A 71,658-nucleotide genomic window follows, 5' to 3' on the forward strand; every position below is an offset into this window, starting at 1 on the left:
TCTAGTTTTAGTATATGTATTGGATGCCTGGGGTAGCTAGGCATCATTCTTGCAATTATGAGTGGGGGGGATACAAAGAGGATAAGACTATTTGCCTCCAGGTTTGAGTGCTACTTACAGAAACAACAACTACGGAGCACTTCTGTACCCCAGGCCCTGGGCTGAGGGCTTGAAGTGGATCTCATTGTAGCTTTATGACATCATAGAGGCTGTTATAGCTTCATTTGCAGAGGAGGAAACCAAAGCTCAGGGTGCCAACCACCTCCCCAAATCAGAAAGTTTGACTGTAGAGTCTGCATTTTTATGGTCACTGTAGAAAAAAACATGCACAGCCAGAAAGAAAATTACGTGAAATTCTAATCTATAATGATGGTGCCTGTTAGCATTATGAGATTTTAGAGAATTTTCTCATATAAATACACACGAATTCCAGGCATGTGTCATGCAAGGGGTCAACTTTGCCTGTCCCAGAGAGGGGAGGGGCCAGATTTCCAGTCAATTGTCTTTCTGCAGACTCCTCCTCCAAGGTGTTTCTCCCCAGGGATCATTCCTCTTTGCCCTCCCTTTTCTGGGACAAATCCACATTTTCTGTTATAGGTGGAATTGTGTCCCCAAATTCCTATGTTGAAGTCCTAACCCCCAGTGCCTCAGAGTATGACTTTGTTTGGAGATAAAGCCTTTAAGGTGTTTATTAGGTTAAAATGGGTCCTCATCCAATCTGATTGGTGTCCTCATAAGAAGAGGAAACTGGGACACACAGAGACACCAGTGCACCCACAGTGGAAAGACCAAGTGAGGACACAGTGAGAAGGTGGCTGTCTGCAAGCCAAGGAGAGAAACCAAACCTCCGGGACACCTTGATCTTGGACCTCCAGCTTCCAGAACTGTGAGTAATGACTTCCTGTTGTTTAAGCCTCCCCATCTGTGGTGTTTTGTGCGGGCAGCCACAGCTGACTAAGACCCTCTGCCTGGGCATATTTGGCACTCCTCACAGGGCTGATGGGTGGACCTGGAGGATTTAAGAAACCTGGCTGATTTTCCATCAGCAGGAAATTTCAGAGATTGTACATCCCACAGAGTGGATCCAGGCGTGTGGAGTTACCCAGTTTTCTCCATCACCCATCTCCGGAGAACTCAGTTGGAACAAAGCAAGTATAAGAAGGAAGGTCAGATTGGGAAGCCAGAGCTGGTGGTGTGGTTCTGTTTCTCTGGAGAAGCCTGATGGATGCAGAGGCCTTTGTGCTGCATTTGGGACAAGAGAAGAGTCTGAGCAACACTGGACGGCCAGGAGGGGTCAAATGCAGTGCCAGTGTCTCTCCAGCTCCAGCCGTCTCTGACGCCAGGACAGTGGGAGCACAGACAGAAGGGCTCATGGGAGCAGAGGAAATTCTGATTCAGACACTTTCCTCAGTCTGGGAGGCTGAGTACAGGAAAAGGTGAGACTGCCCTGGAGCCCCAACCTGCTATCCACCTGTTCCATCTCTACCACCACCAACACCATGTACAGCATTTCAGATTTGAAATGATTTCAAAGGAAATTTTCAGGGACGATGCAGATGCCATCCAGCTACAAAGAGGGTGGGAGAAGGACATCCTCTCCTTTTTCATTTCACAAAGACAATGTGGGGGAGGGGAATATTGGTTCTTTGGGCTGTTTGCATAATTAAAATGACATAAGGCAGATTAACAAGAGAAACTCAAATTTAATTCATACGCATGGGAAATTCACATGAGCATGAGAAATTCCAAGGAGAGTAAGGCTAGATAGGGTATATACTTTACATGGGCCTATATAATTTTGGGAATGGGCAAGTCCGAAATCCATTGGACAGGATGGCAGGCTGAAAACTCATGCAGGATCTGCTCTTGCAGTTTTGATTCTGAGGCTCACTTTCTTCTTTGAGAAGTTTTGTCTCAGGAAGGTGACATTTATGAGGCAGCTGTTGGTGTCACTTGACCCAGTTTCACACGGTTCCAGGGCTCTTTGGAAGCACATCACAAGGTCCTTGGTGAACGAACCTCCATCAGAATCATGAAGAGGGCCTGTTAAAAGCAGGTGGCTGGGTCCCACCCTTAGGGTTTCTTACTCAAGTCTGGGTGCAGTAGTGTTGCTAGTCATGGGCTACATGTTGAGGACCACAGCTCAGGATGCTTCTGGCTGCCAGAAAACAGAAGCCTAAGCCAAATGGGCTTCGAAGTAAAGAGGATTTGTGATCCTTACAAGAAGGGAGCCTGGAGGTAGGGCAGGTTCAGGGTTGAGTGAGCCTCTAGGTCATCTGGAACCCAATTCCTTTTAATCTCTCCTTGCCAGCTCTTTGTGGCCTTGGCTTCATGGTAGCAATATGGCTGCATCTGCTTCAGACATCTCACCCTTACTCCAAAAAGTCACTGAGGAGAGAGCACTGCCATCCCAGTATTCCAGGCCTGAGTCCTCATTCCCTCCACTCACATCACTTGAACCTGATTAGACCCCATGTCCACCTCTGAACTAATGACTGAAGCCCAACAGGGCACAACACAGGAACTGGGTGTGGGAGAGGCAGGTACCCAGTGAACTCTGGGTGCTGTTGGGAAGGGCAAAGCAGGAGCAGATGCTGGTGGGGGGACCAACCTCTCCCAATTTCCCTGGCACCTTCCTGGTTTTAGCACTGAAAGTCCTGCATCCTGGGAACCCCCTCAGTCTTGGGCAAACCTGGACCGATTCCATGAAATTGGCCATTGTGAAACTCCATCAGAACAGATCAGCAGTATGTATGTATTCCTCTACAGCAGGGTGGTAGGGAGTGACAGAGGGGGTGGGGAGAGCAGACAGATGTGCTTTGGAATCCCAATTGGTTACATTGGGTAACCTTCTTGTGAAGGCTAGTCTCTGTGAGCTTGGTAACTTGTCTACAAAAGTAGATGAAAACTTCAGTAGTTTTATTGTGGGGATTCAGTGAGGTTGGGGATGAGGGCCTGGAGCACATAGTCAGGAACCCAGTAAATCCTTTACCTTCTCAGGGCCTCAGCCCAATGCCAGACCAGAGCTCCCTAAACCTAGGTCCATCAGTCCTGGTGAAGTGTATTCAGGATGGTGCAGGAAGGAGAGTATTTATTTGTCTAAATGTTCATCAGTGTGTTAGTGAGGGTGGCTGGGACCGGATGGAAAATGTATGTGCTGCTTCATTAAGAGCTTTTCACATTAATGATTTTCTTTCTTCCTTGCACTAAAGCTCAGAGTGAAGTCTGTTCCACTTGTTAGAGGGCTCCTCACTGTAATAGGCATTAAGGATACCCACTGTGATCTGCGCCCCAGAGAGTAAAGGAGAAGGTCCAATAAATCCAGTGTGTGTGTGTGTGTGTGTGTGTGTGTGTGTGTGTGGCGGTCCTATCAAGACAGCTGCTCGTGTGTCAGATGAGAGGGGTCTCCAGAATTATTCTGAGCTTTGAAAAATCTGCTTTCCTCCTGGATCGATGAGGCCAGGACCCCTTCTCTCCATCGAGCCGACATGGTGGGTGGAGGACACCTGGACGCCTAGGGTGAGAGGCCAGGTCTTCCAGGGCAGGACTGCCCCGACCCAAGGATCTCACCAACATATTTAGAAGACAGAGCTGGTAAAAAAGGAGAATGATAATGGGGCCATGGGTTCACATAAATATCCTAACAGGATCATTTTCCTGAAATGAAGATGGACTGCGAGTTGTTCTCTTCAATTGCAGGAATAATAAACACTCTCTACTATCGATCAGTTTTCTTTCTTTCTTTTTTTTTTTGTGTGTTACATAGGGCTCTCACTGTTGCGGCCTCTCCCATTGCAGAGCACAGGCTCCGGACGCGCAGGCTCAGTGGCCATGGCTTACGGGCCCAGCCGCTCCGCGGCACGTGGGATCTTCCCAGACCGGGGCACGAACCCGTGTCCCCTGCATCGGCAGGTGGACTCTCAACCACTGTGCCACCAGGGAAGCCCTTGATCAGTTTTCTTAACTACAGGCAGTGTTGTTAACTATAAAATGCCTCACACGGACTCTGTGTACTGTCCCCATTACTGTACCATAAAAGCTGCAATCAGACGGTTATTGCCAGTGTTAGCTTTTAGTGACTGAAGGGATATTAGATTTATTTAAAAAAAATCACACACACACACACACACACACACACATACACACACACACACTGGATTTATTGGACCTCAACAAATATTCTTTTAACAAAAATCATAATTTTAAATACTCTTCAAAAAGTGGCCTCATTAACTCTTATACCAGATCCTGTATTTAAAGAAAATTCCAGTTAAGTGGGCTCATTGTCTTCTCTTTTCATGAAAGCTGATCTCTAAAATAGAGATTGCCTTGGAAAACACATATTCCATATTGCCTTGGAAAACACATATTCTTCATTCTTTTTTTCAGATCTATCTGTCCCTCTGTGCCTGTGGTTTCTTGATGAGGTCCTCATAGTAAAGAGTTTGCTCAGATAAACTTAGTTTTAGAAGTGAGACCTTTTATGCTGCCATTGATCACGTTGTGGTGTAATTTGTTCTCAAGTTGTGTCCCCTCTGAACTGTGAGCTCTTCCATGTATGAACGTCATAGTGTCTGTGTCCCTAGAGCCTCAGATGATGTTCAGAATGATAGGCACTCGATGGTTGCTGAGTAGAATTGAATCGCAGTGGTCAACCTACGAATGAAGCCTGATGAACGATTCAATTACATGTGTGCAAATTCAGGGGCAATTATTATTGATTCTCATTTGCTGCAGTCAAGGGTGAGCATGAGAGTAAAACAAATTCGTGGTAAACCCTGGCAATAGAAATGCAAGCAAAGCCCTAGCTCATGAACTTGGATAGTTTCCCTGCTGTGGTTAATACTTTACCTGACTGGTGAAGATCAGAACCATGGACAGAAAGACCACTCTGTCAGGGCTACAACACCAGGGTAGGGATGGACAGTAAGAAGATGCTTTTCCTGCATCCAGAATGCCCTCATGCTATCCACTGGCCTGGTTACTTTTCCACCCTTTGCCACCCAACTCAATTCTCAGGCTCCCTTGAAGTGGTTCATGATTATGTTGGGGCCCAGGGTAGGCTACCCCAAAATGGGCCTCAATGGCATATTGATTATTTTGAATTAAAGTTACTTAAGAAGCGGCTGATGCAAGAGAGACACTCTGACCCCCCTTTCTGTCTTCCTGAAAACAGGAAATATGTCTCTTGTGTGAAAGGTGTCCCCCCCCCCACCAGATATGGAGGCAGAAGGACACCCTTATCACCAGAGATGGGGAATTCTGGCTGAGAAGCCTGCATTAACAAAGCTTGTTATTTCTTTAATTTATTACCTCAAGCCCAAACTCTGTTTAGATTCTTCACTAATTGGGCACCCAAAAACTTAGTTTCTTTGTCCTGTCAATTGCTCACAAATTTATTGTTTCTTTGTCTAAAATGTATTGTTGTTTAATGCTGTTTTAGGAGAGTTTTGGGAGACAGCAGAGCTAAATGCTTTTTTCAGTCATCCATTTTTAACCGGAAGTTTTGGCTGTGAAAAAACAAACATGATTTTCAACTGAGAAAACTGAGATGAAACTGGTTAAATTGGCTGGGTTTTGTTTTGTTTGTTTTTTAAGACAATAGAAATAGTCGTCGAATGGAAAATGTTTTGTGGGGAAGTGAGATTTGAGATATACTTTGAAGGATACAGAACTGGGCTTCTCAGAGCATAGTATAGACTATCAGGGTGAGGAAAATCTCAGGGTTTTTCCTCACTTTGACATTTCCTAATCATAAAGGACTCACTGCTAGAAACTCAGAAGCTAAGTAGTTGGTGGCCTTGTTTTTCAGATGGTGTCCTCAGATCGAAGCCCGCTCTCCTTCCTGCCCACAGAAGCTCAAGCCCAAGTGTCACCCCCACCCCCTTACCCCATACCCCAGGACCTCCCCCAGCCTCTGCTGCAGCAGCCCCACACCCAGGAGCCCACTGCTCAGCAGCCCCAGGCAGCCCCATCGCTGCCCCAGTCAGACTTCCAGCTCCTCGCGGCCCAGGCGAGTCCCACCGGGAACACCAGGAGGAGGGAACGCTTAGGTCGCCCCGAGTTCCAAGCTAAATGGTCCCCTCCTTCTTTCCTGAAGGGCTCATCTTTGACCAGCTTCTTCCCAGATGTGAGCTTTGAGCAGCAGTCCATGAGGCCAGGCCCAGCCTTTACTCAGCAGGTGAGCAGGAACTCCTCGGAGCAGGAACTGCCACAGTCAGGCCTCTTCCGTGCGTGGAACCCACACCAAACAGACTTGGTACCGCACTTCTCTGACCTCAGGTGTGCTCAGCGGCTAGGACAGCCTGGCACTGCCCCAGGCCCTAGAGGCTCATGCTGGCTGCCTTAGCTAATTGTCAGGCCTCAGCAGAGGACCTGTTTGAACAAGTGGTAGAAGACTTTGTGATGACACTCTAGCCATAGAATTGTAGAGTCATTGATGCTGGACGGAACCGTAGCAATTCACAGATCTATCTATCGTGTTGAGGAGACTCAGACCCAGGGAGGGGCTTTGCCTCGGCCTGAGTTGCTGTGCCCTGCACAGTGTGTGGCCTCCTGGGAGCTCGTCCTGGCTGGGGTCAATCCCGCAGGTACTTTCATTCAGACTTTCTCTTTTTCTTTTTAGTTTCTCCCTAACACAGACCATTTTTTAATATCCCTAGATTTTATAGTATTCACTAATTATGGTTTGGGCTCCAGGATATATTATGGAGAGAAGGAAGAGCACTTTCCAGAACTTAATAATAATAATAATAACAGTAAAATAAATAAAGATAGATGTTTCCTGAATAGGCCATGGGGAAGCCTCGTGGTAAGAACCAATAGTCCCTGCCTCCCCAATTTCTAAAGAAGCCATTTGAGTCTAGGTGAGTCAGTGTGTTTCTGAAAAAATGATGAAAACTCCTACTTTTGAAAGATGTTTTTAAATAGTTTAAAAATTAATTTCAGGAACGGCACCTAAAATAGGCCCCAGAAACTGGGAACTTCGTGGTGATCTGTACATATTGAAGTTTCTCTGGTAGTCAAAGGTTATATAGTTAATACATTTTCATTAACAAAAAAATAAGAATAAAAAAGATAAATAAAGTAGGCCCCAGTTCTAACCCATCCTCATAGAGGCTTTCTCGCAGAGAGGGGCCTGCCTGTGGTTTCTGCCTCTGAGTGAGAGAAGGAGAAGGTTCTGCTTTCTCGTTTTTCTAGAAACCAAAGAGGAAAAGAGCCCATCACTTCCTTGGTTACAGACAGGGCCTTTGAAGGGCTCCACAGGTGGTAGTTTCCAGACGTGTTTGTGAGCTGAACAGGGGAGGTGGCTGAGACCAGAGGGCCCGCAGAAACCATGGCCAGTGGTGGCCCCTGGGGTGGCATAGAGGGCCAGGCAGCGCGCAAACAGGGACAAGTGTGGCCCTCAGGGACCCCTCCTCTACCGCAGCATCCCCCTGCCTGAGCAGAATGTTCTGTGTAGGCTGTCGCAGCGGCTGGGCACTCTGGGATCCTAGAGAGAAGGGACCGTAAGAGAGCGTTCACGTCTGGTTTTGCTCCGGGAGCACACCACAATGTTGTGTCCTTGGAAACAGAGACCGTCCCTTACAATGTGACCTTTGATGCTTCCAGGTGTCCCTGGTGCAACAGGGTCCCCGAGGACCACAGGACTCCTTTCATTTGAGACCAAACCTGTATTCCAACTGCGGGAATTTCCCAAACACCATCCTGACAGGTGAGGGCTGCTTCTTTTAGTTCACTGTGTTTCTACAGATACCACTGTAAGATAGTTTAAACAACATAATATTATATAAAGAAGAAAATGAAAGGCCTGTCGCTCAACTTTACCTTTCTGAGATGCAGGTGTCCAGCCCCAGAGCCTGTGAGGCAGTAGGGAAGGGGCCTGGTGACCCAAGCCATTTCTGAACTGCTTAATTTCCCGTGATTGACAACTGTTCCAAGGGAGAAAACCAGCAAAACTGGGAGTTGTGGGACTGACTGAAAATAACATAGATTCCAGAGCAAAACCGTAGGCCCAGGAGTGGTTGGGACACAGGTGATGACTGTCCTGGTTGGGAAGATGACAGGAACGGCGTTTTGGGGGTTGTCATCAGTTGTGTCCTCTTAGTGACCTGGTCCTCACGCCTCCTAAATCTGCATTGTTTTCCTCTCCCGCTGCTCTTTCCAGAAAACTCGAGCACCAGCCTGTTCAAAGACCTCGACAGTGCTCTGGCAGGCATGCCCGAGGTCAGCCTAAACGTGGACACTCCGTTTCCATTGCAAGAAGAGCTCCAGATCGAACCCCTGAGCCTGGACGGACTCAGCATGTTAAGTGATTCCAGCCCGGGCCTGCTCGACCTCTCTACTGAAGAGACGTTTCGAGCTGACCGACTGTGCAGAAGGGAACGGAACAGGAGGACTTATTTCTGAAACAGCTAAAACAGAACGGAATAGAACGGAGCCAGCTGCAGCCCTGGGCGTTAGTTATCCCAGGCTTCTGACATGGAAGGAACCAATTCCTTGGCTCCCAGCACTCAGACGAGGTCCCACCTCAGACCCCGTGGCTCATTCTAGACCGCAGAGCTGGGCGCCGCCCCTCAGGCCTGCGGCACAGGTCCTGTTGCTGCGGGCAGGATGCTCTGGGGCTTCCGCCGAATTGGTCGTCACCGCAACCGTTACATCTTTTACTGGCCATCTGATCGGTCAATGTGTAAAAATATAACGAGAGGCCTCAGGAGACGTGTGTAGTGCTCAGAACCACTGATGTCAATCAACACTGAAGAAAGGACCCGGAGCGCGGGGCGGTTAGGGACCACAGGCCTTCGGAAGTTGGCTCAGCAACGGTACCACAGCCCCACGATGCCTTCTCTGATCTGGCCATCGTGCCTCAGAGGCGGCAGGATGTTCCAGGGCAGAGCGGAGGGCCAGGGCTCTCTCAGAGGCCTCAGTTCTAGCAGGAAGAAGGCTGTTTACTACAAGTCCAAGAACAGACTTGAGTTAAGCAAACTGAATTCTAATTTGTTCCCCCCCACCGCCCCCAGTTTGTAATCTCTTTTCTGCTGCTTCAGAACCCCTTTTCCTATGGACAAGAGGAAAAGGAAGACTATTTTATTCAGTCACTGAAAAAAAAAAATCCCCTGGTAATAGATGAGACCGAAGAGAACGGTGCTTCTTCTTGGAGGCCGGGGAAGAGAGAAAGGGGGCTGCAGTTATCTCAGAGACACGCGAAGTCCTCCAGGCAAGTTTTGGACCGTACAGGCCTCCCTCTCTACAGACCAGCTGGAGGGAGTGGCTGGAGGTCTGGATCGGGCCCGCCCAGCAGCTGCACAGCAGCAAAGGGAAGCTATTTCTCTGTGGAATGGGGGTGGTTCATGGAACCCCATTAGACCGTAAGCTCCTTGAGGGCAGGGACTGTGCCTTAGTCATCATCGAACCCCTAGCACCTAACAAGTGCCTGGCGCTGGGCAGGTGCTGCAGAAACATGTGTCGAATGCACACATGAACGAGTGAATGAAGGCACGAATGAATGAATCTGCTTTGCTGTGAGGCAGTCTAATCTTTCACTGTCACTGTTCCTTACAAAATCTTCTCAGAGCTTCAGCTCTTCTAACACTCATGCCTGTGGTTAAGTTAAGCACGCACTTTAATGTGCTTTTAACACTAGGTGACCAAATCCACGGTTAGACTGCACGCCCTGTTCTCCTCCAGGGTATGCAGGTAGGTGGAAACTGTCTTCTGAGTACATCCAGAATGGCTCAGCAAACTGAGACCTCCCACCTGCCTGGACCTCAGGGGTCCTGGCCACCTCATAAGATCTTCCCTCTCAGACCCAGGTTTTGCTCTCGATTGCATTAGGAAGAGATTCATTCTCTGAGGTTGAAGAAATAGTCTACAGTAAAATGAAGGCCTAATTTATGAAACCATCATTAGTCATCAGTACCTTAGCACAAAACGGTATTACTATATTTCCACCACCACCTGCCCCTTCTCACTTAGTCCAGGCCAGCCCCTGACCAGAAACCTGATAGGTGGGTTTGGAAGCTGTCTGGGGAGGAGGGTGGGCAACGGGGCCGAATGTGGGCATGGGTAGACAGCACAGAGAGGACAGACACACTGAAGGAGGGATGAAGATGCCGGAGCCTTTGCCCAGACAGCCGGTGTCCTTCCAGGAGACACCAGGGGTGTTGCTGAAGGGTCCAGACGGCTCCCACCCAAAGAAGCAAGGCTGCACCTTGTGGGTCTGAATCTGACATGTGTGCCTGGTGGCCGGAGGGGTCTGTCACAGGGTCCTGGGCTGTTAACCTCTCCAGACCTTGTCCCATTTCCTTCTGTCTTCAGGGGGGTACCTTCCCTCCAGTCTTTCCAGTAACCTCGATCGTGCACTGCTCCACCTTCACCGTGGAGCCCAAGTCTTCCCACCTCACGTTCACCCTGAAGCCCCGCTACTGAATTAGGAAGTCAAACCAGAGTCCTCTCTGCCTGAGCTCTGGCTCAGGCAGTTGGCCTCCCCTTCGAAGACATATTCCCAGTTAAACTTCCCGATCTCAGAGGGCAGTGACTTTTTGTTAAAGTAAAAAAGCCTTTCACTGTACACAGCACCCCAGTGTGCCAAAGGAAGGCAGATCCTGGCTGCCTTTCCTGTGTCAGAGCCCCCCAACTCTGATCCGGCCTTTCAGACAGTAGTTGTGGCGCACGGGCTTAGCTGCTCCGCGGCATGTGGGATCTTCCTGGACCAGGGCTTGAACCCATGTCCCCTGCATTGGCAGGTAGATTCTTAACGACTGGGCCACCAGGGAAGTCCCAGTTCCCTCTTATTTCTGCTGTCCATCTCCCCAAGTGTAACTGCTACTGTCTTCTCTCCTATTCACCCCAATCCCACAGGTTTATGATTAAAAAAAAATTCTTCGGGAGGGAGCCAGGTTAGATGAAGGTATTCAATCCTCCATCAGAAACCGGAAGCACCTTTAGGACTTATTTTCTGTAAATACCCCCATACGTCTAATTCTTCTCTGGAGCACTCTGCAGCCACGGAACCTAGGTCACAAGGAAGGCAGTACATGAATATCTTTAATTTATAGCAACTGAAATTGTTCAGGGCCCAAGAGTGGGCCCTTGTCTAACACTCAGAAATGAACTGTCCGAGGAGACACACGTGCTGACAGAGCAAGAGACTTCATTGGGAAGGGGCCCCGGGTGGAGAGCAGCAGGGTAAGGGGACCCGGGAGAACTGCTCTGCCACGTGGCTCGCAGGCTTGGGTTTTATGGTGAGGGGGTTAGTTTCGGGTTGTCTCTGGACAGTCGTCTTGCTTGGCCCATAGTCTGACTCAGGGTCCTTCCTGGTGGTGTGCACGTTGCTCAGCCAGGGTGGATTCCAGTGTGAATGTTTCTGGGAGGTTGGTGGGACATATTATGGGCTGGTGTCTCCCCCCTCTTGCGGCCCCTCCCGAATTCTCCAGGTTAGTTTTCGGTGGCTGCACCATGTTCCTTACTGGGACCTCCTGTCATGCGACAGCTCAGGCAAGTGGTTATCGTTGTGCCCGGCCAGGGCGGGTGGTTTCACTCAATGGTTCCCTAACAAAGTCCCATCCATGGCTTTGCTCCTGAGGGACTTGCTCGCTAGACAACCTGAGAGGTGGTGAGCCGGCTTGCGTGAGAGAGGGATGTCCTGGGACACAGGCCATGTGCTCAGAACATTTTCATTGCATGTCTGGGAGAAAGGGGTGGTGGTCTGTTTTTCCTGGGAGCCCCACCACGCTTAGCCCTGTTTCCGTTCTCTACCACCAACCATCTAAGGCATAAGTCAGAGCATATTGTTCCCCTGTTAAAATGCTCCAGTACCTTCTCATCTCACCCAAACAATCCAGTGTTCCCCCATGAACCCCACAGCTTTGCATGACTTGGGCTCTGGCTCTCCGGTCCTCCCTCTTCTCACCCAGGATGCACCTGCTGTACCCGTTCCTCCCATAGGCCAAGGTCCCTCCTGTCTCGGGGCTCCTGCTCTGCTGCGCCCCTGGCCTGGAGGGCTCTGCTCTGGCGCCTTCTTTCTGCTGGCACCCCACCCTCTGGTCTCAGGTTGAAGGCCTTCCCTGACCACTTCTCTGTCCCTCTGGGGGCTCCACATGAGGCCAAGCCTGGTCTGCGTGATGCTATCCCAGGTAACAGCTGCTCAACTGGGAAAGGAAGCTACATCCGGATTGCAGACATTCCCATCGAGTGTGAGGGGATGCTAACGCGATCCTCACAAAGGATCCATGTATGGGCCTAGAAATATGAGGCTGGAAACACTGGGGAGACCAGTCAAAGGCCCGGGTGTAGCTCCAGAAGGGTGTCTAGTGAAGTTGTTCAGGAGGGCAGACAGTCCTGGGCTAGAACCCAAGATCTGCCGCTTCCTTGTCCTGTGCCAGGGATCAAGTCACTTAACTTCTCTCAGTTTCCTCACCTGTGAAATGGGGGTAAAAAGAGCAAGCATCTCATTGGGTCATTGCAGCAGGGACTAGGTGCCGATGCTGGTGAAGACTCTGGCTGCTCCTGGTACGTCTAACCCCAATACACCAGGGGTCTTTTCCCACCCCCGGCCCCAAAGGTTCCAGGCAGGCGCAGCGGGTCAGCACAGATGTGTGGACTTCTGATGTGGGGATGGGGCTGGGGGGCAGGTACAGAACGTCTGAGGGATGAGAGCTAGGAGACAGAGTTGAGCTCTGGTTTCCCGAGAAGATGGGCTCAGGAGGCCACCGGCCATTGGGACACCCAAACAGCCCCCTTGTCCTGCCCACAGCATGTGAACACTTGTGGCCAGACAGGTTTGTTTTGTGTGTCTGTCAGTAGGACTTGATCAGAGCAGTTGTGTGTCCATCAAAACTGCTGTTTGTCAGAGCGTCAGTGGCTGTGGGAGCTGGCTGGGGACCACCTGGGAGGCCTTCCCAAGGCTCTGATGCTGGAAGCAACGTGCTCAGGGTGGGCTTGGGGAAGGGCAGAAGGATGTGAGGTGGGGGAGCTCACGTGGACAGGCTGGAACCTGCGTGGATTCCACTGTCTCAAGCCTGGTGATGCCAGCGTCCTGCCAGAGAAACTGGTGGCCTCAGGCACTCCTGGATGGGAGGGAGATCCAGAGAGGTGGAGCTGCCCAGGCCCGGCCACTGATGCCCACCACATTAGTCAGTGAATTGGGGACGACACGGGTGACCTGCCAGAGTGCCTGCCCCACCTTTCTGAGTGTGAGCGACAGAAAGGGCTCAGCGGCTGGGATTCTGCCCTCCTAATCTCTAGTCTCAGCCAGAGCATCTCCTGCAGCCCCTCCTAACCAAAAGCCCTGGGGTGGGAGCTCTAGGGGCTCAGAGGTCAGCCCAGCCAAGCTGACGGTCACCACGCTCAGTGTGAAGCGGCCCTTCAGGTGCACGTTGATACAGTGGTATGTTGCAACCTGTCAAGGTGGGGGTCAGGTGTGAAGACCGCGTGAGGCACAGGAAGCTGTCCTCCGTGAGTATGCTGGTAGTCAGCACCCAGCGCCCAGTGCTTGGCCAGTGAGGGCTTGAGCCACCGCAGTGACCAGGAGCACAGGAGAGATACCATGGGGCAGGGAGGGGCCAACACCACTCTGACTTTCAGAGGGTGAATGTTAAGGACTGGATATTTGTATCCTCCCCCACCAAATCCATGTGCTGCCGAAATCCTAATGCCCAATGTAATGGTCTTAGGAAGTGGGGCTTTTGGGAGGTGATTAGTGCCCTTCTGAGAAGAGACAGGAGAGAACTGGCTTTCTCTCTGCTGGGTGAGGATACAAGGAGAAGACAACCGTCTGCGACCCAGGACGACACCTCTCACCAGACACAGGATCTGTCAGTGTCTTCATCTTGGATTTCCAGCCTCTAGAACTGGAGACATAAGTGTTTTTCGTTTAAGCCACCCAGACTAGGGTAATTTGTTGTAGCCACCTGAGCTGACTAAGGCAGTTTGAAAGCAAACTGACACATGCAAAGTGTGAGCCTGAGTTCATCCCGCATGAGGCTAAAATGTGGGCAGCTCAAGCATTTTGGTGCATTTAGGGGGCCTGGGCAGGAAGAGGAAGTGAACCGAGATGGGCGTGAAGCCAGGGTGGAGGAGGGACTGGCTCTCTCCATGGAGCCATCTTCAGGGCAGTCAAGTTTAGCAGACCCAGGTTAATTGCATCCCAGGAGCTGAGCTGGAGGGAGGAACCGACACTTCATGCAATGAGCACTGGCTCTGTTTCCTTAGGGGTCTGGGGTCGGGGGAGGGGCAGCAGGAACTGATGGGAGGACTCAGGGTCGTGCCGCTGCCATGCTGGAAGCCGGGTAGAAAGCAGGAAAAAGGACAAAATGCCTGTGATGCACCGAAAGAGCAAAGCCACGCGTTAACGAGGTCTGAGGCTGAGGGCCAATTTGCACAGGAAAGGATGGGTGTCTTTCCCAGGCTTCACCCCCACTTGACCATGAGCTATAGGCTTGGCGCCTAACAACCAGACTTTGCTCACAGCTGACACCCCGTCCACCCCAGGAAGGCACTGATGTGCAGGAGCTCCTGACCCATCTAAAACCAGGGTTTCAAGTTTCTGCATCAGGTATCTTCCCCGCTGTTCCTCTTCTGACCCGTCTGGATGAATTGAACAAGGAATCAACTCGTCAGTGAAAAACAGTCAGTGAGATTTATTCATGTTATTCATTTGCTCAAAAAGTATTATTTGAGCATCTGTCAGGCATGGTGCTGGGGGCTGGGACATAAAGGGGAGATGGGCAGGAAGGTCCCACTGCACAGAGCCTGTCTGGCAGACAGACGACACCCAGGAGACCTATACCTATCGCATTTCAGTGGTGGCAGACGCTGAAGCAGAAGGGGACTGAGGAAGGCTGTGTAGAGCACGGTCCTCCCTGGTCTGGGGTTCCTAGAGAAAAGAAGGGTTGAGGGGAGATATCCACACTGAGTAGGAATTACCCAACTGGGGGAGGCAGAGAGGAAGCATGTGGTGAGGCAAATGGCACATCTGAGGAGTTAAAGGTAGCCCAGCGGAGCCAGAGCTTAGTCTAGCTCTTTGGAAACATGATAGCTGAGGTATCCAGTAACGATAATGATACTATTACCAAATTCTTACTCTTACGGGCTGAATCCAGTCCCCTCCCCCAACCTATTTGTTGAAGCCCTCGTTCCCCAGTATCTCAGAATGCAACTGTATTCAGAGATAGGGTCTTAAAAATGTAATTCAGCAAAATGAGATCACTAGCATGGACCCTAATCGAATATGACTGGTACCCTTATAAAAAGAGATGAGGACACAGACCCACACAGAGGGAAGACCATGTGAAGACACAGGGAGAAGATGGCCATCTACAAATCAAGGAGAAAGACCTCAGAAGGAACCAACTATGTTGACACCTTGCTCTTGGACATCTAAGTTCCAGAACTGTGAGAAAATAAATGTCTGTGTTTTAAGACCCTCAATCTGTGGTTCTGTGTTACGTCAGCCAGAGCAGACTAATACACTTGCTAAGTGCCATGTGCTCTAACTAAGCCCTTTATACCTATGACCTTATTTCTCATGTCAACCCTAAGAAGTGGGCGCCACCACTCTCTCCATTCTGCTGCTGAGGACATCGAGGGACAGGGGTGAGAAGTGAAACCACACACACCCAGAATTTACTGTCTGCATTCAAGTGACTTTACCATTGGACGGTCAGCACGAGCATGACTCCTACTGCAGGACATTCTTGCCCAAGAAGACAAAGTTGCAAATAACTTTAGGGTTTATTTCAGAAACTTCCTAAAAATCCATTTATGTGGGTAAGGGACTACTCAACTTTCTCTCAAAAGGGTAAGTAGTCCTTTCTAAGAAAAAAGGATTGATCAACTGGACTCGTCGAGGGACCACATACACTGCAAAGACTTGTTTCACATCCCCCCTCTAAAACCGCATTCCTTTGGATAGGACTCCAACCCAGCTGCACCTCAGATTTGGACTTGAACCCACAATCCCTGACTTGGGAGGGGACTCGAATTCACTGTCTTTTAATTGAAACTGCTCACCTGGACTCAGGACTTACTGAAACTCATGTTCTTTTGTCTTGACACAGAAATAATTTGGTGTGAGGCAAAGTGATATACAAAGAGTGAGTTTATTAGCGTAGATCACTTGTAAGAGATACATGTGGGCAGGCAGGGGAGCGCAGCCCTGGGAACAAAGAGGGCTACGTTTTTATAACCAAAGAAAAAGTGGGGAAGAGAGAAGACCACCTTCTTCCTCGTTCTTGGGTAGACAGCAAGGCTTACATCATTAGTTCCTCCTTTGGCCCTATATGGTTTAACTGGGACTGTCATGGTGCTATGTAAATCATATGTATGTTAGAAAAAGGGTGGTAATATGTATTAAAAATGGTAATTCATCTCAGGTTTCTGTATAATGTCCCCTTTCACCTAGTTTATTTCCCCTTTCAGCTATAATCCTGTCTTGGTTGTACGCAAAAATGCTACTCTTCAAGGACCATTAACTCCCCGACTTCATGTAACAAGATTCAGACCCCATATCTATTGTCTTGTACTTTAACAAGACATATGTAGATTGTTGCTTGGTTACTGGATTCTTTTCTTGAGTGGTCGTTAGCCTACAACAGTCTCCCAAACACTTTAAGAATTATTTTTCTATCTTTAATCCCCTAGTGGGATTTCTAAACTAACTCTTTGATTATCTTACTCTATCCCTATCACCTCCTTGCTGTGTCCACCGATCCTATTGCATTGTGAATTTTACCCAAGGCCAATTAGGCCACCAGCATTGAAAGATCTACCTTAAATCAGACCACCCTAACCTTATAAATATCCCACCTTTGCTTTTCCCCTTCGGACAGGAGTCTACAAAGGCTATAGCTCTCCTCGCCACAGGGAGCAGCAGAATCTGGCTTTGCCTGGTTAGCTGGTTATTTTGGTTGTCTTTGTGGGGAGCTGGCAGTCAGCAGAGGTTAAGCAGCTTGTCCTGGATCATGCAGCTAGTGAGTGATGGAGCCAGGATGAGACCCACATAATCTGGCTGCAGCCTCTGTGCTTCAAACTGTGGTGTCTGAGGGTCAGAATCAGAGGGAACTTACAGTCTCCAAGTCCATCCCACGTCTGCCTGACTCTTCCCAAGTGGGCAGCTCCCATTGCTGGGGAGCCATTGGAGGCAATGCAGTACAGAAGAAAGAACAAGGGCTCTGTGTTGACACAGACCAAGCTCATTCATTGACCAGCTGTGTGACTTTCAGCAGGTGACGCAATCTCTCTGAACTTTGAATTTCCTGTCATCAAAATGGTATGGGCCACAGCTCACATGATCATGGTGAAGATGAAAAAGAGCTAATTTTTTTTTTTTTTTGCGGTACGTGGGCCTCTCACTGCTGTGGCCTCTCCCATTGCGGAGCACAGGCTCCGGACGCGCAGGCTCAGCGGCCATGGCTCACGGGCTAAGCCGCTCCGCGGCATGTGGGATCTTCCCGGACCGGGGCACGAACCCGGTCCCCTGCATCGGCAGGCGGACTCCCAACCACTGCGCCACCAGGGAAGCCCCAAAAGAGCTAATGTTGATCAAGTGCCTGGCACATGGTAGTTGCCCAATAAATGATATAGTCAATCCCGCTTGCTTGGATGGAATGAACATGTTTCCCTGATCGCCTCTCCTCCCCCATCATTCAACTTGCTGTTGCAACAATCATGGACTATTCACCAGCAGTTAGAAGGTTCTAGAACTTTAAGTAAGTCCCTCTTCTCAGAGCCATTTAACCCCTTTCACTTTTGTCTTCAAATCAGTGGAGTTGGAGCAGTAACTCCAGAGAGACATCCCCCCCCACCACCCTGGGCTCTTCCAGACCTAGGGTCCTTTGCTTCTATAGCCTGGGGATGGAAACGGACACTCCATCACTCTTGAAGGAGGGCTCATGGCTCAGCGAGAAGGGCACTGGACAAAGATCCAGGGGCCTCATCCTGTGTGTTACCAATCATCTGTGTCTTCACCTCCCCACATTTCTTTTGGGGGGATATTGGGAACAGAATCAACTTGCTCTTGGAGAGACTCTCCTATTGCTTCTAGCCACCCACCCAGGCTCAACCCCCACACACAGAGGTCTTATTCTTTTTGTCCAGCAAGAAGGAGTTTTGACACATCACACTGAACCCAAGAAACCAGGGGTCCCAGGAAGAAGGCAGAGCTGGGATGTAAATGGGAGGGGGTGATGCACATTCTCACATAAAATATGGTTGTGAGGATGTTTATGATGTAAGGCAGGTGGGCAGCATGCAGATGCCATTCTCGTGGCCAGCAGCAGGGCTGGGAGGAAGTACACGATCTCTCCTGTGCTCCGTAGCCACTCCTTCTGGGGAGCTACCCAGTCGGCTCACTTCCTTTGACAGGAGACGTTATGTGTTTGCAGAGCATGGGCCCAGCCTCCAGGAGTACCTGGTGGCACCTCCACATGGGTATTTTGACAAAGCTAGTGCTCCATTCCCCAACCCCAAACGAAGTGAAAGACTTCTGTATTTCCTGAGGCAGAGAAAAATACTGATCCTTAACTGCAAACCAATGTGAGGATATGCCCCTTTCCCTGTTTAGATGTCTCTTTCATCAAGGAGACGGGGTCCCAGTCAAACAATTTCCATCAGTTAACACCATAGATTGAGAGTGGCTTTCCTCTGACAGGATGGGCTTTACCTTTTCATCTCAATGATCTGGCTCATTTCTGCTAAGGTTCTATTCCCTCAAATTGCCTCTGTGTCTTTATGGTGCCCCTTCCTGACCTCCCTGCATGTAGCAGTTTTGCCAGGAAGTCAGGATAGAAAGAGGAAAGTGTGTTATAGATTCTTTGGAGGCAGATGGTTCTGGGTTCAAATCTTGATTCATGAACCAGCTGGGGGAAGCCTTTGACTCTCTGAACATTGGCTTGAGATATGACATCTATGAATCTTGTGTATTCTGAGCGTGTGTATGCCACTGCACACCACCCACACATGCCCACCTGTTATACAGTGCTAGCTGATGGGAGCAAAACTGGGGTCTGGCATCTAAGGGGAAAATAATCTTCATGGGGTTGAAGACCAGGGATGATTTATATAATGTAGCCAGCACAGTGCCTGGCAATTGAAGGTGCTCAATAAATGAGAGATTACAAAGAGAAATGGGGGACTTCCCTGGTGGTCCAGTGGCTAAGACTCCACGCTCCCAGTGCAGGGGGCCCAGGTTCGATCCCTGGTCAGGGAACTAGATCCTGCATGCCACAAATAAGATCCCACATGCCACAAGGAAGATCACAGCTATCACGTGCTACAACTAAGACCTGGCTCAGACAAATTAAATAATAATTAAAAAAAAGAGAAATGGAAAAATTGATTTAGAAGAGCAATGGACACACTCAAGTGGCATTGTCCTTGCAGAACAGGCAAAGGCAGAAGAAAGGAAGCAAATGGGATAGGGATAGATTTCATCCTTTCCGTCGATAAAAATGACCACCTGCAGACAATACAGTATGACTGCTGGTTTGGGAATGTGGGAGAGGAGGGTAAGATTTTGCCTCAGTTCCCAGGTTCCAGATCTATTTTGCAGCTTCCAGACTCCATAGAAAACTCTGGAATGCTCTTTGAAAAGAAATGTACCAAGTAACAACCTCACTAGGTCTCAATATTTTCATCTGCAAAAAAATTATAATGCTTATTTCATGTTGTTACAGTTAAATGAGATAAAGTGAAAAGCATATGCGTATAATAGAAATTAGAAAAATGTCAGATGCTTTCCTCTTACCTAGCAGAGTCTCTGGTGGGAGTGTGGTAGAGCCAGGATGAGTAAATGAGATGTGTTTCTTTGAGGGAGAGTCTTGCTGTGACCACAGATAGAAGGTGGGGGGGCATGTGGCAGATTTGGAGCATAAAGACTGGGAGATTCAGCCAGGGCTGTGGCAGCAGACGCTGCTGATGACTGGGAGGGGAGGGTGGAGGACAGCCATGCTGGGAGCTTTGGGACTCTTGTCTAGCCTGCTCCATACTGACCAGTCAGGCTTGGAAGTACATAAGAACACTGTCAGATCCTGAAAAAGGGCCATTACCACGGCTCCCGTACTCATCAGCAGGAATGTTTTTGGCCTTTGTCTATTGGCCAAAAGGAGGGCCACCCTGGAGTCCTGCCAGTGAAACTGCTCAGAAACTGGTGAATTCTGAGGGGGTGTGTGTGTACACACCCTGTCCCCTCACACCCCACATGGAGTGGCTTTCCACCTTACCTTTTCTCCAGCACCAAATGAGATCAGCTGTTGATGTTACAGTGCTGATAGGTGTGTGCTGGTATCTCACTGTGACTTTCGCTGGAATTTTCCTAATGCCAAATGATGTTGATTATCTTTTCATGTGCTTATTTGCCACTTGTATATTTCTCTGTGAAATGTCTCTTCATGTCTTTTGGCCATTTTCTAATTGGACTATTTGACTTTTATTGCTGAGTTTTGAGAATTCATTATATATTCTAGATACTAGCCCTTTGTCAGATATGTGGTTTGCACATCTCTTCTGTAGCCTGTATTTTCATCCTCTTAACAGGATCTTTCACAGGGCAAACATTTTCCTTTGAATAAAACTTAATTTTTCTTTCCATGAATTGTGCTTTTGGTGTCATCTAAGTATGCTTTGCCTCATCCTAGATTCTGAAGCTCTTCTCTCATGTTTTACACTAAAGATTTTATAGTTTTATGTTTTACATTTAATCCCATGATCCATTGAGTTAATTTTTAAAATAATGTGTGGGACTTAAGTCAAGGTCGTAAGCCTATGGATGACCAACTGCTCCAGTGTCATTTGTTGAAAAGGCATCTTAAGTAGTTTTTAATGGGTAAAATCACCTAGACCTGGAGGTGCTGGATGTGGAGGTGCTGCTAAGCACCCCAGCAGCCCTTGCAGCCTCTTTGAACTCCCCACTGAGCTTTCTAAGAACCACGCAGTTGTTGATGTTGTGGATCTCAATGGCCTGAGCCAATGAGTCATCACACCTACCTCCCCACCCCTGGACTCAGTCCTACTACTCTGCCCCCAAGCGAGGTGCCCTGAACCATTATACTTGGGTCACAGCACACTCCAGCATGCCCCCATCTGCAGGTGAAGGTTTTTCCTTACTGAAGTCAGTCTGTAAGTCTGGAAAAGGTAACTGCCTTCTTCAAATGAGCAGATACATGTGCAAGTTTACCGGGATCATGAAGAATCAGCGAAACATGATACCACTAAAGGAACAAGGTAAACTTCCAGTAACTGACCCCAAAGAAATGGCTATCCATGAATTACCTGACAGAATTCAAAATAATTCTTCTAAAGATGCTCAGAGAGCTACAAGAGAACATAGGTAAATAATTTAATGAAATCAAGAAAACAATACAAGAGCAAAATGAGAAGTTAACAAGGAGACAGAAGAAACAAAACAAAACAAAACAATCAAAACAAACAAACAAACAAAAAACCACCAAACAGAAATTTTGGAACTGAAGAGTAAAACAACTGAGCTGAAAAATTCAATAGAGAGCTTCAACAGCAGACTTGACCAAGCAGAAAAATCAGTGAGCTTGAAGACAGATCAATTAAAATTACCCAATCAGAAGGGTAAAAAAAATTTAGAATTAAAAAAGAAATAAGGCCTAGGAAAAACGTTTAAGAGAAAAATTCACACGCCATTGGAGTACTGAAGAAGAGGGGTAGAAAGTTTATTTGAAGAGATAGTGGTTGAGAACTTCCCAAACCTGAGGAGAGATTTGGACATCCAAGTTCATGAAGCTAACAGGTCACCCCAAAATTTCAATCCAAAACAATCTTCCCTGAGACACATTGTAATAAAACCATCAAAGATCAAATATAAAGAGAGAATTTTAAAAGCAGCAAGAGAAAAATTTTCTTTTACACAAGGAAACTGACATAAGGCTATAACAGATTTCTCAGCAGAAACCCTGCAGGATGGAATAGAATGTATTATTTCAAAAAAAGCTGCCAAACAGAATACTTTACCCAGCAAAGTTGTCCTTCATAAATGAAGGCAAGATAAAGACTTTCCCTAACAAACAAAAGTTGATGGAGATCATCACCACTATTCCTGCCTTACAAAAATGCCGAAAGGAGTTCTTCAACCTGAAATGAAAGGATGCTATTAAGTAATACAAAAACATTTGAAAATATACAACACACTGGTAAAGGTAAATATATAGTCAGGTTCAGAATACTCTAATTTAATATGATGATGGGTTAACCATAGCGCTAGTGTAAAGGTTAAAGGTCAAAATTATTTAAAATAGTTTTAGCTACAATAATTTGATAATGAATACATAATATAAAATATGTAAATTGTTACATCAAAAACACAAATGAGGGTGGAGTGAAAAGGTAGAGTTTTTGTATGTGATTAAAGTTAAATTGTTATCAGTGTTAAATGGATTGTTATATCTATAAGATGTTTTATGTAATATGGTAACTACAAAGCAAGAACATACAGTAAATTCACAAAAGGTGAAGAGAAGGGAATCAAAGCATATCACTACACAATATCAATTCACAAAGGAAGGCAGCATGCAAGGTATAAAGGAACAAGGGAACTACAAAACAGCCAGAAAATAATAAGATGGCATTAGTACATTCTTACCTATCAATAATTACTCTAAATGTAAATCAGTTGAATTCTCCAATCAAAAGACATAGAGTGTCTGGATAGGTTAAAAAACAAGATCCAACTATGTGCTGACTACAAGAGACTCACTTCAGCTTTAAGGATACACACACACAGGTTCAGAGTGACGGGGTGGAAAATATATTCCATGAAAGTGGAAACCCAAAGAGAAAATGGATAGCTATACTAATATCAGACAAAATAGACTTTAAGCCAAAAACGGTAACAAGAGACAAAGAAGGTCATTATATATAATAAAGAGATCAATTCATCAAGAATTAACCATTGTAAATATATATGCACTCAATATAGGACATCTAAGTATATTGGATTTGAACCAAACTTTAGAGCAATGGATCTAGCAGACATATACAGAACATTTCACCCAACAGCAGCAGAATACATTCTTCTCAAGTACACATTCTCCAGGATAGATCTTATGACAGTCACAAAACAAGTCTTAGCAAATTTAGGAAGAATGAAATCTTACCAAATATCTTTTCTGAACACAGTGGAACGAAAGTAGAAATCAACAACAGGAGGAAAGTTGGAAAATTCACAAATACATGGAAATTAAACAACACACTCTTGAACAACTAATAGATCAAAGGAGAAATTAAAAGGCAAAGGAAAAATATCTTGAAATAAATGAAAGTGGAAACAGGACATACTGAAACAGGTGGGAAACTGGAAGAGCAGTTCTAAGGGGGAAATTTATAACAGTAAACGCATATATTGAGAAAAAAGAAAGATCTCAAATAAACAACCTAATTTTACACCTCAGAGAACTAGAAAAAGAACAAATGAAGCCCAAAGTTAGCAGAAGGAAGGAAATGACAAAGACCAGAGCAGAAATAAATGGAATAGGGAGGAGAAAAATAGAACAAAATTGACAAACTTTTAGCTAGACTTACCAAGAAAAAAAGGGAAAGAACTCAAATAAATAAAATCAGAAATTAAAGAGAAGATATTCCAACTGATATCACAGAAATACAAAGAATTATAAGTGACAGCTATGAACAATTATATGCCAACAAGTTGGATAACCTAGAAGAAATGGATACATTTCTAGAAACATACTACCTATCAAGACTGAATCAAGAAGAAATAGAAAATCTGAACAGACCAATCATGAAAAAGGAGATTGAATCAGTAATCAAAAACATTGTAACAAAGAAAGGCTCAGGGAAAGATAGTTTCATTGGTGAATTCTACCAAACATGTAAAGAAGAATTAACACTAATCCATATCAAAATTTTCTAAAAAATTGAAGAGGAGGGAACAGTCCTAAACTCATTTTATGAGGCCAGCATCACCCTAATACAAAGCCAGATAAGGACACTACAAGAAAAGAAAACTACAGGCCAATATCTCTCAACAAAAATTCTCAACAAAATATTAGCAAGTCAAATTCAACATCACATCAAAACGATCATACACCACGATCAAATGGGATTTATCTCTGCGATGCAAAGACGGTTCAACATATGAAAATCAATCAATGTGTACACCACACTAATAGAATGAAAGGTACAAATCATAAGATTATCTCAATAGATGCAGAATAAGCATTTGACAAAATATTACATCCTTCCATTATAAAAAACATTTAACAAATTGTGTAGAGAAGAAACATATCCTAATGAAATAAAGACCATATATGACAAACCCACAGATAACACTGTACTCAAAGGTGAAAGACTGAAAACTTTTCCTTTAAGATCAGTACAAGATAAGGATGTCCACCCACCACTTTTATTCAGCATAGTACTGGAGGTCCTAGCCAGAGAAATCTGGCAGAAAAGAAATAAAAGTTATCCATATCAGGAAGGAAAAAGTAAAATTGTTTTTGCTTGCAGATGATATGATTTTATACATAGAAAATCCCAAGATTCCACCAAAAACTTTTAGAATTAATCAATGAATTCAGTAAAGTTGCAGGATACAAATTTAACATACAGAAATATTTCATTTCTATACACTAACAACATTATATATGAAAAATATATGAAAAAATCCCATTCACAATAGCATCCAAAACAATAAAATACTTAGGAATAAATTTAACTAAGGAGGTGAAAGATCTGTACACTGAGTACTATAATACTTTAATGACAGAGATTGAAGAAGACACAAACAAATGCAAAGAAATCTCATGTTTATGAATTGGAAGAATTAATATCATTAAAATGTCTGTACTACTCAAAGCCATCTATAGAATCAATTCCAATGACATTTTTCACAGAAATAGAATGGACAATCCTAAAGTTTGTATGGAACCACAAATTACCTGGAATAGTCAAAGCAATCTTGAGAAAAAAACAAAGCTGGAGGCATCACACTTCTTGATTTCAAACTGTGCTACAAAGGTATAGTAATCAAAACAGTATGGTGCTGGCATAAAAACACACATACTAATGGAGCAGATTGACAGCCCAGAAATAAGCCTTTGCATATATGGTCAATTAATATTTGACAAGGAAGCCAAGCATACTCAATGGGAAAATATAGTCTCTTCAATAAATGATGTTGGGAAAACTAGATAACTGCATGCAGAAGAATGATAGTGGCCCCAGTCTTACACCACTCACAAAAATTAACTTGAAATGGATTAAAGACTTAAAAATAAGACCTGAAACTCTAAAACTCCTAGAAAAGAAAACAGGAAAAAAAACCCCTTGATGTTGGTCTTAGCAATGAATGTTTTTTTTGGATTTGACACCAAAAGCAAAGGCAACAAAAACAGAAATAAACAAGTGGCACAGTATCAAACTAAAAATCTTCTCCACAGCAAAAGAAACCATTAACAAAATGAAAAGGCAACCTATGCAATGGGAGAAAATACTTGTAAGACATATATCTAAGGGGTTAATATCCAAAATATATTAAAAAAACTCATACAACTCAATAGAAAAAAAACCCCCAAACAATTCAATTAAAAAATGGGCAGAGGATATGAATAGACATTTTCTAAAGAAGACATACAAATGGCCAGTAAGTTCATGGAAAAGGTGCTCAACATCACTAACCATTAGGGAAATGCAAATCCAAGCAATGAGATATCACCTCACACCTGTTAGAATGGCTGCTATCAAAAAGACAAGAAATAACAAGTGCTGGTGAGGATGTGGAAAAAAGGGAACCCTTGTGCACTTTTAGTGGAAATGTGAATTTGTGTAACCACTGTGGAAAACAGCATGGAGTCTCCTAAAAAATGAAAACTATCAGTAGAACTACCATATGATCCATCAATCCCACTTCTGGTTATATTTCCAAAGGAAGTGAAAACAGCTTCTTGAAGACATATCTGCACTCACGTGTTCATTGCAACATTATTCACAATAGCCAAGATAAGGAACCAACCCACAGGTCTGTCAACAGATGAATGGATAATGGAATATTATTGAGTCACGAGAAAGAAGGAAATCCTGCCATTTGCAACAACGTGGATGGATCATGAAGGCTTTATGCTAAGTGAAATAAGTCAAAGGCAAATACTACATGATATCACTTATATGTGGAATCTTAAAAAACCAAAATCATAGAGTAGAATGGTGGTTGCGAGGGGCTAGGGTGTGGGAGAAATGGGCAGATTTTAAACTTCTAGTTTAAAGATGAATCATTTCTGGAGATCCAATGTGCAGCAGTACAGCATGGTTATTATAGTTCATAATGCTGTATTATATACTTGAAACTTGCTAAGAGAGTAGATCTTAAATGTTCTCATCACACAAAAAAGTAGTTGTGTGACTCGGTGGAGATGATTGCTAATGCTATGGTGGTAACCACTTTGCAATATATAAGTATATAAAATTGACATGTTGTTCTCCTTAAACTAACACGATGTCATATGTCAGTTTTATCTGGAAAGCTGGAAAGACTATTTTTAGATGCATTCATCACAGTTATTTTAAAATTTATATCAGCTCTGACATCTGGGTACCTTGTAGATTGGTTTCTGTTGTCTGCTTTTTCTCTTGATCTTGTGTTTGTGTGCCTGATAATATTTGTTTGAATACTGGACACTGTAAATGAAACATAGTAGTGGCTCTAGATGGTATTCTTTTCCTTCTGGAAGTATTTACTCTCTCCTTCAGCAGTGATATAGAGTGAGAACAGGGCTCTTCAATTTTGTCCGTGACGGTGGGGCCTTCAGTCTGAGCTCCATCCTCTGTAAGGATCAGTTTGCTGCTGGTACACCCTCTCTTTTAAGCTATAACCTTTCCAACCAATACCCTGGGGGTATTTATCAAAGTTTATCTTCCTATGTGGGTCGTGGAGGCCAACTTTTAGTTCCTTAGTATACAAATCTCTGATAAATTGCACTTCAGATCCTTTCTGTTTGATTTCTGTCTTTGGAAATCTGAAGCCTATGCAGCTTAAGTATAGGTAGGCACCTTGGAGGAGGGGGAGGAAACAGATACAGTGCGTTTGTTTCATTTTTCTGCACCTCCCTGCTTTCAGGGACCTGGACCCCTCACGTTCAGTGTGGGCAAGCTAGAACTCCAACTTCTCAATCCGCAGTTCCATGATATTGCCAAAGCTCTCTTGGCTTTTCCAAACTTGGCGGTCATCCTCGGCACAGCCCCTCACGCCTGCCTCTGAACCTCATCTGCTGAGCTGGTCAAGCTTGGGGAAGCGCATGGCAGGACCGGGGTTCGCTGCAGAGAGCTCTCTTTACTTGGAGACCTTGGGCGCAGAGGACCTATTCGTCTGGTGCCCTAAACAGACTTCCTGTCTTGTCTTGCTCTTTTGATGTGCTTTATTTTTAGCTACCCTAGGTGGGAGTGTTGGTCTGCTCTGAGCTGCCTGTCACGGCCAGAAGTCCTTCAGAGCCAATGCTTTGCCTGACTCAAAAATCCTTAATCTTTCTTCTCTAGCAGAATGCAATATCTAGTTTTCATGCAAATATGCCCACAAATAATGAAAAATCTGTTGATCAGAGATACATGCATACAAACACACAAACATACTTCATATAAATTAGACTCAGGGTCTTTTGCTTTTACTGTAGGCACCAGAAAATTGTTGCCTTGGATACATTTGAGGTAGTGGTCTAAGTCCCAATTTGAATAAAAATAGGAAAACAGCATCACGGCCAAAGGAGCTTGACTTTTTCTATGTCCTGGGTGGTAACCAGCTTTCACAGACATGCAGAGAATCACAGTCCCCTGCAAGGCCAAGACTGCTGCCTAGGGGCTTTTCCCACTCATTCAGAATGGCTGTAGGTCCTCACCAGATGCTGTCGCCAAACACCTTATATCTATGGACTCCTAGCCTTGGGACATGGCCTGCTGCTGACAAAACCCTCCACTGCCTCTCCCCCAGCCTGCCCTGCCCACCTGCTTTCCCTGGAGTCTGTTGGTGGGTTCTTTTCTCAGGTTTGCTTTGGACCCACATGGGCTTGGGAGCCTCTCATTGGCTTCTTACCTGGGCCTCTCCCTCCAGCCATATTTCTTGGAGTTCCTGACCCTATCAAAGTCTCTTGCCCCTCCTCTGCAATGCTGAATCCTCGATGAAAACACTCCTCCCTCCCTTCCGCCTTCCCTGGCCTCTCACAGTTGAAGACACCACCTCTGGGAGGCCTTCCTGGATTCTTGGCTGGGTGAGCTGGAGATGCCTGCAGCTGGGTACCCACAGCTGCCCTTGGCCGTGGTACTCTCTGCCCAGGCTGCTGTTTATGTTCTGTTATGTCTTGCCCTGGTCTCTGTAGCCCCACCCCCACCCCAGGGAGTGGCCCGCACTGCTGGATAGTGATGCTGAAGTCAGCCTGCTTCCAGCCTGGCCGCAGCTCCAAGGAGGGAGCACCGGCAGGGCCAAAGGAGACAGGAAACCCTGTTTTAGGAGCTGGGTCCATTTCAGTGGACTGCAGGAGGCGAAGGGAACAAGGCACTGAATTTGGACCCACAGCATGAACAAATATAGGATGGTAAATATGAACCCAGTGGGCATACCAACCTGGCTAGAACAACTCATCCCATACTCTGTGCTCAGATGGGGAAACAGATGCAGGAGAGGGAACCTAGAACCTCAATGTCAGAGCCAGGATTCAAGTCCAGGGTCTGGGCTGCCCGTCCACAGCTCTGGCCTCAGACGTGCTTCCTTTCAGCCCCCAGGAGGTGACCTGCAGACCAGGGCCCTGGATCTGGGCGTGGCCTCCCATTCATTCTCTGGGCGTAGCCTCCCATTCACTCTCTGGGGAGAGCCTGGGCCAAATCTGAGAGCCTGGGGAATCAGTGAGGAGGGGCACAGGGATGAGGCAAAAGGGCAGAGCCATGCCTGGGGGTCCCAGGGGTTCCATTTAACTCAGCAGCCTTGGGGGCAGAGAAAGAAAGGAATCTGGAGGGAGATGGAGCAGGGCAAGGCAACATTCCGGGGCGCCGGCTCAGCGGCCATGGCTCACGGGCCCAGCCGCTCTGCGGCATGTGGGATCTTCCCGGACCGGGGCACGAACCTGTGTCCCCTGCATCGGCAGGCGGACTCTCAACCACTGCGCCACCAGGGAAGTCCTGAGCCGGTATATTTCATTGTCAGCAGTACCAGTGATCCACCGGCGACCTGAGAGGCGCCAGGGTGGACATCCTGGCCAGGACGTGGGTAAGGTCTGCTACTGATGTGACTTGGAGCCTGTTTTCTGGTTTCTTCTGCTAGTCCCCGCTCTTGCTGGGGCCTCCGGCTGGCCCCTTACCACCTCTGTTCCACACCTAGACATAGGGACGCCTCGAGGGAGCCAGGCCGTTGCTGCCCTCATCTCTGGTGTTGGAACCAGCTGAGGCTAGTGTGATCCTGCAGAGCTGCCACTGCTGGGACCAGGAAAGGGGTCTTTCTGGAAGGAAAGGGTGGTGGCCTGGCAGGAAGAGGGTGAGGACATGAGACAGTCCTCGCGGGCCCGCATGGGGAGGATCGCAGTGTCGACTGCCACTGTGCAGGACCCCGCAGGAAGCGGATGGCACAGTCCATCAGAACATGAGGAGGGTGTTTTAATAGAAGCTATTTACAAAGCATGGGCGTAGGGAAACCCCAAGAGAGAGTGCGGTCTCCCGGGCCTCAGAACTTCGGAACTGTTACCACCCCAGGTGAGAAGGGTCGGGGGAGGGAGAGTTACCAGAACCCAGAGATAAGAGAGCTTCCTGACAGCACCTGAGACCTTTGTTCAGTTCAAGGTGACAAGCGGCCTGCTGGGTCCCTGCTGAGAAAGGAGAAGCAGGCCTGCTTCTGCCTCTGACCTTCTGCTGGCCAAACCCGACCAGGAGCAGAGGACAAGGGGCGCATGTTCATAGTCTGTGCAGTCAGGGAGCAGGGTGGCAAAGGGTGGAGGGGTCGCTGCAGAGGGATGATGACAGCTATGGGTAGGAGAAACTTTGTGGATCAGGTGGAGACTTGGGGCATGGCTGCAGCTCTGTCCCGGGTGCCTGGCCCTGGGTGGGTCTGCTCACACCGGGGGCTGGTGGTGGCCCTCCTGAGTCCCGGCCCTTGATCCTATACTCCTTTGGATGTGAGGCCCCGGGAGCCAGACTTGGGGTCGCTAGCCTTGCTGCCCCCAGGCCAACACAGCTTCCCCTCCGTGGGAGTTCTGGATGTCCCAGGACCTCCTTTTCTGCCTCCTTCTCCTTCTTCTTCTTCTGGAGCCAGAAAAATGTAACATCTGGGCCAGGAATCAGGGTGGAGATGGGTCAGTCTAGGAGTAGGCGTGTCTTCCTTGGGGATGCTGGGGCTTGGAACAGGCACTCAGCCACCTCCAGCTAGGGCCGCCAGGGGCAGAGCAATGCCGAGGCTCACAGCCCACACGAAGTTCCTCCTGGTCCCTGTGGGGGGTGGAAAGGGGGAGCCTGTGTTTGGGCAGCAGGCAGGGCCATCTCAGCTCTGAGAGGAGACTGCATTCTCTCCTTCTTTAATTCACCCACTCAGTCACTTGTTTGCAGACACTGAGCACCTACTGTGTGCCCACCTACATCTAAGGATGAGTGAGACAGGATCCTTGCTCTCTAGGAGGGAGACAAGCAAACGATTCTGCTGTGGTGTCCCAGGGAAGCGGGGCAGGGCAGGAAGGAGGAGAGAGCTGGGGGAGCGCCCATGAGCCTGGGGAGAGGGAGCTGGTCAGAGGAAGCTTCTCGGGAAACAGGACTTCTGAGCTGGACTTTGAAAGACCAGTAGGAGTTTAGATCAGATGGTCAAGGGGCCAAACTGTGTTCCAGGCAGAGGACACAGAGTGTTCAAGGACAGAAGCATGAAGCCGTTTGTCCAGCGTGTCAGCAGCTCCATGTGGCTGGGGAGGGGGGAGGTGAACAGGGCCTCCCAAGGAGGAGGGTGGACTTTATCTGGGGCCCCTGGGAAAGTTATAACAGGAAGGGTCGGAGGTAGACTGGCTCCTTGGGAAAGGGTTCTTTGATTGCTGAGTAAGATGGGGCCAACAGGGTCTCGGAGGCCAGTTAGGAGAAGCTGCCATAATCCAGGTGAGAGGTGAGGCTGCCTGAGGAGTGGTAGATGCTGGAAGGACCATATGGCAACACACTGAAGAATTGTTTAGCAAGACCTGGTGACTACAGGCACTGAGTGAGGGGGAGGGGACTCCTGGTTTAGGAGGTCGAGAGCTTGAATGGGACATTTGCTGAGAGGGGTCCTGAGGGAAGAGCAGATTTGGGGGTGGAGATGGGTTTGGACATGTCCCCAGGCATGCTGGTTTTGAGGACCTGACGGACCCCCAGGGGGCATGTCCTAGATGCAGGTGGCTCTGAAGCTGGACATGTGGAATCCAGACATCTTGGGAGGTGCTACCTTCCCCAGGGAGGATGGAGAGCAAGGAGTGGTATCGGTATAGACAAGAAAGACAGTCCAGACAGAGACAACAATGGACTTGGAGGTGGAGGTGGGGAGGCTGCAGGCCAAGATGGCTGGCTGGCCACTGACCTGGGCAGAGAGTGGGGTCTTGGCAGGTGAGGAAGTGTGTCTTGCAGTTGGCACAGCTGATGACCTCCAGTGTGGAGCGGATGTCTGAGAGAGAGAAGGGGCAGGAGCCTTAGCGAGAGCCAGGTGCCCCTCAGCCCTCACCCAGACCTGGTCCCCAAAATACTCACCACAGGACTTGTTGCAGGCTGCCCGGGAGGGTAAGATGGTAGAGAGACTGAGGTTCTGGGCAGACAGAGCTGGGAGAGGTCGGGGTGTGAGCAGGAAACGAAGCTGGGAGAAGGTGTGGTCAGGCGCCCTGAGCGAGGGAAGGGTGAGGTCTCCTGGGGAGGGGCCTGGGGGCGGGGATCTGCAGTTTGGACTCTGCCTCCTTAGGTCTCCGGGAGGTGAAGGGCTGGGGGGCACCTCTCACCCTTCTTCTTCAGCTCTTCACATAGGTCCTCCAGATGCTTGGAAAACTGCTGCTTCAGGACATGAACCTCTTCCAGAAGTGATGGTTTATCTGGGTGGAGCAGGAAGGAAGAAGCCGTCTACATTTCATAGGTGGAATCAATCACTTTCTCAAGGTCGGGAATTCAAACCAGGTTTTTCAGACAGAGACTCTGTAGTGCACACAGTTGCTGTCTCTGACCCCACCCTTCACAACACCTCCACACACCCCCCCCCCATAGTGGTCTTCTGGGAATGCCTTGGAGGGCCAGGTTTTGTCAACCCAAGCCCTGGGGCCCTAAGACACTAAGCTTCCTCACCATCTCGAAACTTCTTAATGGCTTTATCTATGTGAGTGAATAATATTCCTGCTGTTTCCTCCAAATGGTCTTGACCTGAGAATGGGATTTGGGACAAAGGGAAGTCAGGGGACTAAGGTCCTGGGCCAGGTAAAGGGGTCAGCCCTGACCCCTGGTCTCCTGGCTGAGCCTCACCAAGATACCAGGATTCGAGGAAAGCATGACTGTCCAGAAATAGGGAGTGGAGGCTGTGGGAGAGCTCCACAGGTGGCCCTGGGGTGCCCCATAGAATCTGCAGGTCATAGTCTATCAGTGCAGGCGGCTCTGGCCAGCAGTGGAGGCAGCTCTTCCCATTGGTGGTGGGCAAGAGACAGCTGAGCAGGAGAAGCAGCATCTTCTGGGGTCTTCCCTCAATGCCCTTACCACACTGCCTGGCAGTTCTACATGGAACACTGGCACCCTGTCGCCCTGGGAACCACATTCTCTTTGCAGAACAAAAGTAAATTCCACAGGGTAAGGTGAAGGCCAGCCATGGCACAAACCTGGGCTTTGACATCAGAGCCAAGTGAGGACCTTGATATCCTCCTCTGAAGGTGGGGTCACCGATCCTCATTGAGGACGGTTCTTGTGAGGATCAGAGAGATGGTTGTGCTGCCTGTGGCTGGTCCTCAGCCCCCCTGATGGCATTTACTATGTATGGAATAGTTCACAGGCTGAAATTTGGAAGGCCAGGAGAGAGCAGCATAGAGAGAAAGTTAGTTGTTTAAAGAGTCTGCATCACTTTTCCACATAGAAGTGGTCAGCCATGGGAAGCTTATGGAACATATGTCTTTTTCATGGCGCATATAAACTGGCTGCTGTCTTGTGCCTGGTCAAGCCAGAGGGACTTCAATAGCTATTCCCATCACAGTGTAGGCAGACAGTGTAGACAGAATGTAGACAGAGCATGCATGAGAGTACAGAGAGAGAAGCCGTCTCTGGGACAGCAGTTCTTATGTGCAGTGGGCCTTGAAGAAAAGCAAAATTCCTTACTCTTCAGTAAAGACAAAGCCAGTGGGATCCTTGTCACTCTTCAGCTGATAAGCTTTCCCCTTCCATGCCGTGCTTTCAGAACCAGCTTGAGTTCCTCAGGCTGAACTATGGGTAGCTGAAAGCCACCAGACATCTGAAGAATGCTTTTAGTGTGAACAAGAGGCAAAACGATGTCAAGAATTCAAAACAGAAGCAAACAAAAACCATAGGAAAAAAGAAGGGTACAAAAGATATGGTGGGAAGCAGAAGAAAACTTAGAACCCCACCATAATTAAATAGACAAAATATTGCCTTCCCCAGATGAGAAGAAGCTGCTGTGTGAAAGAAAAAGTCTGAAAAAAGAGTTATTAGAGATTAAAAATATAATAGCAGGAATTTAAGAATTCCATAGATATGTTGGGAGATAAATTTTCAGAGGTCTCTCAGACAGAAGTACAAAAAAAATAGAGATGAGAAACAGGGAAGAAAAGATAAAATTAGATAATCCATGAACTCCATGTCTAACATTGAGCTAATGTAAGTTTTAGAAGGAAAGGACAGAGAAACTGGAGGGGAGAAAGTTATTTGCAATAGAAGTTGGGTGGAAGGGATTAACATATACACACTACCACATATAGAACAGGTAATCAACAAGGACCTATTGTATAGCACAGGGAACTCTACTCAGTATTCTGTAATAACCTATATGGGGAAAGAATCTGTAAAAGAATGGATATATATATATATATATATAAAAATACATATATATATATTTATATATATACATCTGAATCACTTTGCTGTACACCTGAAATGAACACAATATTGTAAATCAACTATACTCCAATATAACATAAAAATTAAATTAAAAAAAAGTAGTGTGGGAAGTATATACAGGGAGGAATTCTGTCTTACAGGGAGAGAGATGCAGAGGGCGGGCATCAAGGTTTGCTAGAAGAAATAGCAGCTGAATTGGTAAATTCAGGCCACACTAGTTAGATGGGCTCTGAGATGACAGGGTGATTCTGAGTACTGCAGAGCTGTTGCTTTTTCACTGGCTTTGGACATTTTTGGGGTTAGAGAATTAGCTTGCTTTTTTTCTACTTAGGCAATACTTCTGGAAAGGAAGGCCCTGAACCAAAGCTGGGAAATGCGGGAACTACTTCCCCTGATACCCTTGGGGGAGGGGGGCGGTGCTCAGAGCTGCGCAAATATGCAAGCCTGCAGCTTACAGTGTTCATTGTCACCTCTGAGGTTGCCCCACCCAGCTTGCATGTGGGGGAGGAGAGAATAGGGAACTGACAGAAATGATACAAGAAGGAAATTTTAGAATTGAAATACATGAATTTCCAGATTGAGAGGGCCCACTGAGAAGGCATCCAGTGGTTAGGAATAAGAAAAAACACACCAGGAGAAAAGGGAACCCTCCTACGCTGCTGGTGGGAATGTAAATCGGGGCAGCCACTATGGAAAACAGGATGGAGCTTCCTTAAAAAATGAAAAATAGGGCTTCCCTGGTGGCGCAGTTGTTGAGAGTCTGCCTGCTGATGCAGGGGACGCAGGTTCATGCCCCGGTCTGGGAAGATCCCACATGCCGCGGAGCGGCTGGGCCCATGAGCCATGGCCGCTGAGCCTGCGCGTCCGGAGCCTGTGCTTCGCAATGGGAGAGGCCACAACAGTGAGAGGCCCGCGTACCGCAAAAAAAAAAAAAAAAAAAAAAAGAAAGAAAAATAGAGCTACCATATGATCCAGTAATCCCCACTCCTAGGCATATATCCAGAAAAGACAAAAACTCTAATGAAAAAAGATACATGCACCCCAGTGTTCATAGCAGTGCTATTTACAATAGCCAAGACATGGAAGCAACCTAATGTCCATCAACAGATGAAAGGATAAAGAAGATGTGATATATATATATATATATATATATATATATATACACACACATATACACACAATAGAATACTACTCAACCATAAAAAAGAATGAAATATTGCCATTTGTAGCAACATGGATGGACCTAGAGATTATCATACTAAGTGAAGTAACTCAGACAGAGAAAGACAAATATTTTATGCTATCACTTGGAATCTAAAATATAATACCAATGAACTTATTTACAAAACAGAAACAGACTCACAGACATAGAAAACAAACTTATGGTTACCAAATGGAAATGGGGGGGATAAATTAGGAGTATGGGATTAACAGATACACACTATTATATATAAAATATCAATAGTTAAATGACAAGGATCTACTGTATAGCACAGGGAATTATATGCAATATCTTGTAGTAACCTATAATGGAAAAGAATCTGAAAAAGATATATATGTATTTATATATATAGAACTGAGTCACTTTGCTGTAAACTTGAAACTAACATGGTATTGTAAATGAACTATAATTTAATTAAAAAAAAACCACACCAAAGCACAGAGAAAAAACAGACCATGTACAATGGACTAATAATCAGAATGTTTTCAGGCTTCTCAAGAGCAATGTAGGAAAGAGGTAGAGAATGGAGCAATGCTTTCACAGTCTGAGAAAAATATTTGCATCTTAGAATTCTATGCTCAATAAAACAACAGTCAAGGAGAAGAAGGACTAATGGTATTTCAGGCAGGCAAGGGTTAAAGTTGATCTCTAATACCTTTTCTTAGAAAGCTGCTGGAGGATGTGCTCCAACTAAACAAACACATCAAACAAGAAAGATGACATGGAATTCAGAAAATGGAGACTGTAGTCCTACAGAGGGGTGAAGAGAATGTCTATGGTAACAGTCAAGACACCCCAGGATGACAAACAGTCCAAACTGTTTGGCTCTCCCTGGGTAGAGAAAGGTCTGGAGTGGGTGACCTAGCTCAGCTCCCTCTGAGCACTGGGTTCCTTTCCTGGCTTGCTTCGGTCTCCTTTACTCTCTTCTGCTTTTCTCTGGCAGGAATTGTCTTTTCTCAAGTTAGAAGTGGTACGGTCCAAGACTCAGGCTTTTGTTTTGGAGGTGAAATGATAGGGTAGGCATTTAGAGTGCTTTGGCATTAGGCCATCTGAAAACCTTCACAAAAGTCAAAGGAGTATTCTACAAGATGCAGTCACACTTGGTGGAATTCTACACTGATGTCTGGGTTAAAGCTCCACAGTGTTCAAGAGCCTTCCTTTTCCTTGGTTTATGCTCTTCCTTTGGGCAGCTTTCGAGCAGGGCAGGATTCAGGGGTCACTCTGTCCCTGGCACAATATCATTTCCATTCCCCCCCACATTCTTAGCTTCAATCTGTGAAAGTGGTACTGACCCTTCGAAGGGGCATTTAAACATAGAATCATAGAGACTGTGGGCTGCAAGAGCTTTTAACGCAACTCATGACTATGGTTCGTTTTCTAGTCTCCATTTGTTTACCCTGATTTCTCTCCTAGTTTCCCATTTAATTCAATTGTATCTTGTGTACTTGGAATTAATTAAGAATTTGGAATGAATTAGGAGTCTAAATAATAAATGCAGTCCTTTCCATTTCTAGGCATCTTGGGTGTTAGAACTTTCTTCCTTTTTTAAATTTTTTTAACATCTTCATTAGAGTATAATTGTTTTACAATGTTGTGTTAGTTTCTGCTGTATAACAAAGTGAGCCAGCTATATGTATGCATATATCCCATATCCCCTTCTTCTTGCATCTCCCTCCCATGCCCCCATCCCACCCCTCTAGGTGGTCACAAACCACCGAGCTGATCTCCCTGTGCGATTCAGCTGCTTCCCACTAGCTATCTATTTTACATTTGGTAGTGTATATATGTCAATGTTACTTTAGAACTTTCTTGCTTATGTTGAGATCCCATCCATCTTGTGCTTCTGGTCATTTGGGGATGTCTAATACCTCTGACATAGGACAGCTCATTCAGTGTTTGAAGATAGAAATTAAGCCTCTTCTTTTGAGACCAAACATCTTTTCTCCAGCCCAAGAGCTCCTTGAGCCCATCTTAGAATCTGGTTTCTTGCCTCCCCCCATTCTGATTGCTTTCCTTTTGAACTACCTGCATTTGCCTTTGGCTGGACAGAATGTGCAACTGAATATTCTTTGATCTTGGGGAAGTTTGTGTTTGTGTCCTCCTACTTTCCCTACTGGTACAGATTTCCCCACATGTTCATTTTGTATTGCATACTAATGACGCCAAACTTAGTGGCCTAAAACAACAATCATCTATCATCTCATGGTAGAAGTTTGGGCTCAGTTAAGCCATTTGCTCTACTCAGGGTTTTACAAGGCTGAAATCGTGATGTTATATATCATTACCTAATCACAGGAGTGAAATCCTCCATATTCACAGTGCTGCACCCTGCTCAAGTGGGGAGGATTATTATTGGGTGTGGACACCAGGGGACAGAAATCTTGGAAACCATCTCAGAATTCTTTCTACTAAAATGGAGCAGGACCCTGTGGGGCTCCTGGGCATGGAAGCCTTTCTGTGTCCCTTATTTCTTGTTTGTAGGGATTAGACTCCAGCCTCCATAAACTTCCCTGAGTTCCAAAGGGCAGGTTCAAACAGTTGGTAATCTGGAATGGGAGGGGTGCATAGACAAGGGAAGGGCAGTAAAGAAACAGTAGTGCAGCCTCAGGGCAGGGCCCTGGTTCCTTCTCAAGGGACACACATAGCAATATCTTTGAGCTCTTCTACAGGACTAAAATCCCCAACAAATGGAAGATGTTAGCATTCTTCATTCTAGAGAAGATCACAGTTGGATAACATTGAGAAGCTCATCAGGATACCACCTGAGGACAGATTAAAGGACACCCTGATCTTTATCAGCAACCGCACCCTTGAGCCATTGCTATAAAACTCCTCACCAAATCTCCTCTGGTTGGGACACAGTTTTTGAGGCACAAACCCACTGTATCCCCCTTTGCCTGGCAAAGCAGTAAAGGTATTCTTTTCTACTTCACCCAAAACTCTGTCTCTGAGATTTGATTCAGCACCAGTGCACAGAGGCCCAGTTTTCAACATCACTACCACACCCCCAAACCCAACAATCTACACTTTGGACCTGTAATGGTGTCACCAACACCTCTCTCTGTGCAATTAGTCACCAATTTGGATTAGGAAACTGTGTCTCCCCAGAGCCCCTTAGCATGAATATAAGTTAGTTGGAGGCACAGCTGCAATGCAATCCTGACACTAACTACTCAGTTAGTTCACACCTCGCAGGTTAGGGCACCGTCCTTCACGAGGCTGCCCTTGCTTCAGATGGGGGAGGGGGGCTGCCAGGTCACCTTCACGTCTGACCAATTAGCTACAAACATGGGGGTTTCCACTACCTTCTCAGCTTTGATAACTCACTAGAAAAGCTCACAAAACTCAAAGTACTATACTTATGATTACAGTTTTATTATAAAGGATACAAGTCAAGAGCAGCCAAATGGAGAGACACATAAGGAAAAGTCTGGGAGGGTACCTAACCTCAAACCTTTCATGTCCTCAGGTGGGTCCTCCTCCTGGTACATTGATTGATGTGAATCACTAAGCAGGAAGCTCACCCCAGCTTCAGGAGCTAGGATTTTTATTGGGGTTTCCTTATGGGGGCATGATTGATTGAGTCATTGGCCATACGATTGAACTCAATCTCTATCTCCCTCCCCTCCCCAGAGGTTGGGCTGATCTCACGTGCCTCAAAGTCTCAAGCCTCTAACCACATGGTTGGTCTCTCTGGCTGGTCAGCCCCCATCCTGAGTCATCTCATTAGCATAAAGCTAGCAATAAGCCCACTCTAAGTAGCAAAGTCACTCCTATCTCTCAGAAATTCCAAGGATTTAGAGGTTACCTCCCAGGAACCAGGGACAAAGGCCAGCCAGTTTCTTTATAGTCTAACAACAGCACATAAAGTCTTTATTACTCATTAATATTTCACTTGAATTTACCTGGATCCAGGCTTTGTGTAATGCTTCTGGGGTCTCTTGGAATCTTCTGAGAGGTTCTCAAATTCCAGACAGAAACTTTTGATTCCCAGGTGCTGAGTTGTGGGGATGTTAGGATAGTAGCAGTGAGAGATCTAGGGACAAGTAGAACATTACGAGGGCATCTATCTTTGCCATGTATATGACCGAATTAATTCACTTGGTTGGCAAAACGGTCTTAGAGGTTATTGACCTGTAAATCCTGTCCAATTGTTACAAGGAACCTTGGTTGAAAGAATGTTCAATTAATCCGAGAGGTTAGTATCTGCTTGATCAATGACTTTACAAGAGCTTGGATTTAGTTGTTTGATTTTTTAATGAAAACATTTCTCACCAGATGACCCAACATAAATGAAATATTTATTTCATTTTCTTCCTGGTTAAAACTCTTGTCTTTAAATGCTTTCTTGTGTCTACTTAGAATGATCAATGGGGATGCCTGGGGGGATTTCTCTTGCAGAATTTGTTGGTGGAGAATATTAAAATTGCATGAAGCCACTCATGTAATTTTAATCATCATCAAAATAATTTTGACTGAAATTGGGAGGAATTTAAAGTGAAATGCTTCTTCTGGGAAAGGTTGAGGCCATGTGCCTTTGGTATTCAAGGAGGCAGGGTCACACATCTCTAGGTCACTCTCCCATCCACCCCTGCTGCTGGGCAGAGACATTCTCCATTAGTCAGGGGCTATGGCCAGAAGGTCTGCAGGACAAAGAGCTCCTGGCCATCTCCTTATTGTGCTTAGAGAATCATGCAGGGCTAGCATGGGCATGGCCCTAAACAGGGCTTAGTGTAATCTGTTTGTTCCTCCCAGGAGGAGTGAGATGAGCCCAAGTGGGACTCAGTGAGGGTTCAAGTTTAGACCTGTGCCTTCCAGACCAGTGTCCACCACCCCACACCTCACACCCCCATCTCTTGAAGTTTTCATTTAATGGTCATTGAACTCAGCCCCTGCATCCATGAAGCCTACTTAGGTTTCTCCCTCCCACAGTGATTTCCACATCTTCTGATCCCTCTGACGGCCATGTTTGTGTTTTTCATTAGGTAAGTAGTTGCATGCCAAATCATGACATTTTTCTGTTGTTGATTTTAAATGTCATTAAAATCCAGTGTAGCCTGTGCTCCTCCTAGACCTTACCAGCCTGCTTTGAAATATAGGGTCACAATCATAATAACATTTCTTCAGGTCATCTCCTTTTTGTAAGGTCTCAGCTCTCTTCGCTCTCCTGCTGTCAGAGGTTCAGGTGGTCCTCAAGGCATGTCCCTCACGTGGCTGTGAGCACAGTTCATGCAGCTGGCTGGGGATGTCTGCTCCCCTCTGTGGAGGTGATGCCCCCTCCTCTGCCACTCCCCGCACACCATGGTCTCAGCTTCTTCTTCCCAGTTTTGGATGCTCTAATTGCCCTTATGAGACTATGGACCCCAGCCATTGCCTTGCAGAAGAAGGGAGAATGGCTCCTCTCATTCAGCCTCAAGTCCAAAGCAGAATATTCTAAGGCTCTGGGGTGATTCTGATCACTTGCTCCCTCCTGATGCAGACGTGCAGCAGCCCTTGAAGCAAGTTTGCTCATCTCCACTCTTGGCTCCTTACAGTACTTTCCTTTTCATGATGTTCTTTGCACAAATGGATGGGGCCTTCCCAGAACTCTTGGAGACAGGTCTAAACTCTGAGGTCGATGTGACAGAGAGAGAGAATGGCTGCATTTACGCTGGCCAAAGGTTGTCTTTTTTTTTTTTTTTCTTGGCTGTGCAGTGTGGCATGCGGGACCTTAGTTCCCCAACCAGGGATCGAAACTGTGCCCCCTGCAATGGAAGCACGGAGTCTTAACCCTGGACCAGCAGGGAAGACCAAAGATTGTCTTGATGAAACAAGGCTCCAGTTCCCAAATGGGGTGTTTATTTTCCCTGGAGAAGCAAGAAAAGAGATGGAAGACCTTCAGGCACGGAATGCATTCACCCTATCCTGGTATGTCCCTCAGCTTTTGGTGTTTTCTTGGGGCAGACTAGGGCCCTTGGCTAGGCTGGGAACTAGAGCATCTTTCCTCTGATGAGCTGTCTACTGGGGCTGTTGTGATGTACACCTGAAGTTGGGAGCACTTGCTGCTGCTGGGAGCTTTGGACATCTTTGAAGGACAAAGGGGGCTCCCTGCCCAGATTGGCTCCCTCCCTTCTCTGCCATAATGTGTTCAGTCTCTGAATCTTACTTAACACACTTCTTCTTTTCCAGGGTACTTCTCCAAAGAAGGTAGGACCATATCTCCTACCCACAGACTCTTGGGCAATGGGAACTGGCCACCCCCTCACCAAGACCATTGGTGAGGCTCCCCCTTCCTTTGATCTGGACTGGACTTAATGACTTGCTTGTCATGAATGGAATGCAGTAGAGGTGGCTCATTGTGACTTCCCTCACAAAGGGCCATGCTGCATTCCGTGGTTATGTTGGAAAGCTCACTCTTGCTCTTGGGATGTTCCTTCTTGGAACTCAGCCACCATGCTGGGAGAATCCCACGCCATATGAAGAAGCCACCTGTGGGGGCTCTGGTGGAAAGTCCCAGCTGCTACCAACGTGTGAGTGAAGACGTTCCTGGATGACGCTGGACTCTGGCCACTCGAGCCTTCCCAGTTAAGGCTCCTGGGGCAGAGGAAAGCCATCCCCTGGCCTGTGCCCTTTTATGCAGCGAGATACTGGGAACATGGGCTCTATGCAAAGAGCACAAGGCACAGACTTGTTCATCAACGGGGAGGGACTCCGCCCTATGGCCCAACGGTGCACATGGTTGAGGGCTCTGCAAAGTGGGATTAGAAGCCTCAGTCAGGGCAGGAAACTCAGGTGGTAGTGTCCTGCTCCTGCCTGTGAGATCCCAGTCCTGGGGACTTGTGCATGAAGTTTTGGGTCTCCAAGTGGGCTCTGATTACACACCCCCCATCAGCCACACAAAGGGTGACAGATTTAGGCCCCTAGGCGCATGACGCTTTGGCCACTGTCATCTACCACCTCCATCCAAGAAGCGGTGGAGATGAGACGGAGGGGCAGCCTGGATTCATTATGACACAGCCTCCTTGTGGAAATGAGGTGCAGAGGAATAAATGTGCACGCAGTCTCTGCTGAGCTGGATCTGGGTTTGCAATCTTGCTCTGACATTTCTTTATTGTATGGTCTCAGGCCGGTTTCCTCCTGTCTCTGAGCCTGTTTCCTCACCTTTAAAATGGTGATAATTAGCATGCCATCATCCTGGGGGTTTTGTGACTATAAAAGTGTCAAGTGCTTAACATAATATAGGTACTCAATTTCTCTTATGTCCTTTCCCTTCTCTGCGGAAGGACCTGGATGCGGTGGTTCCCAGTTGCCAAATAATGATAGCTAAGCGTTGTGAAGTGTGTACTGGGTACGAGGCATGGTGCTCAAGGCATAGATCCCTTTAGATACTCATGATCCGTGGGAATCCTCCTGCTGGAGACTGGTGTGCCAGGGTCTCAGGAGACGGCTCCTCGAGGGAGCCTCTTAGCATCACCAGAAAATATAAGCTACCAGACATCAGGGCTTTTGGGCTTCCTTCTGTTGGGAGCTGCATAGCCATGTGGCTGGCAACCCAGAGCACAAACACACACACCTATATACAAATGTGTGTACATACTGTGTCTACTGGTACTTCTTACCCGAGGACTAGTCAGCACAGATCGATAGCTGACTGCTGTTGACATGTGCATCTGGGAATCAGTCATTCAAGCACTCGTGCCAGCAGGGTCAGAGCCAATGGCAACCTACTTAGCACCGCAGGCTGTGAGCGGTGGGGCTGCTGTGGGTGGGGCTGGTGGAGACTTCGCTGGTGCCCAAGGAGAGGCCTCACGACAGAGGAGAAGCCTGAGCTCCGGCTGCTGGGTGAGCAGCTTTTCTAGCCTCCTCCTGTGTCATGAGCAGCGTGTGACCTTTCCCACACGTCTGCAAAATGTCATTTACTGTGTGCCTGTGGCTTGCTCAGGGCCATGCTAGGTGCCTCCACAGAGCTGATAGCATTGCTGGGGAGGTAAAGAGTGGACAGTAGCAGATGTGGAATGTGGAGCATGGGGTCTAGCCTCTAGAGGATGCTCGATAGGACAGGCTGTTTCTGTGAAGTCTGGATCATTGGCTTGGCAGCCAGGCTGAGGGCACACTAGGGGCTGCCTGGACGCCTCGGCCTGCCCTTGCTGGGTGCTGGGTGCTGGGGGATGCTGTTGGATACCTACCAGTTCCTGTCCTCCCTCTATGCTTCTGGGTCAACTCTCACTGCTCACTCTTCACCTTCTCCCTGCGGCTGCATCCCGGGATTCTGCAGAGCTCTGGGGTCTATTTTCTTTTTCTTTTTTTTTTTTTTTTTTTTTGCGGTACGCGGGCCTCTCACTGTTGTGGCCTCTCCCGTTGTGGGGCACAGGCTCCGGACGCCCAGGCTCAGCGGCCATGGCTCACGGGCCCAGCCGCTCCGCAGCATGTGGGATCCTCCCGGACCGGGGCACGAACCCGTGTCCCCTGCATCGGCAGGCGGACTCTCAACCACTGCACAGCCAGGGAAGCTCTGGGGTCTGTTTTCTGATGCAAAGTCTTGTGAAGTGGTGAGCAAGACCGCAGTGCTCTGGGTGTCCCATGGTGGGCGCTGTGACACTGCACGATCTCTCTGACTCTTCCCATCCCCCTCTGCTCCGCACCTGCAGCCTGCATGTTCTCACAGCCCTCCTAGCCACAGAGGCTTTTTTGGGGAAATATCTGCTCCACCTCATTTTTATCTCAGTAGCATGAGTGTGTGTCCTTTCTGCTGGGGACATCTGACTTTCCTGCCATGGAAGGAGGGGCTTAGTCCTTTGAATTTTAAGCTTCAAAGAGACACATCTATCATTTCAGAATCTGCTGTGAGCCAGGTGCTTCAGGCAAAAGATCACATTTAATTCTTACAGTAATTATATGAGTCCAGGTAGGCAAGGTCAGGCTTTGGTCACATAACTCCATCTCTAGGTGACCTAAAAAAGCCCCAAAGACTTATTTGTCCTTTAAGTTACGTATCCAGATGGGCTGGCCACAGTCTCTGCTCATCAGAGCCACTCAGAGGCCTGGGCAACTGGGGAGCCGCTCTCCTGGACTTTGTGGACCTGGGCACCAAAGGGAGAGGAGAGTGTTGGGAGGGTCTTTGGTGGGCACTTAAAGGCTCCAGCAGGGGGACTTCCCTGGTGGCACAGTGGTTGAGAATCTGCCTACTAATGCAGGGGACACGGGTGCCGCGGAGGAACTAAGCCCGTGCACCACAACTACTGAGCCTGTGCTCTAGAGCCCGCGAGCCAAAACTACTGAGCCCATGTGCCACAACTACTGAAGCCCACGTGCCTAGAGCCTGTGCTCCGCAACAAGAGAAGCCACCGCAATAAGAGGCCCTTACAATGCAAGGAAGAGTAGCCCCTGCTCGCCGCAACTAGAGAAAGCCCTCGTGTAGCAATGAAGACCCAACGCAGCCAAAAATACATAAATTTATTAAAAAAAAAAAAAAAAAAAAGAAGGCTCCAGCAGGGAAGCAGTAGACGTCACCTCCACTCATGAATCATGGGCACATCTAGTCATATGGCCTCTCTCAACCTCAAAAATGTGGTCACCTTACAAAGATGTGACTTTATAAAGTGGCCGGAAAGAGTGCTCCTGCCAGAGACTGGCTCAGGGGAGGAGTGGCAATGCTTGGAGATGGGCGAGGATGCTCATCACGCTGGCCGGTAAGGCGGCGTGAGCAACCCCAGGTGCCGAGCGCGGCTCTGAGTCACACCTGTGGACAGAGCGATGGAACAGCAGACGAAAATCCAGCTCTCTCTGACTCAGGTCCATGCTCTGGGTGAGCACTTTTATCTTTCCATTTTGTTGGTCTTTATTATCCAAAGTGATTTACAGGATTGAAAGAGGATTTTAAACCCACCCAAAGCTCCAGACTAATAAAGACACAGACCTACTAGAGAATGGACTTGAGGATATGGGGAGGGGGAAGGGTAAGCTGTGACAAAGTGAGAGAGTGGCATGGACATATATACACTACCAAACGTAAAATAGATAGCTAGTGGGAAGCAGCCGCATGGCACAGGGAGATCAGCTCGGTGCTTTGTGTCCACCTAGAGGGGTGGGATAGGGAGAGTGGGAGGGAGGCAGACGCAAGAGGGAAGAGATATGGGAACATATGTATAACTGATTCACTTTGTTATAAAGCAAAAACTAACACACCATTGTAAAGCAATTATACTGCAAGAAAGATGTTAAAAAAAAAAAAAAAGAAAATTGTCCTGTCCTCAGGAAACAAAAAGAGGAAACGTTTGGGAGCAACCAATGATATTGGTCACTGTCCTGTCCCCTGTCATCCATCCTGAAGGGGTCTCTGGCTCAGGTGGAGGGCAGCTGAGACAGAAGGAAGAAGGGGGTCTGGGCACAGAGCCCGCTGCACGGGCAAGGATGTACCAGGGGCTGTGACTGTCCTGATTTCATATGTGCAGAAGGCAGGGCTCAGAGAGGGTGAGAAACCTGTCGGGGCCACAGTGAGCATCTATGAGGTGAGGCTGTCTGAGCCCCACCCCGAGCCAGGCTCTGCGCATAGCCCGGCACTATCCTTTAAGAGACCCTACTTGCCCAGAGTGTTAGGCTGAGCAGGAGACATTAGGCTGGCTGGGGACATTTCAGGGTATGTAAGGACTGCTGGCTGTGTCTGGAAGTTTCTGGTCCATGTGCCGTGGGGTGAGTTCAGCTGGCCTGCAGCTTGGTGTGTCCTGGTGTTGCTGAAATCTAGGCTTCTGTACACCCGTGCCAAGTAGAAATACAGAGACAGAATCTAGGAGGAAAGAGAAAGAGTAGCTTTCTTTCTTTGCCAGGCCACAAGGGAACACAGCAGGCTAGTGCCTCCAAAAACTGTGCCTCTCTTCAAGAGCGTAGTGAGAAGTTTTATAGTAACTGTTCAGAGAGGGAGTGATCAGCTCTTGGACATTTTTCTGATTGGTTGGTGGTGAGGTAATTGGGAGTCGACATCATCAACCTTCTGGTTCCAACTGGTCTGGGGTCTACATGCTTGTGGGCAGCCTACCATCATTAATCGTTCATTGCATCTGAAAAACAGCTCCAAGATATTGTTGTGTGTATCCATTGATGGGACCCCAGGGCCTTGTCCCAAGGCTGAACTATTGTTTCTCTTGACTTTGTTTCTCCCTTGTCTCATATCCCCTCCCTTCCCTAGTTAACAACTGCTTGAATCTGCCCGTTGGAACTCAGGGAAGGTCATGGAGGCTGAATGAAGGCTGTTTCCTATAATTAAAGAAATGGGAGACACAGAAAGTCTTTGTGTCCAGGAGCCTAACGGGCCCTGCTCAGAATCACTGGGGTCCTGTGGCGCAGAGGCCAGGACCAAGAGGAAGACTCTGTAGGTTCCCTGAGGCGCTGTGGGGGTCACCAGGGAGGGGTTAGGAGGTGGCATGGGAGCCTGGACCCTCCCTATGGGCTGCGCCATGTCCCTGGAGCTGGAGGCTCCGACCTCCAGACCCCATTCGGGACACAGCAGCCATCCTCGAAGGCTCCTTCTGCAGCCAGGAGGCCCCATCAATCCAATCAGGGCTCCAAGGGATGAAACATCGGCAGCTTATGTTTTCTTTCCTTCCTGTTTTTTCCCTCCTCTGGCCTCTCATCTAAGTCTCCAGCCCCAGGTGAGCTTTGTAGGGGCAAAGAGCACAGCTCCTTGGAGCAAGGACCTTTCCTCACGCACTCCCCCCTCCTCAGCCTCTTGCACACCCTGCAAGGGGGAGGCGAAGGTTGGCAGTGGGCAGCGATCAAGCTTTAGACCCTGTGGCTCTCGGTCTTCCTGGTAGGTGCACACATGGCAGGCAGGTCTATGTGCATTTTAAATGTGAAGAAACTGAGGTGTAGGGAGATAGAATGGTTTGTCCAAGGTTGCCCTGTTAGTGATGGGCAGAGCAAGGCATTGACCCAGGTCTCTGACCTCAAGGTCAGTGCTGCCTGCCCTGCTAAGAGAAGAGGGAAAGCCCAGAGGAAAGGGGGCTGGTGGGGTGCAGGGCAGCATCCTGCCCAGATCCTGGATGGCCCTCCTGCTGGGCAGCCTTGAGGAGAGAGAGGCCCAGTGAGGAACCAGTGACTTCTTGAGAAGGGGTGGAAGAGCTGTGAACCTACCTTTTGGAGGAGCTTGGCCCTGCAGTGGGGGTGGGGGGCCCCCAAAGTGGACAGGGTGAGGAGAGCTGCAGTGGGGAGGAGGGGGCGGTCCCTGGCCTTGAGGGAACATGGTTCTCTGATAGGATTTCACAACACTCTCAGCTCTACAAGGAGCAACTTTCTGATGCCCGGAGTCTCCTGCTCTGGGTGGGCTCCAGAGTCAGAGACAGTCAGACAGGATCTCAGTACAGTCCTTAACCAGCCATGTGGCCTTGGGCAAGTCATTTACCTCTGGGGATAGTAATAATGCCTAGCTCATAGAGTTGTAGTGGGAATTATTTAAAATAGTTAATTAAGAATTAAGCACAGTGCCTGGAACATAGTAAGCACTGCATATACCAACAATGATAATAACAGTAATGCCAGGTGCTAGCATTATTAATAATATTGCAGTGAGTACCCTAGCGTCATCACTCATCAAGCTGTGATCAGTTGGGAGTCTGGCTGGGTGCTGTATAAGAGACTTCTGCACTGGAAGAAGATTAAACCTCATCATGTTTAGGTCCCTTTACCTGACTTTGATCCTGGTTTTGACAAGAGCTGGGTGACCTTGGACAGGATACGTGACCTCCTGGGACCTCAGTTTCTTCTTCTGTAAGCTTTCCTCTCTTACCAGGGGGATGGGATGACATTCCATCCAACAAAAAGTCATGTCAGTGATGAAGCACCAAGTCTGAGAAGGAAAATGAGAAACGGCTTCTGCAAAGGTAAAGGGTGCGGATGACTTCGCGGGACAGATCTCCTTTGGGGTTTTGCGCTAAGGCCCCTCCGCTGGCTTCAGTGCAGGGCAGTTGGCTTGAGGACCCCGTCTTCCACGCATTCCTTTAATGGGCCCCAGTGCTCACTGAAGCAAAGTGCACAAAAACTCCCTGTAAATGCCTGGTAACGTGGCCCGGAATTGGGCCCTGAAGGATTATTAGAGCCATTCATCTTAATTATGCTGAAAATCACTTATGTGCTTTACATAATAACGCTGCATTTACAATTTCCAGGCCCTGAGGAGAGCCTGGCAGGCCTTCTCACTCTCTGGTGGAGCGTTTCCCTCAGGTCACATTTCTTGTTTCACCCCCCTGGGTGGGAAGATGGTGGGGTGTCTCTTTAACTCCCCCTTTCCTAGTGGGCTATGGGCTCAGGGTACTTCCCAGATGATTCACACCCGGTATCTTATTAGTCCTCGGCATCACCCTGTGAGGTCTGTGTGTTTATCACATTTTACAGATGAGAAGAGGCTCAGAGAGGCTAGGTAACTTGCCCAAAGAAACACAGCTAAGACATGGTGGCTCCAAGGAGAAAAGCTCCTCCTGCCATTCACAGGTGTGTCTGCAGATGCCGTCTTGCTCCCCTTTAACCCCTCCTTCCCAGTTTTGATTCTGTGGTTTCCAGGAAGCAGTGATGAGAAGAAATTATTTCCTCATCTAAGGCAGCCCACCCTATATAGCCCCAGAAAGCATACACACACATACACAACCCCCCCACAGCACACACCCTACACATGCATATGCACGCACACACTCTCCTACACATGCATATGCATATAGCCACACACATGCATATGCACACACCCACACCCATGCATATGCATACACACACCCAACACACACATGCATATGCACACAACATGCATATGCATAAACACACACCCACACACATGCATATGCACACACACTCTCCTACACATGCATATGCACACACCCACACACATGCATATGCATACACACACCCAACACACACATGCATATGCACACACATACATAACACACACATGCATATGTGCACACAATGCACCCCCCATGCATGTGCACACACCACGCATGCACCACACACGTAGCCCCTCCGCATCTCGTACAGGCCTGGCTCTCTCCATTGGAGCCTCAGCGTGCAGGGTAAAGCTGGGCCCCCCACTCCTTGTGCACATGGCAGGGACCCTGAAGATAACACTCAGTTGGACTGTGTGCTAATCGGGAAGAAAATGTGCTTTGGAGGTGGGCCTCCCACATGAGAAGGAGCTGGAGGCCTCCTCCGGCACATGTGTGAGTGCTCAGGTCTAGAGGGCGGTACGTGGCCGCTGAGTGTTCTGGCCTGAGGGGGGCCTCTCCTACAGACCTGGGGACTACTAGGAGCCTAAAGTAGAAGCCAAGGGCCAAATACCAAGAGTCAGGAAATAATACCCTTTTGGTGTCCGCCAGCTGTGCCCAGGGCGCTGAGCCCTGGAGGACTTCGGCAATGGAGGGAGGGAGGGGGAGGGAGGAGGAATGGGGCCTGCCTGCAGGGATCAGCCCAGGCTGGGTGTTCTTGAGGGTAAGCGGGGCAGGGGGGGAGGTGAGAGAGGAGAAGCCAGCCGGGGTCAGATATCGGAGCTCAGGCACCATCTACTGCCCATGAGAGTGTCCCTCAAAGGGGAGCTCAGGGGAGAGGCGTGGGCAGGACCCGATCTCTGCTGTGACGGGGCCAGCGGGAGACCGCTGCACCCTGGGGTCCAGACCCATCCAGGCAGGTGCCTGGGGGAGCTGGGTGCAGTCTGCCAGCTCATGACCATCAGGCTGACGAGTTGGGAGGGGCCCGAGGGAATCTGGGTCATGGGCCGGGCAGCCCATGGGATGGGGGCCTGGGAGGGTCAGAGATTCATGGAGGACCCAGCCTGTGGAGCCTGGCTGTGCAGGCCCTTTGCTGGTGCCCAGTCAGCTACTGTGGAGCCAGGGGCAGGGCAGCCTGGTCGTCAGTGGGCTAAGACAGGGCAGGTTACTCTGCGGCATCGGAGGTCACTCAGCCTCTCTGGACCTGGCCTGGCTCCTTGGTCCAGTGCGAGGGGTGCGCCAATGCCAAGGCACAGACGTCCCTTCTGACACAGACCCTGACGTCCCTGCTTGCCCACTGCATCCAGACACTCAGCAGGAGAAGCATCACTTCCTCTCCCACCCCCCAACCACCCTTGGAAGAACACCGGGAACAGTGGGCTGATGAATGAGCTTCTGCTCGAAGCCCAGGCAGCCCCTTCCCTGCTGACTCAGCACAGGGAGAACTGCCCGGGAAGAAACTCTTCTAAGAGTAGAAAAATAACGTGTGAGTCTCACGGTCCAAACTGAGAGTATGGGACATGGTTAAGGAGCCAGATATAAGGGAGACCCTGAACCCCACACCTCACCTGGCACAAGGACCCAGGAGGGGCCTGGCGCTTACAAGCCAACCCTGTCCCAGCCCAGAGCTGGCTGGAAAATCAGCAACTGGGCAAGCCTGTGCTTCATGGGAAGTTGCAATCACTCATAGAGGGCCCTCCAGGCATCTGGAACTCAGCCCCTGTCAGCTCTGGATTTTAACATCCTGGCTCCCAAATCAGGAATCCGAGACTCAGCGGAAACCCATGACAACCCTCAGGTGAGGTGGGATGGGCCTGCCAGCCCAGGTCTGCCCTTTTTTCGGTGCCCACCGTCTCCTCAGCCCCTTCCCACCTCCTCTTTTCAGCCTCTTCCCAATTTGGAAGCTGGAGGTGTGTGGTCTGGGGGCTTCCTAGAGAGACAGTGTATTAGGGTCCATTAAGGTTTCCTCTAGAGGAAAAGAACCAATAGGACATATATACACATATACCTTTCTGTTGTTGTTGTTTGTTTTGTTTTTACTGCAAAGAATTGGCTCCTGTGATTATGGAGGCTGGCCAGTCCAAAATCTGCAGCTGAAGTCCCAGTTCAGGTCTGAAGGCTGGAAGCCGCTGTAGAACTGCAGCTGCTACAGAAGCCGCTGAAGAGCTGATGTTGCAGTTGAAAATCCTCAGGCGGGAAGGCTTCTCTCCTACCTGTGGGGAGGCCAGCCTTTTGTTTTACTTATGTCTTCAACTGATCAGATGCGGCCCACCCACATCAGGGAGGGCAATCTCTTTTACTCAGTCTATTGATTAAATGTTAATCTCATCCAGAAACACCCTGAAAGAAACACCCAGAGTAATGTTTGACCAACTATCCAGGCACCTTGTGGCCCAGCCAAGTTGACATATCAAATTAACCATCACAGGTAGCATGTGGAGGGGTTGGTTGTATAACCCCTGTAGGTGCCTGGGCGTGAAGCCCTGCCTCGCTGAGCCTCAGTTTTCTCATCTGTAAAGGGGGTGTTGTGAGCAGGAGAGGAGTTAACAGATTGGTGCCACTGAAGCCCTGGTGAGGTGCTTAGCCTGTGACATCTCCTTTCAGACTCATGCTGGTTGGTCTCAGCCGTCCTCCCAGAAGGAACCCACATGGGTTGTGGGATTAATATTTTTAATCACTCACCCTCTTCTCCTTGGCCACAGTTACTGCACACCCCCCTAGCTGGTGTCTGTGGGACCACAGAGCCATGATTCTGTGGATGCTGTGAGGTCACCATGACTGCCAGCGTCAGTCCCCCAGAGGACAGGGGAGCCAGTGAGAGTGACAAGCAGGGCTTGAAACACCACCACATTTGCTTCATGGAGAGAGGGCTGGGAGGCGCTTCCCTCCCCTTTATTTTGATGTGTCCCAGGCTGGGCTCAGGGTCTGGCTCCCAGGCCTCGGAGCTGTAGGGGAGGGTGATTACTGTGGGATGCTAGCCCTGCGACTCCCGCCCTGACGTGCTCCTCAAACCAAATCAAGTGGGAGAACACCGGGCCTCTCCTTAATTACGTGGCAAGATTTAAAGTGATTGGAAAATCACTACATGAAGCTGTCAGAGGGGAACAGATGTCAAATTAGCGAAAGAAACAACTAACTGGGAGCAGATTTCATCTGTATCCCTGTACCATCAAGAGGAATGACATGCTGGGGAGTCGGTGGAGTTCCAGGGCCCAAGGGAATGTACTGGACTCTGTCATCCTGAAAAAAGAGGCGCCTTGTGCACACAGCCATCTCCAGACCACAGTGCGCCCATCAGGTGAGGCACATACCTGTAAAAGCCACATTTCTGTCTCCAGGTGCACAGTCTGGTTGGGCAGCCCTGACATGCACATAGGAGGCAATTCTGGACAGGTCCACGTGCACAGAGCACAATTCCAACCACAGGCAGCAAGAGGCCAGTTTTGTGGGCAGCTCTGGGACATCCTGTGCCGTATTTATCTACTTCAAGGCATAGTCCCTGTGCTACCTGTTGGTCTTGCTTTTTCTCTGGGCCCCCGGCACCCAGCACAGAACCTGGCACAGGATAGCTGGGAAGGAACATTTGCTGACTGATTAGATGGGATGATGGATGGATGGGTGAGTGGGTGGGTGGATAGATGGATGGATGAGTTGGCAGGTGGGTGGGTAGAGGATGGGAGGGAGAGTGATGGAGGGGAACCACGTCAGTATGGGTGGAGGGAGATTTGCAGAGGAATTTTCCTCCTGTGGGGTGGAGGCTCTCTCCTCTAGGGCTTGTCTGGCACTGGGGATCCTTTGTTCTGTATCTCAGAAAGGCAGAGGTCAGGTAAAAGTCAGGTAGGTCTGGGCTGGGTGGGAGATGCTGAGAAATTTGGGCCAGATCCCTTTCCCGCTGTGGTGCTCAATTTACCTTCAAGTAAAATGAGAACTCCACATCCCACACCTTGGTGCCACGGCAGGGCCAGGGCAGTACAGAACTTGGGGTCCCAGGGCTTCCAGTGAGTGCAAAGCCGTGCCAGGGGAGGAAGGGTTTCAAACCTTCAAAGTGGAAGAAGCTGGAGACAACGCAGGGGAATAAACCCAGGGAGGCTATGCATGTGGACTCTGGCTCGCAGGCTGGGGAGAGCTTCCCAGACCAGTCTCCTTCCACATGAGAGCTGGAGGAGGGCAGCCTGCTGAGGTGGAGGCTCCCACATCTGCCCTTCCTCCAACTGAAGGCTTCTTCAGGATGCCAACTTCCTGTGTCGCGAGAGGGGCCTCCCCTGGGAATTGAGGGGCTCCGGGGCTCCCCTGGAGGAGGGTTTGGGGTAATGCAGGCAAACCCGCCCTGACGAGCTCTGTTTCTCAGATGTAGCTCTCAATCCAATCGATGCCATCCTAAGCGTCGCTGGTCAGGAATCCGGGCTGCTCTGCGCTGGCCTGGGTGTCCACTCAGCGTGCTTTGCCTTCGCGTTTGCCCTGGTTGGCCTGTGGCATGCAGACCATTCTGGCACTCGTTTGAACTGTTGTGACTTGCTTATTTCATTCGGCATAATGTCCTCAAAGGTCACCCATGTTGCACTGTGTGTCAGCATTTCCGTCCTTTTAAGGCTGAATAATATTTCATTGTATATATGTATCAAATTTTGTTTATTTATCTGTCAGTGAGCACTCGGGTTGCTTCCCTTTGGCTGTTGTAAATAATGCTGCTATGAACATGGGTGTGCAAATATCTCTTCAAGACTGCTTTCAATTCTTTTGGATATATACCCAGAAGTGGAATTGCTGGGTCAAATGGTAACTCTATTTTTAAGTTTTTGAGGAACCTCCACACTGTTTTCCATAGAGGCTGTACCATTTTACATTCCCAGTAATGGTGCACGAGGGTTCTAGTTTCTCCACATCCTCACTAATAGTTGTTATTGGGCTTCCCTGGTGGCACAGTGGTTGAGAGTCCGCCTGCCGATGCAGGGGACACAGGCTCGTGCCCCGGTCCGGGAAGATCCCACGTGCCGTGGAGTGGCTGGGCCCGTGAGCCATGGCCGCTGAGCCTGTGCGTCCGGAGCCTGTGCTCCGCAACAGGAGAGGCCACAACAGTGAGAGGCCCGCGTACCGCAAAAAAAAAAAAAAAAAGGAAAAGTTATTCTCTCTCTCTGTTTTTTTTTAGAAAAATACAAGAAAATTATTTTATTTATATAAATCATTTACAACTTAAAACAATGGCAATTATTCTTTAGAGGCATATATGCATGTTATAACAATATAAAGATGTACATGGGAATGATAATCATTCACTTCAGGATAGAGGCTGCCTTTGGTAGAATGAGTGAGAGAGATTAAGAATAGGGAAGAACACTCAGTGAGTTTTAATATTTTATTTCTTAAGCTGAGTAGGGGGTACATGGGTGCTCTTTATATTTGTAGCTTTCTTTATGTCTGTAATATTTCATAATAAAATACTTAAAATTTCACAGTGGATTTTTTTTTCTTTTCAGTTCTGGGCTATTATCAAAAAACCAAAAAATCTAATTGAAAAGATACATACACTCCAATGTTCATAGTAGCACTGTTTACAATAGCCAAGACATGGAAACAACCCAAACGATGTTTGGCTTAAGAAGATACACACACACACACACACACACACACACTAGAATATTACTCAGCCATGGAAAGAATGAAATATTGCCATTTACAGCAACATGGATGGACCTAGAGAATATTATATTTAGTGAAGTAAGTCAGACAGCAAAGACAAATATTATATCACTTATATGTGGAATCTAAAAAATAATACAAATGAATCTGTATACAAAAGAGAAACAGACTCATAGACATAGAAAACAAACTTATGCTTATCAAAGGGGAGAGGGAGGAAAAGAGGGACAATTTAGGAGTATGGGACTAAGAGATACAAACTACTATATATAAAATATATAAATAACCAAGACTGGCTGTATAGCATGGGGCACTATATTCAATATCTTATAATAACCTATAATGGAATATAATCTGGAAAAATAGATAACTGAATTATTTTGCTTTATAGCTGAAACTAACACAATATTATCAATCAACTATACTTTAATTAAAAAAGTCCCTTTCAACCTTACCTGAACTTATGCTAATAAGATGACACTTGGAGGATGGAAGTTGATGGCCAGAGGAACCAACCATGTGATTAGAAGGTTGGAATTTTCAGCCTTACCCCCTGACTTGTAGGGAGAGGGGAGGGACTGGAGATCAAGATAGACACCAATGGCCAATGACCTAATCAACCATACCTGTGTAATGGAACCTCCATAAACCCCTAAAACAATGGGGTTTGGAGAACTTCCGGGTTGGTGAATGAATCCACATGCTGGGAGGGTGACCCACCCCAAACTCCACAGGGGCAGAAGCTTCTGTGCTTAGGACCCTTCTGGTCCTCATTCTATGTACCTCTTCATCTGGCAGTTCATTTGTACCCTTTATAATAAACAGTTAATAGTAAAGAAAATGTTTCCTTGAGTTCTATGAGAGTTTCCTATGCTATAGGAAATTATCAAACCTGAGGAGGGGGTCATGGAAACCCATGCTATGTAGCCAAGTCAGATGTGTGGGTAAACTGGGGACCCACTGCTTGTGATTGGTGCCTGGAGTGGGAGCAGTCTTGTGGGACTGAGCCCTTAACCTGTAGGGTCTATGCTAATTCCAGGGAGTTAGTGTCAGAGGTGAATTAAATCGTAGGGCATCTAGTTGGTGTCTGCAGAGAATTAGAGAACTTATTGGTGTGGGAAACCTAGATATTTGGCGTTAAGAAGTGTTGTGAGTAAAGAAACAGATCCTAGAGTGGGTTATAGGAGTGGGTGAGGGGTTATAGGAGTGCGTGCAGGGCCTGTGTATGGTTATAGGAGTGTGTGTGGTTATAGGAGTGTGCGTGGGGGGCTTGTAGGAATGTATGTCTGTGGGACTTGCAGGAGTGAGAGTGTGTGTCTGTGGGGTTACAGGAGTGTGTGTGGGGTAGTAGGAGTGTGTGTTGTATGTGTGTGGCTGGGTTATGCTGCATTAACAACCTCCCATCTGTCAGTGGCTTTCTTCACTCTACAGGAATTCAGTGCTCTTTTCATGAAGGTTGACAGGGTCTCCACTCTTCATATTCACCCAGGACCCCAGGCTAATGGAGGCTCCACCTTGGCATGAGTTCCTTTATCACCAAGACATGGAGAGAAATGTGGTAAAGTATGCACTTCTACCCAGAAGGGACACCCGTGATATTATCTCACTTTTTATTCTTCAGAACAAATGAAGTAGCCTCACCTAATTCAGAGGGGTTGGATAGCACAGTCCTTTCATAGGTAGTGGGGAGCAAATACTGTGAATGGCCTGATGGATGACCGACCCCTGGGGATGCGAGTCACTGGAACCAGTTAGAGGGATCTTATTTCGTCTCAACATCTGGGAACTGGGGCAGGTCCATGAGCCAGGGATCAGGTTGGGAAGCACAGTTTGGCAAGGCTGAATATTACACTAGTCTTGTATATGCTATCTCTGTTCACTGGGTGGAAGTTTAGATATGCTTTGAGGCACCTGAATTAAAAAAATGTCAATATGAAAAATACCAATCTTTTTTGCATATTCAAAGTGGAGAGAGTCCCTTTTTCACTTTAGTTCTGTGGATGTCCGCACAGGGCAGGCGTAGGTGTGATAAGGGGGGGCAGTGTGGGTTGCGAGGGTTGAGACCCCATAGTCCTTGGGGCTCCTGGACAGGTCAGCCACCGTCTAGCCCTGTGGCTTTGGGAAGCTACGTCACCTCTCCACCTTATTTGCCCATCTGTTAACTGGGGCTGATGACCGTCCCCAGCATTCAAGAAGCTGTGAAGACTGCATGAGATTGTGCCTGGCCTGCCCTGAGCACCAGGCCTGGCCAAAGCAGATATTCACCATGACGTTAGCTGTTCTGCATCAAACTGTGCTCCAACCATCACCATGTTAGGTCATAAACAGCCCTGCTCTGTCTTCTGCCAGCTCTGCCAGTGTGGACAGTTGCTATGTTCTTCTTTCAGTCCTCAATTTTCTCATTTGAAAAATGGAGAGAATTATACCTTCATTCCAGAGTTGTGGTAGGTTTACAAGGCCTCTGTGGGTAGATGCTCAGTGGTCCAGGGAGGGTGCATGGTGTATGGGAGGAACACAAGAAGGGGCGGGTGTGGGGCAGCCCTGGGGGTGTGCCAGTGCCAAGGCAAAATCGGTTTTACACTTTTTCTTAATTGGGAATTAATTCCTTAATTTCCTTTCCTTTCATTAAAAAGAAAATCCCATCGGGGAGCTGGTTGGTGCCGGCAGCAGCTTTGTGCGTGGCACACCTCTCTCCTCAGGGTCCTACCTGGGTGATGCTTTTGCTGGGGCAACCTAGAGACTGTTCACAACAAAGGCTCACAATAAAGCCGTCTTCCTTTTCTGTCCCGTAGGCACAGAACTGAAGTGTGCTCACCAAAGAGGGTGGGGGAGAGAGGCCATTAATTTTAGAGTGCTGGGGAGCCAAGATGGGCGCCTTCATTAGAAAGTTCAAAATTGCATTTTATTTCCATTTTGATGAGATTTTTATGAGTTAGAAGAGATGAAGTTGAATCCCATAAGTGTAATGGACCCAAAAAGATCACAGATACTGCACTGAAGTCAATGAACCATGAGGAGTTTAGTAAATTAATTAAATTTAAGAAAATAATGAATTTTTTTGCCATTGGATTAAAATTTCTAAAATGTCTTTAAAAGGCAATGGCAATCTTCATTTATGGGAAATCACAGTTACACAACAATCTCCCTAAGCTCTCTCTCATGTTTGTTTGACGAAGCTGTATTAGTGAAAGAATATCTGTGTTGGGGTTAGGGCAGTAGTGGGGTGGAGGGAGTTCCTTCAAAATGCTCCTACTGGGTGGGGTCCTGACTCTTTGGCTCTGGAGCCCAGAGATGCTGGATCACAGCTTTGCCTCTCATCACGGAGTAGGAACATTTGTCCAGAATTGCTCTTGGGGTATGTGAAGCAAAAACCCAGTTTAGAGCAGAGAGATTTCTTCAAGAGCTGTGGTTCAGGAAGCAGCCCATTCTGCCCAGAATCCTACTTTAAGTTTCTGTACTTCACATGACTTTTAGTCCCAGGAGGAGGTAGTGCTAGGGGGGGTCTGGGGTTTTCATGTTGGACAAGTACTCACTTTGTGCTGGACACTCTACATATGATCTCATTTAATTCAACCAACAACCAAATTGTGACCTAATTAGGGGCCTGATAATTGTTGCATTACAGATAAGGAAAAACATACAACTACATTGATATGTCTCATTTTACGTTCAGGACCACAGTCCTCAGGGGAGTGCTTACTTCTGCCCAGCAATCGTATTTTTTTCTGCTATAAAGTTTCAAATGGTAAATATTATAGGCTTAGTGGGCTGTGTGGGCTCTGCTGCAATCACTCAACTCTGCATAGTCTTGTGAAAGCAGCCACAGACAATGCCTGAATGAACAAATGTGGCTGTGTTCCAATAAAACTTTATTGGAGGAAACAGAAATTTAAATTTCATATAATTTTCATGTACTACAAAATATTATTTTTCGTTTGATTTTTATCCCTAACCATTTAAAAGTGTAAAAGCCATTCTTAGTCCTGGGGCCATATAAGCACAGGCAGTGGGCAGGTTATGGCCTGAGGGCCATTGTTGACTGACTTCTGCCGTAAGAGGTGGTCTACTTTTCTCTAGACCCTGCTTCTGGTGTTTCTTGTCATTTTCTCTCTTTAAAATGATTTTTACTGTTTATCTTTAAATTGAGGCACATTTCACATGGAGTAAAATAAACTGATCTTCAGTGTACAGTTCAGTAGTTCTGACAGATGTGTCCCCCTGCTAACATCCACCCAATCAGGATATAGACTATTTCCATCATTCCTGAAAGTTACCTTTAACCTTTATCAGCAAAGTTAAGTGTTTTGATTTCTATCGCTAGGGTGGATTAGTTTTGCATGCTCTTGAACATCCTGTTTAGAGATGTGTCTGGTTTCTTTTGCTTAAATGATGTTTTTGAGACTGGATTCAGCCATGTGATTCATCCTTTTAGTGGTTCATCCTTTTATTTTCCTGGGAATTCCCTTCTTTAAATACATCCAATTTATTTATCCATTCTCCTGTTGGCAAACATTTTTCTTTTCAGTTCTGGGCTATTATCAATAAAGCTGCTATGAAGATTCTTGTGAAAGTTTTCTTGTGGACCCACAACCTAATTTCTCTTGGTTAAATTTTTAGGTGTAGGTAGGTATGTGTTTATGTTCAAAAAAACTTATCAAAGTGTTTGGTGCCATTTATCCTCGTACCACAAAGTAAAGAGTTTCAGTTGCTCCACATCCTAGTCAGCACTTGGATTTGTCAGTCTTTTAAATTTCAGCCCTTTTGGCAGGTGCGTGGAGGCATCATTGCATTTCCCTAAGGATGATGTTGATTACTTGTTCATGTGCTTATTGGCTGTTTATATGTGTTCTTTTTCTCATTTAAAATAATTGTTTGTCTGAGAGAAACAAGAAAAAACTGATTACATGGAGACTAAACAACATGCTACTAAAAACCCAGTGGGTCAATGATGAAATCAAAGAGGAAATTTAAAAATACCTTGAGACAAATGACAATGGAAACACAACCATATGAAATCTATGGGATGCAGCAAAAGCAGTCCTTAGAGGGACGTTCATAGCAATAATATATTTGCTCGTCTGTCTTTTTCTTATTGATTTGTATAAGTTTTAAAATACATTTTAGAGATAAACTTTTGTCTGATATAGGTAGCCCAATTAGTATCTCTCAGTCTATGGCTTATCTTTTCTTTTTCTGTAATAGTGTCTTATGATGACTAGAAGATTTAACTTTTTTTTTTTTGCGATACGTGGGCCTCTCACCATTGTGGCCTCTCCCCTTGTGGAGCACAGGCTTCGGACGCACAGGCTCAGTGGCTATGGCTCATGGACCCAGCTGCTCCGTGGCATGTGGGATCTTCCCGGACCGGGGCACGAACCCGTGTCCCCTGCATCAGCAGGTGGACCCTCAACCACTGCGCAACCAGGGAAGCCCCAGAAGATTTAACTTTTGATGAAATCCAATTTATCATTATTTTCTTTTATGATTAATGCTTTTGTGACCTGTCTTACACATCCTAAGGTTGAGAAAATATTATCCTATTTTTCCTTTTAGAATATTCTTAGTTTTATTTTTTAGTCTATGTTTCATCTTGAATAAAGTTTTGGGAATGGTATGAAGTAAAAGCCACAGTTAATTTTTTCCAGTTAGTTTATATAGGTCTATTTCTGAATTCTTTATTCTGTTCTTTTGATCTACTTTCTATCCTTAAGCTAAAAGCACACTGTCTTAATAACTGTAGTTTTATATTAAGTCTTGAAATCAGGTACTGTAAGTTTGCCAATTTTGTTCTTCTTCTAGATTGCTTGGGCTAGTCTAGGTCCTTTGCATTTCCATGTAAATTCTAGAATCAGCTTGTCAGTTTCTACAACAAATCCTGCTGGGATTTTGACTGGGATTTCAGTGAATCTATCTATCAGTTTGCGTGACGATTGGCATCTGTACAGTATTTCAATTTATAAACACAAGATGTTTTTCCATTTATTTAGGTAATCTTTAATTTCTTTTAGAAATGCTAAATACTTTTCTGTATATAAGTCTTGCATAATTTTGGGATAAATTTATTCTCATGTATTTGATTTTTAGAATGATATTTGAAATGGTATATTTTTTAAAAACTATTTTCCATTTGTTTGTTGCTGGTGTTTAGAAACAATGTTGATTATTTTATATTGACTTTTTATCCTACAGCCTTGTTAAAGCCAACAAATATTCAAGTATTTTGTAGATTTCTTTGGATTTTTCTATAATCATGTCATCTGCAAATAAAGATATCCTTACTTCTTCCTTTCAAACCTTATTTATTTTCTTTTTCTTGCTTCAGTGGACTATTAAACATTCAGTACAGTATTTTATAGCAGTGATGAGACTGGATAACTTTGTCTTGGTTACAATATTAAGGAGAAAAATATTTAATATTTCATCATATGTATGATATTAGCTGTGTTTTTTTTTTATGGTTACTCTTTTTTAGACTGAGAAAATTTTCTTTTATTCCTTGTTTGCTGAGAGCTTTTATTAGGAACAGCTGTTAAATTTCACCAAATCCTTTCTCTGAATCTATTGAGAATATCACATGGTTTTGCTCCTTTGTTCTATTAATATGTTGAATTACACTGATTGATTTTTGAATGCTGAACAAATCTTGCATTACTATGATATATACAATTTGATCACAGTATCTTATTTTTTAAATATACATCTGAATTTAATTTACTAATATCTTGTTAAGGATTTTTATGTCTCTGTGAGGGGTATTGGTTTGTTATTTTCTTTTTTTTTGGTAATACTATTGTTTTGTATTAGGGTTTTGCTAGTTTCATAAAATGAATTGGGGATGTTTCCTTCTTGCTTCTTTTATAGAGTTTGTATAAATATTGTATTATTTCTTTCTGAAATGCTTGGTAGAATTCACTAATAAAGCTATTTGTGTCTGGAGTCTAGTTTGCTCACTTTTGGTTTTGATTTTTAAGTGAGAAGATTTTTAAAGGTGGTTTCCATTTAAATATTAGTAGGCTATTCAGATTTTTCTATTTCTTCTTGTGACAGTTTTGGAAAGTTGTATTTTGAAAGGAAATTTTCCATCGTCTAAGTTATTGAATTTGTTGACATAAAGTTGTTCATAATATTCTTTTTGTATCCTTTTAACATCTGTAGGACATGTCCGATTTCATTTCATTCCTGATATTGATAATTTGTGATTTATTTTCTTTGTTTTCTTGATAATTCATTCTATTAATATTTTCAAAGACTAAATGTTTTGCCTTGCTGATTTTCTTCATGGCTAGTCTGTTTTCTATTCTGTTGCTTTTTTTTTTACACTCTCATCTTTATTATTCCTTTCATTTGCTATGGACTTAAACTGCTTTCCTTTGCTACCTTCTGAGGTGATAGCTGATTTAAAACTTTCTTGTTTTCTGATATATAGAATTAAAATAATAAATTTCCCTCTAAGCACTGCTTTAGCTACTTTTCACACATTTTGTAATGTTGCATTTTCATTGTCATTTAAGTAAAAATATTTCATAATTTCCTTTTGAGTTTTTCTTTGAAACATGGGTTATATAGAAATCAATTACTTCATTTCAAGAGATTTGGGAGATTTGCTAATTTTTGAAATAATTGCTTATTTATTTATTTATTTATAATTTAATTCCAGAGTATGTAAGAACATACTCCAAAATTTCAGTCCTTTGGCACATATTTTACATAACAGCACATGATCTATTTTGATGAATGTTCAATGTGCACTTAAAAGGAATGTGTATTTGAACTTCCTGAGGATAGTGTTCTGTAGATGCCAGTTTGATCAAATTGGTGAATTGTGTTGTTCTGTTCATTTATATTGTGCTGATTTTAAAAATTGGCTCTTTCCATAAATCAGTGAGAGAAGAATGCTTAGATCTCCAACTCTAGTTGTGAATTTGTCTACTTCTGTGTAATCTGTTAAATTTTGCTTCATGTATTTTGGAGCTGATTGTTATGGCCCCCTGGAGAATTAATCTTTTTAACATTCTGAAATGTCTCTCTATCTCCTGCAATGTCTTGAAGTTTACTCTTTCTATTATCATTGTAGCCACACCTGCTTTCTTGTTATTAGTGTCTGCAAAGTATATATTTCTCCAACCTCTTGCTTTCAACTTATAGTGATTATTAGATGTAAACTTTATCTTTTATAGAATAGAATTCAACTCTAAAAAACCAATTTTTTTCCTTAAATCCAGTTTGATCATTTCTACCTTTTAAGTTGAGTACTTAGTCAATTTATATTTAATTAAATTTTTGAATTTTTTAGGTTTGAGTCTATCATCTTGTTATTTTATTTTGTATTGGTTCAATCTTTTTTTGTTTGTTTTTTCTTTTGTTTCTATTTTCCTGCCTTCTTTTGGAGTAATCAAGCATTTAAAAATTTTCCATTTTATTTCCTCTTGGTTATTTAGCTATACCTATTTGTGTCACTTTTAATTTTTTTGATCTATCATGATCTACCTTAAATTATTATTATACTACTTAATGTATAAAGTAATTTTCCTTTCCTTCAACCTTTTTGGCTATTCCTACCCTATATTTTACTTCTACATATAAGTCCCACATATTTATTATTCATTTCTATTATTTTTACTATAAACATTCATAATTCAAAAAAATTATTAAGAATGATATCATTTTATATTTACACTTACATTTACCATTTCTGGTGTTTTTTAATTCTTCCTGAAGATCTGGGTTTCATCTGGCATCATTTCTATTTAGTCTGATAGACTTCCATTAGCATTTTTTGTAGTTTATGTCTGCTAGTAAAAAATTTTCTCATTTTACTTTTTTGGCTGAAAACTGTATCTTTTTAGCTTTGATTTTTTTAAAAGCGTTTTTTCATTGTTACAGAAAAGTATTTTTCATTGTTACTTTTTTTTTTCCTTTTGACACTTTAGAGATTACATTCTTGGTTTCTTGTTTCCATTTTTTTTTCTGCTTGAAATGTGGTTGTTCCTCTAAATGTAAAGTTTCCTTTGTCTCTGGGTCTTTTAAGATTTTCTCTTTAGTTTTTATTTTCAGCACTTTGCCTATGATGTGTCCAGCTGTGGTCTTCTTTGTATTTCTCCTATTTGGCATTCTTGGATCTCTGGTTTAGGTCTGTAATCAATTTTTGGAAAAAATTTAGCCATTTTCTCTTCAATATTTCTTCTGCTCCATTTATCTTTCTTCTTTCTTTCTGGGACCCCATGCTAGACCATTTGATATTTTCTCACATGTGTCAGACACTCTGTGTTTTTTTTTTTAATAAATTTATTTATTTATTATTTATTTATTTATTTTTGGCTGCGTTGGGTCTTCGTTTCTGTGCACGGGCTTTCTCTAGTTGCAGCGAGTGGGGGCTACTCTTCATTGTGGTGTGCGGGCTTCTCACTGTGGTGCCTTCTCTTGTTACACAGCATGGGCTCTAGGCATGCGGGCATCAGTAGTTATGGCATGTGGGCTCAATAGTTGTGGCTCGCGGGCTCTAAAGTGCAGGCTCAGTAGTTATAACGCACAGGTTTAGTTGCTCCGTGGCATGTGGGATCTTCCTGGACCACGGCTCGAACCCATGTCCCCTGCATTGGCAGGCTGATCCTTAACTACTGTGCCATTAGGGAAGTCCCAGTCTGTGTTTTTAAAAAATATTATCTTTGGGGGTTTTAGCTTGGATAATTTCTTTTAACATGCCCTGAACCCACTGACCCTTTTTCTTTCTCTTTAGTGTGATCCTAACTTATCTAATACATTTTTCATTTAGATATTGTTTTTCAGTTCTAGAATTTCAATTTCATTCTCCTTTTATAGTTTAAATTCCTCTCCTGAAATTCTTCATCTCTTCACCAATTCTATTCATTTTTTCCTCTCAATGCTTCAATATACTTAAAATAAATTTCAAAAAACATCATTGTCTTCTAATTCCAAAATTTGGGTCATCTGTGGGTCTACATTATTGACATGTTTCCTCTTGATTTGGGATACATTTTCCTGCTTTTTCGAATCTGTAGTATTTTTTTTTGTTGTTGTATGATGAATACTGTGAATGATACTTTACAGAGTCTGAATTATGTTATCTTTCTCTAGAGGTCATGGAACTTTATGTATGTGTGATATATGTGTATATGTGTATGCATGCTTACATGCACATATGTATCACATGTGTGCATGTATGTGTGTACACATATGTGTATGGATGTATGCATGTACAGTTGAATTACTGTTGGATCATCTTGATCCTGTGTTGTTTCCTCCTCTTTGCTCCAGAACTCTTAATGTTAGAGGATCCCACTGCTCAGTTCTTGGACCTCTTCTCTGCTCTATTTAGGCATTCTTCCTTGGTGATTGCATTCAGTCTCATGAATTTAAATACCATACACATGCTGACAGCTTTGACTTGTCTCTTGGAGTCTAGTTTTATATCTTCAACCCCTGTGTACTCCACATTTCTTCCTGGATGTTTAATAGGTATCTCAAATTCAACATGTCTAAAACTGAACTCCAATTTTTGCCTGTCCCCCAACACTCCAGATGACCTGCTCAACTCACAGCCTTCCCATTCAGTCAGTGGCAACTCCCCTTTTCCAGTTGCTTAGTTCAGAATTTTGGAATCATCCTTGACTCCATCCTTTCTTTTACATTCTTTCTCAAATCTATGAAGAAGTCCTATTGACTCTACCTTCAAAATAAATCCAGTATCCACTGTTACCCCGTGGGTCTGTCCACCATGGTTCTCATCTCACTTACTGCACAGCCTTCAACTTGCCTCTGCCTCCACCTTTGTCCCTCTGCAGTCTGTCTTCTCACAGCAGTCGGAGTGATATTTTAAAATACACCAGGGTCTTCCCTGGTGGTGCAGTGGTTAAGAGTCTGCCTGCCAATGCAGGGGACACAGGTTAGATCTCTGGTCCGGGAAGATCCTACATGCCACAGAACAACTAAGCCCGTGCGCTACAACTACTGAGCCTGCACTCTAGGGCCTGTGAGCCACAACTACTGAGCCCACATGCCACAACTACTGAAGCCCATGCACCTAGAGCTTGTGTTCCGCAACAAGAGAAGCCACTGCAATGAGAAGCCCGTGCACCACAGCAAAGAGTAGCCCCCACTTGCTGCAACTAGAGAAAGCTTACATGAAGCAATGAAGACTGAACACACCCCAAAATAAATAAATAAATAAATAAATAAATAAATAAATAAATAAATAAATAAATAAAAGAAAATTGAAAAGGCAAGCCATAGGTTGGGAGAAATATACAATACACACATCTGACAGGGGTCTTATGTCTAGAAAATATACGTACTTCTATAAACCAAAAATAAAATGACAACCCAATCTAAGAAAATATATAAAAAAATAAAATGTACACCAGACCATAGGATTCTACTGATTAAGCCATGCCATGGTTTTCCCATTTTATTTAGCGTAAAAGCAAAACCCCACAGTCTGGCTATGTATTACCTGTCATGACCTCATCTCCCACTACTCTTCTCCTAGTCTCTCACTCTAGTCACAGTGCCCCTCTATCTGTTTCTCAGATGTGTTGGGGAGCAGCTACTGTTTCCTTTGCCTAAAGTCCTTTCCCCTGGACATCTACATGGTGGGAACTGAGATGAGAGAGATCATGGAGGACCTTCTCTGCCATATTAAGGAGTCACAAATAAAGACCCTAGGGAGCCAAACATGACCTTGTTTCCTATTTAGCAAGGCTAGTGTGGTGGGTGGCTGTGTCTGGGATTATCAATGTGGACTGGTGATGGTTGGAAAGGTGGAGAGCATTGTCAGGGAGGCCAACTGGAGCAGTGTCTCTGGGGGTGGATCTCATTTGGATGCTCTCAGGTCACCTTGTGATTATGACATTGTGGTTGAGACCACGCTCTGGCCCATAAGAAGTGCCCAACAGTGTCATCCTCGGGGTGGTTGCCATAGTTCCTAGGAGGCTTTCTTCCTTTCATGCCTCTTCTTGCAAAGGAAAAAGAACATTTCATTTTGCTGAGTAGAAACAGGGTCCAAGTCCCCTGCATCCTTCCTATGTTATCAGTTCTTGCTAATTACAGCACTGATTACTGCCCAGTTATGCTATTGGCTTGGCAACTGGGCTGGGAAAATTAAAATTGCTCCTTATTAAATTTGAGCTTATGTGAAATAGCCTGAGGGGAAGAGGTATTTTTGTTTGTTTCTTCAAAGGCGTATCTGTGGTGGATGGAGAAGGGAGTTTATAAATGATGACACTCAAGTCATCCTGGCATATTGAAGAGAAATCAAGCTCTGGCATCAGACAGACTTGAGTTTGAAATTTGTCTACACTTTTTGGTCATATCTAATCTTGAGCCAGTAACTTCAGCTTTTCAGGACTCAGTTTCCTCATCTGTAAAATGGGAATAATGAAGCTTCTCTTGCATGGTTGTTGTGAGGAATTAAAAAACTCATGGTAACTGCTTGACACGTAATTCCTGGTCCATGGGGCTATGAAACCTTAAACGCTCCATGAAGGGGGTTTGGAAGCAGCAGAGTCACTCAAAGTAGCCCCCTGCCCATTTCCTTTAGCTTCAGATATTTCTTGGCCTTCTGAGGGTGCTCCCCTGGTTGAATCAATGATCCTGTACAAGAGCAGTCATTGTGTCTTTGTTGTATGGAGGACATGCCTGGCTTTTATAAGACACATCTCTTTTGGGGGGGGGGGCGGGTTCTGACCTCATCTGGAACACCTCTGAACAGGTTAAACATTCCTCCTGACACTTCAAGCATACCTATTAATTTTCTTGTTAGGAAATATATTTCAATCCTATGAGTGAATATATGATAATATCTACACATATAATTTAAATAGTACCAGTAATACAGTGAACAACTTTGTATCCATCACTCACCAATAGATACCTGTATATCTATTGAGAAATAGAACACTACCAATAACTCTGCAGCCTCCTGGGTACCTCTTTTTCAACTGCAATTACTACTTTGAAATTGAGTTTATTGATCCTTTACTCTTTTACTATTATTTTATTTTATTTTTAAATTAAAGTACAGTTGATGTACAATATTATGTCATCTTTTGCTCATTTTTAAAATAGTTTTATCACATGTGAATATACCTCTAAACACTATGATATTTAGTTTTGCAGGTTTTTGAGCTTTATCTTAAGTGGAATGATTCTGTACATAGTTCCTTTGGTCTGCTTTTTGCATTTAATACTACATTTATGAAGTTTATCTATATTTGAAATGATATTCTTCTCATTCATTCTACTCTTGGTGTATATTTGGGTTGTTCCTCTTTTTGCACTCTCTGAACAATGCTGTTGTCGTTTTCTGTGTGTCTCCTGTTCTGTGCACCTATGTACATGTTTCTGTTGGTTAACACTTCATATCTAGGAATGGAATGGCCGTGTCATACAGCACATGGCATTCAGGTCCAGGACAGTAACAAACTGTTTTCCACACTCCTTCTACCAGCCTACATCTGCCCCCTCTCCCTGCCCCAGCCCCCAGCAGTGAACAAAAACTCACGTTGCTCCATATTCTCAACTTCTGTATTGTCAGACTTCTTCATTATTGCCAATCTGATATCCTATTGGGATGCCCATACTCTTTTCTTACAGGAATCTTCAAGGACCAGCATAAAGGCCAACTCCACTCGGGAACATGTCCCTAGGGCTCCAAGTCCTAAATTCATGAGGCCAGTATGTCTCCACATTCCTTTTAAATTTATTATTTATTTTTTTGTTGAAATACAGTTTACCCTTGAACAACATGGGTTTGAACCGAGCGGGTCCACTTATATGTGGATGTTTTTCAATAAATTCATACTATAGTACTATGCAATCTGTGGTTGGTTGAATCTAGGGATGTGGACCCATGGATATGGAGGGTGGACTGTAAAGTTATATGCGGATTTTCAATTTCATGGGATAGGTACCCTAACCCTGGTGTTGTTCTAGGGTCAAATGTATAGTTGCTCTACAATATTATGTTAGTTTCAGGTGCACTACATAATGATTTGACAGTTGTATGCATTATGAGATGATCACCATAAGTCTGGTAACCATCTGTCCCCATACAAAGTTATTACAATACAAAGTTATTCACCATATTCTTTATGCTGTATATTACATCCCTGTACTTATTTATCATATAACTGGAGGTTTGTACCTCTTAATCCTCTTCACCTGTTTTGCTAATCTCCCACCCCCTCCCTTCAGGCAACCACCCATTCGTTCTCCGTATCTCTGACTGATTTTGTTTTGCTTTGTTTTCTCATTTTTCTTTTTAAATTCCACATGTGAGATCATACAATATTTGTCTTTCTCTGACTTATTTCACATAGCCTAATACTCTCTAGATCCATTCATGTTGTTGCAAATGGCAAGATTTCATTTTTTTGTGGCTAATACACCATCGTGTGTGTGTGTGTGTGTGTGTGTGTGTGTATGCCACATCTTCTTTATTCATTCATCTGTTGATGGATTCTTAGGTTGCTTCCCTATTTTGGCTATTGTAAATAATGCTGCAATGAACATTGGATTGTATACATCTTTTCAAATTTGTGCTTTTGTTTTCTTCAGGTAAAAACCCAGAAGTGAAATTGCTGGAGCCTCTACATTGGTTTCCATAGTGGCCGCATGATTTTACATTTCCACCAACAGTGCACAGGGGTCATTTTTTCTCCACAACCTTTCCAACACTTATTGTTTTCTTTTGGATGATAGCCATTCTGTCAGGTGTGAAGTCGTACCTCATTGTGGTTTTGATTTGCATTTCCCTGATGGTTAATGATGTTGCACATCTTTTCATGTGTCTGTTGGCCATCCATATGTCTTCTTTGGAAAGTGTTTATTCAGGTCCTCTGCCCATTTTTAAGTGGGTTGTATGGGTTTTTTGTATGAATTCTTTGTTTATTTTGGATATTAACTCTTATTGGATATATTGTTTGCAAATATCTTCTTCTATTCAGTAGGCTGCCTTTTTGTTTTGTTAATAGTTACCTTTGCTGTGCTGTTCCATTTGTTTATTTTTGCTTTTGTTTCCTTTGCCAGAGGAGACATATCCAAAAAAAATTGCTAAGACTGATGTCAAAGAGAGTACAGCCTATGGTTTCTAGAAGTTTAATGATTTCAGGTCTTTTAAGTCTTTTATTCATTTTGAGTTTATTTTTGTATAGGGTCTGAGAGAGTAGTCCAATTTGATTCTTTGCAGGTAGCTGTTCAGTTTTCCCAACAGCACTTATTGAAGAGGCTGTCTTTCCTCCCTTGTATATTCTTGCCTCCTTTGTCATAGATCAATTGATTGTATAAGTGTAAGTTCATTTCTGGGCTCTCTATTCTGTTCCATTGATCTATGTATCTGTTCCTGTGCCATGCTGTTTTGATTACTGTAATTCTGTAGTGTAGTTTGAAGTCAGGAATCATGATACCTCCAACTTTGTTCTTTCTCAAGATTGTTTTTGCTATTTGGGGTCTTTTGTGTTTTTAGACAATAAATTTTAGAATTATTTGTTCTAGTTTTGTGGAAAAAATGCCATCGGCATTTTGATAGGGATTGTGTTGAATCTGTAGATTGCCTTGGGTCGTATGGTCATTTTTAACAATATTAATTCTTCCAATCCATGAGAACAGGGTATCTTTCCATCTCTTTGCATCATCTTCAGTTTCTTTCATAAATGTCTCATAGTTTTCCAAGTACAGATTTTTCTTATTTCTGCTCAGCTTGGGTAATTTCCAATACTCTCTCTTCCAGTTTGCTAATCCATTCCTCTGAATCATCTCATTTACTGTTGATTCCTTCTAGTGTATTTTTTATTTCAGTTATTGTATTCTTTATCTCTGTTTGGTTCTTTATATTTTTTAATTCTTTGTTAAAATTCTCACTGTGTTCATCCATTCTACTCCTGAGTTCACTGAGCAACTTTATGATCATTTCCTTGAAGTCTTTATTGGGTAGATTGTTTGTCTCCACTTCATTGAGTTCTTTCTCTCTTTTATTTATTTATTTATTTATTTATTTATTTATTTATTTATTTATTTATTTATTTTTAGGTTATGTCTTAGTCCTTTGTTTGGAACATACTCCTCTGTCTCCTCATTTTGTTTAATTCTCTGCATTTATTTGTATGTATTATTGGGTTGGTTATGTTTCCCAGTCTTGGAGAAGGGCCTTGCATACAAGACATCCTATGGAGTATAGCAGCATTCTCCCCTCTGGTCACCAGCACTATATACTCTAGGGGCACCCCCTGTGTGGGCTGCATGGGTCCTTCTGTTGTGGTAGGGCCAACTACTGTGGGTGTGCTGGTAGGGAGGGCTGGTTCTTAGCCTCATTTGCTTTCATGCCCTGCCTCGTGTGGTGCCTGCTGGCTTCTTGGTCAGCAGGACCAGTCCTGGGGCAGCTGGCCTTGGCAGCCAGGCGGTCCAGGTCTGGTGCTGGCTCACTAGTGGGTGAGGCCAAGTCCCTGCTTGGTTGTCTGCACATCCTGGGTGTCCTGGGACTGGTGGAGGCCTGCTGGTGGGCAGGTAAGTCCTCGGCCCTAATAGGCTAGAGGGAGGACTCCAAAATGGTACTTGCAAGTACCAGTTTCCTTGTGGTAGAATGGGCTCCCCCAAATGTTTGCCATCAGCTTTCATGTCCTCAGGGGGAACCCCAGTGACATTCTGCCTCTGTGGGAGACTCTCCAAGATCAGCAAGTGGGTCTAACTCAGGCTCCTTTCAAACTACTGCCTCTATGCTGGGTCTCAGAGCATGTGAGATTTTGTGTGCAGCATTTAAGAGTCTGTTTCCTACAGCCCTCTCACTCTCCCATATGCAAACACCAAGACCTTCAAAGGAGATGTTCTGGGGGCTCATCTGCCCAGTGCAGGACCTTTTGGCTAGGGAGCCAACTGTGGGGCTCAAACTACTCATTCTTTGGGGAGAATCTCTGCCATTGTAATTATCCTCCTTTTTGAGGGTTGCCCACCTGGGGGTGTGGGTCTTGACTGTACTGCGTGTCTGCTCCTCCTTCCCATCTCACTGTGGTTCCTTCTTTA

At 45.7% G+C, this 71,658-nt stretch overlaps 2 protein-coding genes across 2 annotated transcripts; one reads left to right on the forward strand and one right to left on the reverse strand.

The window, feature by feature from the left end:
- The first annotated feature begins 3,453 nt into the window (after positions 1 to 3,453).
- On the forward strand, positions 3,454 to 8,430 carry LOC101281174 (CREB-regulated transcription coactivator 3-like). Its single transcript, XM_004276905.3, has 5 exons — positions 3,454 to 3,519; positions 5,903 to 6,013; positions 6,101 to 6,181; positions 7,612 to 7,714; positions 8,168 to 8,430. The coding sequence occupies exons 1-5, from the start codon at positions 3,454 to 3,456 to the stop codon at positions 8,407 to 8,409; spliced, it is 603 nt and encodes a 200-aa protein (XP_004276953.3). The 3' UTR covers positions 8,410 to 8,430.
- Positions 8,431 to 30,358: 21,928 nt separating this feature from the next.
- TEX51 (testis expressed 51) lies at positions 30,359 to 32,656 on the reverse strand. Its single transcript, XM_049712542.1, has 5 exons — positions 32,512 to 32,656; positions 32,284 to 32,358; positions 31,947 to 32,036; positions 31,538 to 31,621; positions 30,359 to 30,435 (listed from the first exon to the last, which is right to left on the reverse strand). Exons 1-5 carry the CDS (start codon positions 32,654 to 32,656, stop codon positions 30,359 to 30,361), a joined length of 471 nt encoding a protein of 156 aa, XP_049568499.1.
- Between the last annotated feature and the right edge of the window lie 39,002 nt (positions 32,657 to 71,658).

Source organism: Orcinus orca, chromosome 7 (assembly GCF_937001465.1).
Source record: "Orcinus orca chromosome 7, mOrcOrc1.1, whole genome shotgun sequence".
NCBI lineage: Eukaryota > Metazoa > Chordata > Mammalia > Artiodactyla > Delphinidae > Orcinus > Orcinus orca.

Coding starts and splice junctions, on each gene's coding strand:
- TEX51 (XM_049712542.1), bottom strand. CDS start 32,656: ATGCTGCTTCTCCTGCTCAGCTGTCTCTTGCCCACCACCAATGGGAAG. Junction 32,359..32,511: donor ACCTGTGGAGCTCTCCCACA/GCCTCCACTCCC, acceptor TCCCATTCTCAG/GTCAAGACCATTTGGAGGAA. Junction 30,436..31,537: donor AGACCCCACTCTCTGCCCAG/GTCAGTGGCCAG, acceptor CACCCCCCACAG/GGACCAGGAGGAACTTCGTG.
- LOC101281174 (XM_004276905.3), top strand. CDS start 3,454: ATGAGGCCAGGACCCCTTCTCTCCATCGAGCCGACATGGTGGGTGGAG. Junction 3,520..5,902: donor AGGACACCTGGACGCCTAGG/GTGAGAGGCCAG, acceptor CCCATACCCCAG/GACCTCCCCCAGCCTCTGCT. Junction 7,715..8,167: donor CCCAAACACCATCCTGACAG/GTGAGGGCTGCT, acceptor TGCTCTTTCCAG/AAAACTCGAGCACCAGCCTG.